Source organism: Leucopleurus acutus (assembly GCF_964270905.1).
Source record: "Leucopleurus acutus genome assembly, chromosome: 1".
NCBI lineage: Eukaryota > Metazoa > Chordata > Mammalia > Artiodactyla > Delphinidae > Leucopleurus > Leucopleurus acutus.
In genome coordinates, this window is record NC_139142.1 from 102759938 (window position 1) to 102832026 (window position 72089).

Sequence of the window (72089 nt, forward strand, 5' to 3'; positions counted from 1 at the left end):
TCAATCATGCCTGTCTGGCACACGTCACCTTGGCGACGTGGGCCCTCTGGTGGCAGTTGGAGTGTGCTGGGATCCTCCTTCCCTCGGTGATGAGGGCCCTCTTGCCTTAGGCCATAACTGCTGGGCTCCCCACATTTTCTGATGTGCGCCAAGTGAGTGAGGAGACTCTTGCCAGGTTCCCATCCCCATGGCGATATGGGCCTTCTGCTCTGAGGTCAAAACGGCTGGCTTGCTCACAGTACCATGATGTGGGCCCTCTGCTGTGAGTTCACTCCGGCAAGGATCCCTTATCATCGGTGCTCTGAGCCGCCTGCTGGGAGGTTCCAACTGCTGGATTCCTCAACTTTTTTATTCTATGTGCCCTCTGTTGTGAGGCTCCTCCTGCCTGCCTCACTGCCAGCCCCTTGGTGATGACTGTCCTATGGCTTGAGGCCACATGTGCTGCGTTCCTCACCTTTCGATGATGTGACCCCACTCGTGTGAGGACACTCCTGCCTGGTTCCCATCCCCTTGGTGAGGTGGGCCCTCTGGCGAGAGTCTAATCCTGGCTGGGTTCCTCAACGTTCTGTGAGGTAGGCCCTCTGCTGTGAGGTCACTCCTGCCTGGCTGGCACACGTCACCTTGGAGACGTGAGCCCTCTGGTGGCAGTTGGAGCGTGCAGGGTGCCTCCTCCTCTCGGTGATGACGGCCCTCTGGCGTCAGGCCCTAAATGGTGGGCTCCCCACATTTTCTGATGTGCGCCCAGTGGTGCGAGGACACTCCAGCCAGGTTCCCATTCCCATGGGGATGTGGTCCTTCTGCGCTGAGGTCTCAACTCCTGGGTTGCTCACAGTTTTGTGATGTGGGCCCTCTGCTGTGAGTTCACTGTGGCCTGGATCCCATAGCCTCGGTGTTCTGGGCCGCCTGCTGGAAGGTCTAAATGCTGGAATCCTCACGTTTTTTATATTATGTGCCCTGTGTTGTGAGGCTACTCCTGCCTGCCTCACTCCAAGGCCCTTGGTGATGTGGGTCCTCTGGTTTGAGGACACATGTGCTGGGTTCCTCACCTTAAGATGATGAGGCCCCACTGGTGTGAGGATAATCCTGACTGGGTCCCATCCCCTTTGTGATGTGGGCCCTCTGGTGAGAGTCTGATCCTGGCTGGGTTCCTCACCCATCTGTGAGGTGGGCCCTCTACTATCAGGTAACTCTTGCCTGGGTTGCTCACCTCGCCTTGTTGACATGAGCCCTCTGGTGGCAATTGGACCCTGCTGGGAGCCTCCTCAGCTCTGTGATGAGGGCACTCTGACGTCAGGCCCTAACTGCTGGGCTCCCCAACTTTTCTTAGTGAGCCCAGTGTTGCTCAAGCACTCCTCTTAGGTTCCCATCCCCATGGGGATGTGGGCCTTCTGCTCTGAGGTTCCAACGGCTGGGTTGATCACAATTTCATGATGTGGGCTCTCTGGTGTTAGTTCACTGTGGCCTGGATCCCATAGCCTCTGTGGTCTTGGCTGCCTGCTGGGAGCTTCCCACTGCTCGATTCCTCAACTTTTGTATTCTATGGGTCCTGTGTTGTGATGCTCCTCCTGCCTGCCTCACTCGCAACCCCTTCGTGATGTGGGTCTTCTGGTTTGAGGCCACATGTGCTGGGTTAGGCAACTTTCAATGATGTGGCCCCACTGGTGTGAGGACACTCCTGCCTGGTTCCCATCCCCTTGGTGATGTGGGCCTTCTGGTGACAGTCTTATCCTGGCTGGGTTCCTCACTCTTCTGTGAGGTAGGCCCTCTGCTGTGAGGTCAATCCTGCCTGACTTGCACACATCACCTTGGCGATGTGGGCCATCTGTTGGCACATGGAACCTGCTGGGAGCCTCCTGCCCTCGGTGATGACGGCCCTCTAGCATCAGGCTCTAACTGCTGGGCTCCCCACGTTTTCTGATGTGAGCCCAGTGATGCCAGGACACTCCTGTCAGGTTCCCATCCCCATGGGGATGTGGGCTTTCTGCTCTGAGGTCCCAATGCCTGGGTTGCTCACAGTTTCATGATGTGGGCTCTCTGCTGTTAGTTCACTCCTGCCTGCATCCCATAGCTTCTGTGCTCTCGGCCGCCTGCTGGGAGGTTCCAAATGCTGGATTCCTCACTTTTTTTATTCTTTGGGCCCTCTGTTTTTAGGCTACTCCTACCTGCCTCACTCCCATCCCCTTTGTGATGTATGTCCTCTGATATGAGGCCACATGTGCTGGGTTCCGCACCTTTCGATGATGTGGCCCCACTGGTGGGAGGACAGTCCTGACTGGTTCCCATCCCCTTGGTGTTGTGGGCCCTCTGGTGAGAGTCTCATCCTGCCTCGGTTCCTCACCCTTCTGTGAGATAGGCCCTCTGCTGTGAGGTCACTACTGCCTGGCTGGCGCATGCCACCTTGTAGACGTGGGCCCTCTGTTGGCAGTTGGAACCTGCTGGGAGTCTCCTCCCCTCAGTTATGAGGGCCCCCTGGCATCAGGCCCTAACTGCTGGGCTCCTAACATTTTCTGATATGTGCTAAGTGGTGCAAAGCCACTCCTGCCAGGTTCCCATCCCAATGGGGATGTGGGCCTTCTGTTCTGAGGTCCCAACAGCTGGGCTGCTCACAGGTTCATGATGTGGGCCCTCTGCTGTGAGTTCACTGCGGCCTGGATCCCATAGCCTCGGTGCTCTGGGCCACTTGCTGGGAGGTTCCAACTGCTGGATTCCTCAACTTTTATATTCTATGGACCCTGTGTTGTGAGGCCAGTCCTGCCAGCCTCATTCCGAACCCCTTGGTGATGTGGTTCCTCTGGTTTGAGGACACATGTGCTGGGATCCTCACCTTTCGATGATGTTGTCCCACTGGTGTGGGGACACTCCTGCCTGGTTCCCATCCCCTTGGTGATGTGGGCCCTCTGGTGAGAGTCTGATCCTGGCTGTGTTCCTCACCCTTCTGTGAGGTGGGCCCTCTGCTGTGAGGTCACTCCTGCCAGGCTGGCACACATCACCTTGGTGACGTTGGCCCTCTGGTGGCAGCTGGAGCCTGCTGGGAGCCTCCTCCTCTCGGTGATGAGTGCCCTCTAGCGTCAGGCCCTAACTTCTGAGCACCCCACGTTTTCTGATGTGAGCCCAGTGATGCCAGGACACTCCTGTCATGTTCCCATTACCATGGGGATGTGGGCCTTCTGCTCTGAGGTCCCAATGTCTGGGTTGCTCACAGTTTCATGATGTGGGCTGTCTGGTGTTAGATCACTCTGGCCTGGATCCTCTAACCTCTGTGCTCTGGGCCGCCTGCTGGGAGGTTCCAACTGCTGGATTCCTCACCTTTCTTATTTTTGGGCCCTCTGTTATGAGGCTCCTCCTGCCTGCCTCACTCCCAGCCCCTTGGTGATGGGTGTCCTATGGTTTGAAGCCACATGTTCTGGGTTCCTCACCTTTAGATGATGTGGCCCTACTCATGTGAGGACACTCCTGCCTGGTTCCAATCCATTTGGTGATGTGGGCCCTCTGGTGCGAGTCTGATCCTGACTGGGTTCGTCACACTTCTCTGAGGTGGGCCCTCTGCTGTGAGGTCATTCGTGCCTGGTTGGCACACATCGCCTTGGCGACGTCAGCCCTCTGGTGGCAGTTGGAGCCTGCTGGGAGCCTCCTTCCCTTGGTGATGAGGGTCCTCTGGTGTCAGGCCCTAACTGCTGGTCGCCCAAAATTTTCTGATACGTTCTCAGTGGTGCGAGGACACTCCTACCAGAATTCCATCCCCATGGGGATGTGGGCCTCCTGCTCTGAGGTCCCAATGGCTGGGTTGCTCAGTTTCATGACATGGGCCCTCTTCTGTGAGTTCACTGTGGCCTGGATCCCATGGCCTCGGTGCTCTGGGCCACCTGCTGGGAGGTTCCAACTGCTGGATTCCTCACTTTTTTATTCTATGGGCCCAGTGTTGTGAGACTACTCCTGCCTGCCTCACTCCGAGGTCCTTGGTGATGTGGGTCCTCTGGTTTGTGGACACATGTGCTGAGTACCTCAGCTTTTGATGATGTGGCCCCACTGATGTGAAGACACTCCTGCCTGGTTCCCATCCCCTTGGTGATGTGGGCCCTCTGGTGAGAGTCTGATGTTGGCTGGGTTTCTCACCCTTCTGTGAGGTGGGACCTCTGCTGTGAGGTAACTCCTGCCTGGCATGCTCACGTTGCCTTGGCAATGTGAGCCCTCAGGTGGCAGTTGGAGCCTGCTGGGAATCTCCTCCCCTCAGGTATGAGAGCTCTGGATAAAACACATATGCCCTTTTTTGCCAAGTGCATTATTTTCCAAGTTCTGTCTCTTTTCCTATGCTTTAAGAGCTACTCCCGTGTACGTTCTGAAATCAGTTTCCAGCAATTCTGCCCCGCATTCAAGTCCTCTTCGCAGCCTTACTTCAGTATAATTTTGGATGATAGCTGTCATTTATAACTCCACAGGTTTCTGAATTACAGTGCCCCTGAGCTCCTTTCTTCAACTCGCTTTCTTGTGAGCTGGCCGCAACACCGCAGGATCTCCTCAGGCCCTAATCTAGTTCCAGCATGGCACGCGGAGCCTTTGGTTCATTTATCTTCCTGGTGGGAAATGAGAGTTAAATTTGCCCGTCCAGACACCTACAGATAGTCTGCCATTGCTTCTCCTTATTCCTGTTCATCTTCCGAAGAAATTGCAAACTGGGCCAAACAGGAGGTTAAAGGCACTGACTCTCCAAGTGGGGAGAGTGTTAGTAAAGCGTCTGGAATGTTGCACCCGAGTACCAGGGGACGAAAACTGAGACACATTTGAACACGTTTCCCGATCACACGGTGGATCATACACTCCGTTCCACATGCATGTTTTAGCTGAAGGAAGAATCCCTTAAACCTGGAGAGTTGAGACCCATGGAATGGGTACCATGCAATATGACTTCAAAGGGTCTCCATTTGCTCACCGAACCTCACCAATCCTATCACTGCTGCGTTTATGCTGCTGTACAGACGCTTGATTCTCTTTCGGAGACATATAAATTCAAAGGTTTTAAGATGCTTACTAGTCAGGTATATTCTTAGGCGTTTAATATGGGGTGTTGAGTCCACTTCGTTGAGCAAGGAGTAGCTCTTGTCTATTACATATTTGGCTTATGGAACGGTATCTGTGCTAATTTCAATCTCTGGTTTCATGCAGCACCCCAACTCACCTTTCCCCTTAAGCAAGCATAAGTTGGTTTTCTACATTTGAGACCCTGTTCTGTTTTGTAATTCAGTTCCTGTGTAGCCAAGTTTACATTCCGTGTATTAGGGATATCTTATGATGTTGCTTTTTCTGTGTGACTTATTTCACTTAGAATCATCGTACCTGAATCCACTCATTATGCTGCTACGGGCCTGATGACATAGATTTTATTGCTGAGTGATATTGCATTGTACGTAAGTACCACAACTTCTGTATCCATTTTTTGCTTTCTGTGATATTGAACTTGTACGGTAAACGAGGATCTTGTAAACAGAGCCGTCCCAAACTTTGGGGTGGCTGTGTCTTTTTGATTTTAATTTCCCTAAGCTATAGGACCATAAGTGGAAGTGCCCTAGGCTCTGTTGCTTTGTTTTTTGGATGTTTCAGGAAACACCATACACTTCTCCAGAGTGGCTGCTGGTAATTTACATCCCGCCCATCAGCATAACAAGGCTCCCAGTTCTCCGTGGCCTGTCCTGCCTTTCTGGATTTTACACTTTTTTCAGATGGCCCTTTAGACCAGGGGGCAGTGAGACTTCATTGTAGTGCAGATTTCCTTTGCAAGCTTGCTTGGTTGGCCAAAAAGGGCGTATGCGTTTTTTCCTGAATATATTCAGGAAAAAAGGCATACGCCCTTTTTGGCCAAGTGCATCATTGTGGACGTTCTGCCTCTTTTCCTATGCTTTACATGCAATTCCTGTCTACCTCCTGAAATCGGTTTCCTGCAATTCTGCCCCGCTTTCAAGTCCTCTTGGCAGCCTTACTTCAATATATTTTTGGACGATAGCTGTCATTTATAACTCTGCGGGTTTGTGAATTACAGTGCCCCTGAGCTCCTTTCTTCAACTCGCTTTCTTGTGAGCTGGCCGCAACACCGTAGGATTGCTTCAGGCCCTAGTGTGGTTCCGGCACGGCACGCTGAGCCTTTGGTTAATTCCTCTTTCTCGTGGGAAATGAGAGTTAAATTTGCCCGTCCAGACACCTCCAGCTAGTTTCTCATTGGTTCTCCCTATTCCTGTACATTTTCCGCAGAAATTGCAAACTGGGCCATACAGGAGGTTAAAGGCACTGACTCTCTAAGTGGGGAGACTGTTAGTAAAGCGTCTGGAATGTTGCACCCGAGTACCAGGGGACGAAAACTGAGACACATTTGAACACGTTTCCCGATCACACGGTGGATCATACACTCCGTTCCACATGCATGTTTTAGCTGAAGGAAGAATCCCTTAAACCTGGAGAGTTGAGACCCATGGAATGGGTACCATGCAATATGACTTCAAAGGGTCTGCATTTGCTCACCGAACCTCACCAATCCTATCACTGCTGCGTTTATGCTGCTGTACAGACGCTTGATTCTCTTTCGGAGACATATAAATTCAAAGGTTTTAAGATGCTTACTAGTCAGGTATATTCTTAGGCGTTTAATATGGGGTGTTGAGTCCACTTCGTTGAGCAAGGAGTAGCTCTTGTCTATTACATATTTGACTTATGGAACGGTATCTGTGCTAATTTCAATCTCTGGTTTCATGCAGCACCCCAACTCACCTTTCCCCTTAAGCAAGCATAAGTTGGTTTTCTACATTTGAGACCCTGTTCTGTTTTGTAATTCAGTTCCTGTGTAGCCAAGTTTACATTCCGTGTATTAGGGATATCTTATGATGTTGCTTTTTCTGTGTGACTTATTTCACTTAGAATCATCGTACCTGAATCCACTCATTATGCTTCTACGGGCCTGATGACATAGATTTTATTGCTGAGTGATATTGCATTGTACGTAAGTACCACAACTTCTGTATCCATTTTTCACTTTCTGTGATATTGAACTTGTACGGTAAACGAGGATCTTGTAAACAGAGCCGTCCCAAACTTTGGGGTGGCTGTGTCTTTTTGATTTTAATTTCCCTAAGCTATAGGACCATAAGTGGAAGTGCCCTAGGCTCTGTTGCCTTGTTTTTTGGATGTTTCAGGAAACACCATACACTTCTCCAGAGTGGCTGCTGGCAATTTACATCCCGCCCATCAGCATAACAAGGCTCCCAGTTCTCCATGGCCTGTCCTGCCTTTCTGGATTTTACACTTTTTTCAGATGGCCCTTTTGACCAGGGGGCAGTGAGATTTCATTGTAGTGCAGATTTCCTTTGCAAGCTTGCTTGGTTGGCCAAAAAGGGCGTATGCGTTTTTTCCTGAATATATTCAGGAAAAAACGCATACGCCCTTTTTGGCCAAGTGCATCATTGTGGACGTTCTGCCTCTTTTCCTATGCTTTACATGCAATTCCAGTCTACCTCCTGAAATCGGTTTCCTGCAATTCTGCCCCGCTTTCAACTCCTCTTGGCAGCCTAATTCAATATATTTTTGGAACATAGCTGTCATTTATAACTCTGCAGGTTTGTGAATTACAGTGCCCCTGAGCTCCTTTCTTCAACTCGCTTTCTTGTGAGCTGGCCGCAACACCGCAGGATTGCTTCAGGCCCTAGTTTGGTTCCGGCACGGCATGCTGAGACTTTGGTTAATTCCTCTTCCTGGTGGGAAATGAGAGTTAAATTTGCCCGTATAGACACCTCCAGCTAGTCTCTCCTTGGTTCTCCATCTTCCTGTTCATCTTCCACAGAAACTGCAAACTGGGCCAAACAGGAGGTTAAAGGCACTGACTCTCCAAGTGGGGAGAGTGTTAGTAAAGCGTCTGGAATGTTGTTCCCGAGTACCAGGGGATGAAAATTGAGACACATTTGAACACGTTTTCCGATCACACGGTGGATCATACTCTGGGTTCCACATGCATGTTTTAGCTGAAGGAAGAATCCCTTAAACCTGGAGAGTTGAGACCCATGGAATGGGTACCATGCAATATGACTTCAAAGGGTCTGCATTTGCTCACCGAACCTCACCAATCCTATCACTGCTGCGTTTATGCCGCTGTACACACACTTGATTCTCTTTTGGAGACATATAAATCCATAGGTTTTAAGATTCTTACTAGTCAGGTATATTCTTAGGCGTTTAATATGGGGTGTTGAGTCCACTTCGTTGAGCAAGGAGTAGCACTTGTTTATTACATATTTGGCTTATGGAACGGTATCTGTGCTAATTTCAATCTCTTGTTGTATGCAGCACCCCAACTCACCTTTCCCCTTAAGCAAGCATAAGTTGGTTTTCTACATTTGAGACCCTGTTCTGTTTTGTAATTCAGTTCCTGTGTAGCCAAGTTTACATTCCGTGTAGTACTGATATCTTATGATGTTTCTTTTTCTGTGTGACTTATTTCACTTAGAATCATCGTACCTGAATCCACTCATTATGCTGCTATGTGCCTGATGACATAGATTTCATTGCTGAGTGATATTGCATTGTACGTAAGTACCACAACTTCTTTATCCATTTTTCGCTTTCTGTGATATTGAACTTGTACGGTGAACAAGGTTCTTGTAAACAGAGCCGTCCCAAACTTTGGGGTGGCTGTGTCTTTTTGATTTTAATTTCCCTAAGCTATAGGACCATAAGTGGAAGTGCCCTAGGCTCTGTTGCTTTGTTTTTTGGATGTTTCAGGAAACACCATACACTTCTCCAGAGTGGCTGCTGGTAATTTACATCCCGCCCATCAGCATAACAAGGCTCCCAGTTCTCCATGGCCTGTCCTGCGTTTCTGGATTTTACACTTTTTTCAGATGGCCCTTTAGACCGGGGGGCAGTGAGACTTCATTGTAGTGCAGATTTCCTTTGCAAGCTTGCTTGGTTGGCCAAAAAGGGCGTATGCGTTTTTTCCTGAATATATTCAGGAAAAAAGGCATACGCCCTTTTTGGCCAAGTGCATCATTGTGGACGTTCTGCCTCTTTTCCTATGCTTTACATGCAATTCCTGTCTACCTCCTGAAATCGGTTTCCTGCAATTCTGCCCCGCTTTCAAGTCCTCTTGGCAGCCTTACTTCAATATATTTTTGGACGATAGCTGTCATTTATAACTCTGCAGGTTTGTGAATTACAGTGCCCCTGAGCTCCTTTCTTCAACTCGTTTTCTTGTGAGCTGGCCGCAACACCGTAGGATTGCTTCAGGCCCTAGTGTGGTTCCGGCACGGCACGCTGAGCCTTTGGTTAATTCCTCTTTCTCGTGGGAAATGAGAGTTAAATTTGCCCGTCCAGACACCTCCAGCTAGTTTCTCATTGGTTCTCCCTATTCCTGTACATTTTCCGCAGAAATTGCAAACTGGGCCATACAGGAGGTTAAAGGCACTGACTCTCCAAGTGGGGAGACTCTTAGTAAAGCGTCTGGAGTGTTGCACCCGAGTACCAGGGGACGAAAACTGAGACACATTTGAACACGTTTCCCGATCACACGGTGGATCACACTCTGGGTTCCACATGCATGTTTTAGCTGAAGGAAGAATCCCTTAAACCTGGAGAGTTGAGACCCATGGAATGGGTACCATGCAATATGACTTCAAAGGGCCTGCATTTGCTCACCGAACCTCACCAATCCTATCACTGCTTCGTTTATGCTGCTGTACACACGCTTGATTCTCTTTTGGAGACATATAAATCCAAAGGTTTTAAGATTCTTACTAGGCAGGTATATGCTTAGGCGTTTATTATGGGGTGTTGAGTCCACTTCTTTGAGCAAGGAGTAGCTCTTGTCTATTATATATTTGGCTTATGGAACGGTATCTGTGCTAATTTCAATCTCTGGTTTTATGCCGCACCCCAACTCACCTGTCCCCTTAAGCAAGCATAAGTTGGTTTTCTACATTTGAGACCCTGTTCTGTTTTGTAATTCAGTTCCTGTGTAGCCAAGTTTACATTCCGTGTAGTAGTGATATCTTATGATGTTTCTTTTTCTGTGTGACTTATTTCACTTAGAATCATCGTACCTGAATCCACTCATTATGCTGCTACGGGCCTGATGACATAGATTTCATTGCTGAGTGATATTGCATTGTACGTAAGTACCACAACATCTTTATCCATTTTTCGCTTTCTGTGATATTGAACTTGTACAGTAAACGAGGTTCTTGTAAACAGAGCCGGCCGAAACTTTGGGGTGGCTGTGTCTTTTTGTTTTTAATTTCCCTAAGCTATAGGACCATAAGTGGGAGTGCCCTAGGCTCTGTTGCTTTGTTTTTTGGATGTTTCAGGAAACACCATACACTTCTCCAGAGTGGCTGTTGGCAATTTACATCCCACCCATCAGCATAAAAAGGCTCCCAGTTCTCCTTAGCCTGTCCTGCCTTTCTGGATTTTACACTTTTTTCAGATGGCTCTTTTGACTGGGGGGCAGTGAGACTTCATTGTAGTGCAGATTTCCTTTGCAAGCTTGCTTGGTTGGCCAAAAAGGGCGTATGCGTTTTTTCCTGAATATATTCAGGAAAAAACGCATACGCCCTTTCTGGCCAAGTGCATCATTGTGGACGTTCTGCCTCTTTTCCTATGCTTTACATGCAATTCCCGTCTACCTCCTGAAATCGGTTTCCTGCAATTCTGCCCCGCTTTCAAGTCCTCTTGGCAGCCTTACTTCAATATATTTTTGGACGATAGCTGTCATTTATAACTCTGCAGGTTTGTGAATTACAGTGCCCCTGAGCTCCTTTCTTCAACTCGCTTTCTTGTGAGCTGGCCGCAACACCGCAGGATTGCTTCAGGCCCTAGTGTGGTTCCGGCACGGCACGCTGAGCCTTTGGTTAATTCCTCTTCCTGGTGGGAAATGAGAGTTAAATTTGCCCGTCCAGACACCTCCAGCTAGTCTCTCTTTGGTTCTCCCTATTCCTGTTCATTTTCCACAGAAATTGCAAACTGGGCCAAACAGGAGGTTAAAGGCACTGACTCTCCAAGTGGGGAGAGTGTTAGTAAAGCATCTGGAATGTTGCACCCGAGTACCAGGGGACGAAAACTGAGACACATTGGAACACGTTTCCCAATCACACGGTGGATCATACTCTGGGTTCCACATGCATGTTTTAGCTGAAGGAAGAATCCCTTAAACCTGGAGAGTTGAGACCCATGGAATGGGTACCATGCAATATGACTTCAAAGGGTCTGCATTTGCTCACCGAACCTCACCAATCCTATCACTGCTGCGTTTATGCCGCCGTACACACGCTTGATTCTCTTTCGGAGACATATAAATCCACAGGTTTTAAGATTCTTACTAGTCAGGTGTATTCTTAGGCGTTTAATATGGGGTGTTGAGTACACTTCGTTTAGCAAGGAGTAGCTCTTGTCTATTACATTTTTGGCTTATGGCACGGTATCTGTGCTAATTTCAATCTCTGGTTTCATGCAGCACCCCAACTCACCTTTCCCCTTAAGCAAGCATAAGTTGGTTTTCTACATTTGAGACCCTGTTCTGTTTTGTAATTCAGTTCCTGTGTAGCCAAGTTTACATTCCGTGTAGTAGTGATATCTTATGATGTTTCTTTTTCTGTGTGACTTATTTCACTTAGACTCATCATACCTGCATCCACTCATTATGCTGCTACGGGCCTGATGACATAGATTTCATTGCTGAGTGATATTGCATTGTACGTAAGTACCACAACTTCTTTATCCATTTTTCGCTTTCTGTGATATTGAACTTGTACCGTAAACGAGGTTCTTGTAAACAGAGCCGTCCCAAACTTTGGGGTGACCGTGTCTTTTTGATTTTAATTTCCCTAAGCTATAGGACCATAAGTGGAAGTGCCCTAGGCTCTGTTGCTTTGTTTTTTAGATGTTTCAGGAAACACCATACACTTCTTCAGAGTGGCTGTTGGCAATTTACATCCCGCCCATCAGCATAACAAGGCTCCCAGTTCTCCATGGCCTGTCCTGCCTTTCTGGATTTTACACTTTTTTCAGATGGCCCTTTTGACCGGGGGGCAGTGAGACTTCATTATAGTTCAGATATCCTTTGCAAGCTTGCTTGGTTGGCCAAAAAGGGCGTATGCGTTTTTTCCTGAATATATTCAGGAAAAAACGCATACGCCCTTTTTGGCAAAGTGCATCATTGTGGATGTTCTGCCTCTTTTCTATGCTTTACATGCAATTCCAGTGTAGCTCCTGAAATCGATTTCCTACAATTCTGCCCCGCTTTCAAGTCCTCTTGGCAGCCTTACTTCAATATATTTTTGGACGATAGCTGTCGTTTATAACTCTGCAGGTTTGTGAATTACAGTGCCCCTGAGCTCCTTTCTTCAACTCGCTTTCTTGTGAGCTGGCCGCAACACCGCAGGATTGCTTCAGGCCCTAGTGTGGTTCCGGCACGGCACGCTGAACCTTTGGTTAATTCCTCTTCCTGGTGGGAAATGAGAGTTAAATTTGCCCGTCCAGACACCTCCAGCTAGTTTCTCATTGGTTCTCCCTATTCCTGTACATTTTCCGCAGAAATTGCAAACTGGGCCAAACAGGAGGTTAAAGGCACTGACTCTCCAAGTGGGGAGAGTGTTAGTAAAGCGTCTGGAGTGTTGCACCCGAGTACCAGGGGACGGAAACTGAGACACATTTGAACACGTTTCCCGATCACACGGTGGATCATACTCTGGGTTCCACATGCATGTTTTAGCTGAAGGAAGAATCCCTTAAACCTGGAGAGTTGAGACCCATGGAATGGGTACCATGCAATATGACTTCAAAGGGTCTGCATTTGCTCACCGAACCTCACCAATCCTATCACTGCTGCGTTTATGCCACTGTACACACGCTTGATTGTCTTTCGGAGACATATAAATTCGTAGTTTTTAAGATTATTTCTAGTCAGGTATATTCTTAAGCGTTTAATATGGGGTGTTGAGTCCACTTCGTTGAGCAAGGAGTAGCTCTTGTCTATTACATATTTGGCTTATGGAACGGTATCTGTGCTAATTTCAATCTCTGGTTTCATGCAGCACCCCAACTCACCTTTCCCCTTAAGCAAGCATAAGTTGGTTTTCTACATTTGAGACCCTGTTCTGTTTTGAAATTCAGTTCCTGTGTAGCCAAGTTTACATTCCGTGTAGTAGTGATATCTTATGATGTTTCTTTTTCTGTGTGACTTATTTCACTTACAATCATCGTACCTGAATCCACTCATTATGCTGCTACGGGCCTGATGACATAGATTTCATTGCTGAGTGATATTGCATTGTACGTAAGTACCACAACTTCTTTATCCATTTTTCGCTTTCTGTGATATTGAACTTGTACCGTAAACGAGGTTCTTGTAAACAGAGCCGTCCCAATTTTTGGGGTGGCTGTGTCTTTTTGATTTTCATTTCCCTAAGCTATAGGACCATAAGTGGAAGTGCCCTAGGCTCTGTTGCTTTGTTTTTTAGATGTTTCAGGAAACAGCATACACTTCTCCAGAGTGGCTGTTGGCAATTTACATCCCGCCCATCAGCATAACAAGGCTCCCAATTCTCCATGTCTTGTCTTGACTTTCTGGATTTTACACTTTTTTCAGATGGCCCTTTTGACCGGGGGGCAGTGAGACTTCATTGTAGTGCAGATTTCCTTTGCAAGCTTGCTTGGTTGGCCAAAAAGGGCGTATGTGTTTTTTCCTGAATATATTCAGGAAAAAACGCATACGCCCTTTTTGGCCAAGTGCATCATTGTGGACGTTCTGCCTCTTTTCCTATGCTTTACATGCAATTCCCGTCTACCTCCTGAAATCGGTTTCCTGCAATTCTGCCCCGCTTTCAAGTCCTCTTGGCAGCCTTACGTCAATATATTTTTGGACGATAGCTGTCATTTATAACTCTGCAGGTTTGTGAATTACAGTGCCCCTGAGCTCCTTTCTTCAACTCGCTTTCTTGTGAGCTGGCCACAACACCGCAGGATTGCTTCAGGCCCTAGTGTGGTTCCGGCATGGCACGCTGAACCTTTGGTTAATTCCTCTTCCTGGTGGGAAATGAGAGTTAAATTTGCCTGTCCAGACACCTCCAGCTAGTCTCTCATTGGTTCTCCCTATTCCTGTACATTTTCCGCAGAAATTGCAAACTGGGCCAAACAGGAGGTTAAAGGCACTGACTCTCCAAGTGGGGAGAGTGTTAGTAAAGCGTCTTGAATGTTGCACCCGAGTACCAGGGGACGAAAACTGAGACACATTTGAACACGTTTCCCAATCACACGGTGGATCATACTCTGGGTTCCACATGCATGTTTTAGCTGAAGGAAGAATCCCTTAAACCTGGAGAGTTGAGACCCATGGAATGGATACCATACAATATGACTTCAAAGTGTCTGCATTTGCTCACCGAACCTCACCAATCCTATCACTGCTGCGTTTATGCCGCTGTACACACGCTTGATTCTCTTTCGGAGACATATAAATCCATAGGTTTTAAGATTCTTACTAGTCAGGTATATTGTTAGGCGTTTAATATGGGGTGTTGAGTCCACTTCGTTGAGCAAGGAGTAGCACTTGTCTATTATATATTTGGCTTATGGAACGGTATCTGTGCTAACTTCAATCTCTTGTTGTATGCAGCACCCCAACTCACCTTTCCCCTTAAGCAAGCATAAATTGGTTTTCTACATTTGACACTCTGTTCTGTTTAGTAATTTAGTTCCTGTGTAGCCAAGTTTACATTACGTGTAGTAGTGATATCTTATGATGTTTCTTTTTCTGTGTGACTTATTTCACTTAGAATCATCGTACCTGAATCCACTCATTATGCTGCTATGGGCCTGATGACATAGATTTCTTTGCTGAGTGATATTGCATTGTACGTAAGTACCACAACTTCTTTATCCATTTTTCGCCTTCTGTGATATTGAACTTGTACCGTAAATGAGGTTCTTTTAAACAGAGCTGTCCCAAACTTCGGGGTGGCTGTGTCTTTTTGATTTTAATTTCCCTAATCTATAGGACCATAAGTGGAAGTGCCCTAGGCTCTGTTGCTTTGTTTTTTGGATGTTTCAGGAAACACCATACACTTCCGCAGAGTGGCTGTTGGCAATTTACATCCCACCCATCAGAATAACAAGGCTCCCAGTTCTCCATGGCCTGTCCTGCCTTTCTGGATTTTACACTTTTTTCAGATAGCCTTTTGACCGGGGAGCAGTGAGACTTCATTGTAGTGCAGATTTCATTTGCAAGCTTGCTTGGTTGGCCAAAAAGGGCGTATGCGTTTTTTCCTGAATATATTCAGGAAAAAACGCATACGCCCTTTTTGGCCAAGTGCATCATTGTGGACGTTCTGCCTCTTTTCCTATGCTTTACATGCAATTCCAGTCTACCTCCTGAAATCGGTTTCCTGCAATTCTGCCCCGCTTTCAAGTCCTCTTGGCAGCCTTACTTCAATATATTTTTGGACGATAGCTGTCATTTATGACTCTGCAGGTTTGTGAATTACAGTGCCTCTGAGTTCCTTTCTTCAACTTGCTTTCTTGTGAGCTCGCTGCAACACCGCAGGATTGCTTCAGGCCCTAGTGTGGTTCCGGCATGGCACGCTGAGCCTTTGGTTAATTCCTCTTCGTGGTGGGAAATGAGAGTTAAATTTGCCCGTCCAGACACCTCCACCTAGTCTCTCATTGGTTCTCCCTATTCCTGTTCATCTTACGCAGAAATTGAAAACTGGGCCAACCAGGAGGTTAAAGGCACTGACTCTCCAAGTGGGGAGAGTGTTAGTAAAGCGTGTGGAATGTTGCACCCGAGTACCAGGGGACGAAAACTGAGACACATTTGAACACGTTTCCCGATCACACGGTGGATCACACTCTGGGTTCCACATGCATGTTTTAGCTGAAGGAAGAATCCCTTAAACCTGGAGAGTTGAGACCCATGGAATGGGTACCAGGCAATATGACTTCAAAGGGCCTGCATTTGCTCACCGAACCTCACCAATCCTATCACTGCTGCGTTTATGCCGCTGTACACACGCTTGATTCTCTTTTGGAGACATATAAATCCAAAGGTTTTAAGATTCTTACTAGTCAGGTATATGCTTAGGCGTTTATTATGGGGTGTTGAGTCCACTTCTTTGAGCAAGGAGTAGCTCTTGTCTATTATATATTTGGCTTATGGAACGGTATCTGTGCTAATTTCAATCTCTGGTTTTATGCCGCACCCCAACTCACCTGTCCCCTTAAGCAAGCATAAGTTGGTTTTCTACATTTGAGACCCTGTTCTGTTTTGTAATTCAGTTCCTGTGTAGCCAAGTTTACATTCCGTGTAGTAGTGATATCTTATGATGTTTCCTTTTCTGTGTGACTTATTTCACTTAGAATCATCGTACTTGAATCCACTCATTATGCTGCTACGGGCCTGATGACATAGATTTCATTGCTGAGTGATATTGCATTGTACGTAAGTACCACAACATCTTTATCATTTTTCGCTTTCTGTGATATTGAACTTGTACAGTAAACGAGGTTCTTGTAAACAGCGCCGGCCGAAACTTTGGGGTGGCTGTGTCTTTTTGTTTTTAATTTCCCTAAGCTATAGGACCATAAGTGGGAGTGCCCTAGGCTCTGTTGCTTTGTTTTTTGGATGTTTCAGGAAACACCATACACTTCTCCAGAGTGGCTGTTGGCAATTTACATCCCACCCATTAGCATAAAAAGGCTCCCAGTTCTCCTTAGCCTGTCCTGCCTTTCTGGATTTTACACTTTTTTCAGATGGCTCTTTTGACTGGGGGGCAGTGAGACTTCATTGTAGTGCAGATTTCCTTTGCAAGCTTGCTTGGTTGGCCAAAAAGGGCGTATGCGTTTTTTCCTGAATATATTCAGGAAAAAACGCATACGCCCTTTCTGGCCAAGTGCATCATTGTGGACGTTCTGCCTCTTTTCCTATGCTTTACATGCAATTCCCGTCTACCTCCTGAAATCGGTTTCCTGCAATTCTGCCCCGCTTTCAAGTCCTCTTGGCAGCCTTACTTCAATATATTTTTGGACGATAGCTGTCATTTATAACTCTGCAGGTTTGTGAATTACAGTGCCCCTGAGCTCCTTTCTTCAACTCGCTTTCTTGTGAGCTGGCCGCAACACCGCAGGATTGCTTCAGGCCCTAGTGTGGTTCCGGCACGGCACGCTGAGCCTTTGGTTAATTCCTCTTCCTGGTGGGAAATGAGAGTTAAATTTGCCCGTCCAGACACCCCCAGCTAGTCTCTCATTGGTTCTCCCTATTCCTGTACATTTTCCGCAGAAATTGCAAACTGGGCCAAACAGGAGGTTAAAGGCACTGACTCTCCAAGTGGGGAGAGTGTTAGTAAAGCGTCTGGAGTTTGCACCCGAGTACCAGGGGACGAAAACTGAGACACATTTGAACACGTTTCCCGATCACACGGTGGATCATACTCTGGGTTCCACATGCATGTTTTAGCTGAAGGAAGAATCCCTTAAACCTGGAGAGTTGAGACCCATGGAATGGGTACCATGCAATACGACTTCAAAGGGTCTGCATTTGCTCACCGAACCTCACCAATCCTATCACTGCTGCGTTTATGCCGCTGTACACACGCTTGATTGTCTTTCGGAGACATATAAATCCGTAGGTTTTAAGATTATTTCTAGTCAGGTATATTCTTAGGCGTTTAATATCGGGTGTTGAGTCCACTTCGTTGAGCAAGGAGTAGCTCTTTTCTATTACATATTTGGCTTATGGAACGGTATCTGTGCTAATTTCAATCTCTGGTTTCATGCAGCACCCCAAATCACCTTTCCCCTTAAGCTAGCGTAAGTTGGTTTTCTACATTTGAGACCCTGTTCTGTTTTGTAATTCAGTTCCTGTGTAGCCAAGTTTACATTCCGTGTAGTAGTGATACCTTATGATGTTTCTTTTTCTGTGTGACTTATTTCACTTAGAATCATCGTACCTAATCCACTCATTATGCTGCTATGGGCCTGATGACATAGATTTCATTGCTGAGTGATATTGCATTGTACGTAAGTACCAGAACTTCTTTATCCATTTTTCGCTTTCTGTGATATTGATCTTGTACCGTAAACAAGGTTCTTGTAAACAGAGCAGTCCCAAACTTTGGGGTGGCTGTGTCTTTTTGATTTGAATTTCCCTAAGCTATAGGACCATAAGTGGAAGTGCCCTAGGCTCTGTTGCTTTGTTTTTTAGATGTTTCAGGAAACAGCATACACTTCTCCAGAGTGGCTGTTGGCAATTTACATCCCGCCCATCAGCATAACAAGGCTCCCAATTCTCCATGTCCTGTCTTGCCTTTCTGGATTTTACACTTTTTTCAGATGGCCCTTTTGACCGGGGGGCAGTGAGACTTCATTGTAGTGCAGATTTCCTTTGCAAGCTTGCTTGGATGCAAGTGCATCATTGTGGACGTTCTGCCTCTTTTCCTATGCTTTACATGCAATTCCCATCTACCTCCTGAAATCGGTTTCCTGCAATTCTGCCCCGCTTTCAAGTCCTCTTGGCAGCCTTACTTCAATATATTTTTGGACGATAGCTGTCATTTATAACTCTGCAGTTTTGTGAATTACAGTGCCCCTTAGCTCCTTTCTTCAACTCGCTTTCTTGTGAGCTGGCCGCAACACCGCAGGATTGCTTCAGGCCCTAGTGTGGTTCCGGCACGGCACGCTGAGCCTTTGGTTAATTCCTCTTCCTGGTGGGAAATGAGAGTTAAATTTGCCCGTCCAGACACCCCCAGCTAGTCTCTCATTGGTTCTCCCTATTCCTGTACATTTTCCACAGAAATTGCAAACTGGGCCAAACAGGAGGTTAAAGGCACTGACTCTCCAAGTGGGGAGAGTGTTAGTAAAGCGTCTGGAGTGTTGCACCCGAGTACCAGGGGACGAAAACTGAGACACATTTGAACACGTTTCCCGATCACACGGTGGATCATACTCTGGGTTCCACATGCATGTTTTAGCTGAAGGAAGAATCCCTTAAACCTGGAGAGTTGAGACCCATGGAATGGGTACCATGCAATATGACTTCAAAGGGTCTGCATTTGCTCACCGAATCACACCAATCCTATCGCTGCTGCGTTTATGCCGCTGTACACACGCTTGATTGTCTTTCGGAGACATATAAATTCGTAGTTTTTAAGATTATTTCTAGTCAGGTATATTCTTAAGCGTTTAATATGGGGTGTTGAGTCCACTTCGTTTGAGCAAGGAATAGCTCTTGTCTATTACATATTTGGCTTATGGCACGGTATCTGTGCTAATTTCAATCTCTGGTTTCATGCAGCACCCCAACTCACCTTTCCCCTTAAGCAAGCATAAGTTGGTTTTCTACATTTGAGACCCTGTTCTGTTTTGTAATTCAGTTCCTGTGTAGCCAAGTTTACATTCCGTGTAGTAGTGATATCTTATGATGTTTCTTTTTCTGTGTGACTTATTTCACTTAGAATCATCGTACCTGCATCCACTCATTATGCAGCGACGGGCCTGATGACATAGATTTCATTGCTGAGTGATATTGCATTGTACGTAAGTACCACAACTTCTTTATCCATTTTTCGCTTTCTGTGATATTGAACTTGTACAGTAAACGAGGTTCTTGTAAACAGAGCCGGCCGAAACTTTGGGGTGGCTGTGTCTTTTTGATTTTAATTTCCCTAATCTAGAGGACCATAAGTGGGAGTGCCCTAGGCTCTGTTGCTTTGTTTTTTGGATGTTTCAGGAAACACCATACACTTCTCCAGAGTGGCTGTTGGCAATTTACATCCCACCCATCAGCATAAAAAGGCTCCCAGTTCTCCTTAGCCTGTCCTGCCTTTCTGGATTTTACACTTTTTTCAGATGGCTCTTTTGACTGGGGGGCAGTGAGACTTCATTGTAGTGCAGATTTCCTTTGCAAGCTTGCTTGGTTGGCCAAAAAGGGCGTATGCGTTTTTTCCTGAATATATTCAGGAAAAAACGCATACGCCCTTTCTGGCCAAGTGCATCATTGTGGACGTTCTGCCTCTTTTCCTATGCTTTACATGCAATTCCTGTCTACCTCCTGAAATCGGTTTCCTGCAATTCTGCCCCGCTTTCAAGTCCTCTTGGCAGCCTTACTTCAATATATTTTTGGACGATAGCTGTCATTTATAACTCTGCAGGTTTGTGAATTACAGTGCCCCTGAGCTCCTTTCTTCAACTCGCTTTCTTGTGAGCTGGCCGCAACACCGCAGGATTGCTTCAGGCCCTAGTGTGGTTCCGGCACGGCACGCTGAGCCTTTGGTTAATTCCTCTTCCTGGTGGGAAATGAGAGTTAAATTTGCCCGTCCAGACAACTCCAGCTAGTCTCTCTTTGGTTCTCCCTATTCCTGTTCATTTTCCACAGAAATTGCAAACTGGGCCAAACAGGAGATTAAAGGCACTGACTCTCCAAGTGGGGAGAGTGTTAGTAAAGCATCTGAAATGTTGCACCCGAGTTCCACGGGATGAAAACTGAGACACATTTGAACACGTTTCCCGATCACACGGTGGATCATACTCTGGGTTCCACATGCATGTTTTAGCTGAAGGAAGAATCCCTTAAACCTGGAGAGTTGAGACCCATGGAATGGGTACCATGCAATATGACTTCAAAGGGTCTGCATTTGCTCACCGAACTTCACCAATCCTATCACTGCTGCGTTTATGCCGCCGTACACACGCTTGATTCTCTTTCGGAGACATATAAATCGGTAGGTTTTAATATTCTTACTAGTCAGGTATATTCTTAGGCGTTTAATATGGGTTGTTGAGTCCACTTCGTTGAGCAAGGAGTAGCTCTTGTCTATTACATATTTGGCTTATGGAACGGTATCTGTGCTAATTTCAATCTCTGGTTTCATGCAGCACCCCAACTCACCTTTCCCCTTAAGCAAGCATAAGTTGGTTTTCTACATTTGAGACCCTGTTCTGTTTTGTAATTCAGTTCCTGTGTAGCCAAGTTTACATTACGTGTAGTAGTGATATCTTATGATGTTTCTTTTTCTGTGTGACTTATTTCACTTACAATCATCGTACCTTAATCCACTCATTATGCTGTTACGGGCCTGATGACATAGATTTCATTGCTGAGTGATATTGCATTGTACATAAGTACCACAACTTCTTTATCCATTTTTCGCTTTCTGTTATATTGAACTTGTAATGTAAACAAGGTTCTTGTAAACAGAGCCGTCCCTAACTTTGGGGTGGCTGTGTCTTTTTGATTTTAATTTCCCTAAGCTATAGGACCATAAGTGGAAGTGCCCTAGGCTCTGTTGCTTTGTTTTTTAGATGTTTCAGGAAACAGCATACACTTCTCCAGAGTGGCTGTTGGCAATTTACATCCCGCCCATCAGCATAACAAGGATCACAATTCTCCATGTCCTGTCTTGCCTTTCTGGATTTTACACTTTTTTCAGATGGCCCTTTTGACCGGGGGGCAGTGAGACTTCATTGTAGTGCAGATTTCCTTTGCAAGCTTGCTTGGTTGGCCAAAGAGGGCGTATGCGTTTTTTCCTGAATATATTCAGGAAAAAACGCATACGCCCTTTCTGGCCAAGTGCATCATTGTGGACGTTCTGCCTCTTTTCCTATGCTTTACATGCAATTCCCGTCTACCTCCTGAAATCGGTTTCCTGCAATTCTGCCCCGCTTTCAAGTCCTCTTGGCAGCCTTACTTCAATATATTTTTGGACGATAGCTGTCATTTATAACTCTGCAGGTTTGTGAATTACAGTGCCCCTGAGCTCCTTTCTTCAACTCGCTTTCTTGTGAGCTGGCCGCAACACCGCAGGATTCTTCAGGCCCTAGTGTGGTTCCGGCACGGCACGCTGAGCCTTTGGTTAATTCCTCTTCCTGGTGGGAAATGAGAGTTAAATTTGCCCGTCCAGACACCTCCAGCTAGTCTCTCTTTGGTTCTCCCTATTCCTGTTCATTTTCCACAGAAATTGCAAACTGGGCCAAACAGGAGGTTAAAGGCACTGACTCTCCAAGTGGGGAGAGTGTTAGTAAAGCATCTGGAATGTTGCACCCGAGTTCCACGGGACGAAAACTGAGACACATTTGAACACGTTTCCCGATCACACAGTGGATCATACTCTGGGTTCCACATGCATGTTTTAGCTGAAGGAAGAATCCCTTAAACCTGGAGAGTTGAGACCCATGGAATGGGTACCATGCAATATGACTTCAAAGGGTCTGCATTTGCTCACCGAACTTCACCAATCCTATCACTGCTGCGTTTATGCCGCCGTACACACGCTTGATTCTCTTTCGGAGACATATAAATCGGTAGGTTTTAATATTCTTACTAGTCAGGTATATTCTTAGGCGTTTAATATGGGTTGTTGAGTCCACTTCGTTGAGCAAGGAGTAGCTCTTGTCTATTACATATTTGGCTTATGGAACGGTATCTGTGCTAATTTCAATCTCTGGTTTCATGCAGCACCCCAACTCACCTTTCCTGTTAAGCAAGCATAAGTTGGTTTTCTACATTTGAGACCCTGTTCTGTTTTGTAATTCAGTTCCTGTGTAGCCAAGTTTACATTACGTGTAGTAGTGATATCTTATGATGTTTCTTTTTCTGTGTGACTTATTTCACTTACAATCATCGTACCTTAATCCACTCATTATGCTGTTACGGGCCTGATTACATAGATTTCATTGCTGAGTGATATTGCATTGTACGTAAGTACCACAACTTCTTTATCCATTTTTCGCTTTCTGTGATATTGAACTTGTAATGTAAACAAGGTTCTTGTAAACAGAGCCGTCCCTAACTTTGGGGTGGCTGTGTCCTTTTGATTTTAATTTCCCTAAGCTATAGGACCATAAGTGGAAGTGCCCTAGGCTCTGTTGCTTTGTTTTTTAGATGTTTCAGGAAACAGCATACACTTCTCCAGAGTGGCTGTTGGCAATTTACATCCCGCCCATCAGCATAACAAGGCTCCCAATTCTCCATGTCCTGTCTTACCTTTCTGGATTTTACACTTTTTTCAGATGGCCCTTTTGACCGGGGGGCAGTGAGAGTTCATTGTAGTGCAGATTTCCTTTGCAAGCTTGCTTGGTTGGCCAAAAAGGGCGTATGCGTTTTTTCCTGAATATATTCAGGAAAAAATGCATACGCCCTTTTTGGCCAAGTGCATCATTGTGGACGTTCTGCCTCTTTTCCTATGCTTTACATGCAATTCCCGTCTACCTCCTGAAATCGGTTTCCTGCAATTCTGCCCCGCTTTCAAGTCCTCTTGGCAGCCTTACTTCAATATATTTTTGGACGATAGCTGTCATTTATAACTCTGCAGGTTTGTGAATTACAGTGCCCCTTAGCTCCTTTCTTCAACTCGCTTTCTTGTGAGCTGGCCGCAACACCGCAGGATTGCTTCAGGCCCTAGTGTGGTTCCGGCACGGCACGCTGAGCCTTTGGTTAATTCCTCTTCCTGGTGGGAAATGAGAGTTAAATTTGCCTGTCCACACACCTCCAGCTAGTCTCTCATTGGTTCTCCCTATTCCTGTACATTTTCCGCAGAAATTGCAAACTGGGCCAAACAGGAGGTTAAAGGCACTGACTCTCCAAGTGGGGAGAGTGTTAGTAAAGCGTCTTGAATGTTGCACCCGAGTACCAGGGGACGAAAACTGAGACACATTTGAACACGTTTCCCAATCACACGGTGGATCATACTCTGGGTTCCACATGCATGTTTTAGCTGAAGGAAGAATCCCTTAAACCTGGAGAGTTGAGACCCATGGAATGGATACCATACAATATGACTTCAAAGTGTCTGCATTTGCTCACCGAACCTCACCAATCCTATCGCTGCTGCGTTTATGCCGCTGTGCACACGCTTGATTCTCTTTCGGAGACATATAAATCCATAGGTTTTAAGATTCTTACTAGTCAGGTATATTGTTAGGCGTTTAATATGGGGTGTTGAGTCCACTTCGTTGAGCAAGGAGTAGCACTTGTCTATTATATATTTGGCTTATGGAACGGTATCTGTGCTAACTTCAATCTCTTGTTGTATGCAGCACCCCAACTCACCTTTCCCCTTAAGCAAGCATAAATTGGTTTTCTACATTTGACACTCTGTTCTGTTTAGTAATTTAGTTCCTGTGTAGCCAAGTTTACATTCCGTGTAGTAGTGATATCTTATGATGTTTCTTTTTCTGTGTGACTTATTTCACTTAGAATCATCGTACCTGAATCCACTCAATATGCTGCTATGGGCCTGATGACATAGATTTCATTGCTGAGTGATATTGCATTGTACGTAAGTACCACAACTTCTTTATCCATTTTTCGCTTTCTGTGATATTGAACTTGTACCGTAATTGAGGTTCTTTTAAACAGAGCTGTCCTAAACTTCGGGGTGGCTGTGTCTTTTTGATTTTAATTTCCCTAATCTATAGGACCATAAGTGGAAGTGCCCTAGGCTCTGTTGCTTTGTTTTTTGGATGTTTCAGGAAACACCATACACTTCCGCAGAGTGGCTGCTGGCAATTTACATCCCACCCATCAGAATAACAAGGCTCCCAGTTCTCCATGGCCTGTCCTGCCTTTCTGGATTTTACACTTTTTTCAGATAGCCTTTTGACCGGGGAGCAGTGAGACTTCATTGTAGTGCAGATTTCCTTTGCAAGCTTGCTTGGTTGGCCAAAAAGGGCGTATGCGTTTTTTCCTGAATATATTCAGGAAAAAATGCATACGCCCGTTTTGGCCAAGTGCATCATTGTGGACGTTCTGCCTCTTTTCCTATGCTTTACATGCAATTCCCGTCTACCTCCTGAAATCGGTTTCCTGCAATTCTGCCCCGCTTTCAAGTCCTCTTGGCAGCCTTACTTCAATATATTTTTGGACGATAGCTGTCATTTATAACTCTGCAGTTTTGTGAATTACAGTGCCCCTTAGCTCCTTTCTTCAACTCGCTTTCTTGTGAGCTGGCCGCAACACCGCAGGATTGCTTCAGGCCCTAGTGTGGTTCCGGCACGGCATGCTGAACCTTTGATTAATTCCTCTTCCTGGTGGGAAATGAGAGTTAAATTTGCCCGTCCAGACACCTCCAGCTAGTCTCTCATTGGTTCTCCCTATTCCTGTACATTTTCCGCAGAAATTGCAAACTGGGCCAAACAGGAGTTTAAAGGCACTGACTCTCCAAGTGGGGAGAGTGTTAGTAAAGCGTCTTGAATGTTGCACCCGAGTACCAGGGGACGAAAACTGAGACACATTGGAACACGTTTCCCAATCACACGGTGGATCATACTCTGGGTTCCACATGCATGTTTTAGCTGAAGGAAGAATCCCTTAAACCTGGAGAGTTGAGACCCATGGAATGGGTACCATGCAATATGACTTCAAAGGGTCTGCATTTGCTCACCGAACCTCACCAATCCTATCACTGCTGCGTTTATGCCGCCGTACACACGCTTGATTCTCTTTCGGAGACATATAAATCCACAGGTTTTAAGATTCTTACTAGTCATGTGTATTCTTAGGCGTTTAATATGGGGTGTTGAGTACACTTCGTTTAGCAAGGAGTAGCTCTTGTCTATTACATTTTTGGCTTATGGCACGGTATCTGTGCTAATTTCAATCTCTGGTTTCATGCAGCACCCCAACTCACCTTTCCCCTTAAGCAAGCATAAGTTGGTTTTCTACATTTGAGACCCTGTTCTGTTTTGAAATTCAGTTCCTGTGTAGCCAAGTTTACATTCCGTGTAGTAGTGATATCTTATGATGTTTCTTTTTCTGTGTGACTTATTTCACTTAGACTCATCATACCTGCATCCACTCATTATGCTGCTACGGGCCTGATGACATAGATTTCATTGCTGAGTGATATTGCATTGTACGTAAATACCACAACTTCTTTATCCATTTTTCGCTTTCTGTGATATTGAACTTGTACCGTAAACGAGGTTCTTGTAAACAGAGCCGTCCCAAACTTTGGGGTGGCTGTGTCTTTTTGATTTTCATTTCCCTAAGCTATAGGACCATAAGTGGAAGTGCCCTAGGCTCTGTTGCTTTGTTTTTTAGATGTTTCAGGAAACAGCATACACTTCTCCAGAGTGGCTGTTGGCAATTTACATCCCGCCCATCAGCATAACAAGGCTCCCAATTCTCCATGTCTTGTCTTGCATTTCTGGATTTTACACTTTTTTCAGATGGCCCTTTTGACCGGGGGGCAGTGAGACTTCATTGTAGTGCAGATTTCCTTTGCAAGCTTGCTTGGTTGGCCAAAAAGGGCGTATGCGTTTTTTCCTGAATATATTCAGGAAAAAACGCATACGCACTTTTTGGCCAAGTGCATCATTGTGGACGTTCTGCCTCTTTTCCTATGCTTTACATGCAATTCCCGTCTACCTCCTGAAATCGGTTTCCTGCAATTCTGCCCCGCTTTCAAGTCCTCTTGGCAGCCTTACTTCAATATATTTTTGGACGATAGCTGTCATTTATAACTCTGCAGGTTTGTGAATTACAGTGCCCCTGAGCTCCTTTCTTCAACTCGCTTTCTTGTGAGCTGGCCACAACACCGCAGGATTGCTTCAGGCCCTAGTGTGGTTCCGGCATGGCACGCTGAACCTTTGGTTAATTCCTCTTCCTGGTGGGAAATGAGAGTTAAATTTGCCTGTCCAGACACCTCCAGCTAGTCTCTCATTGGTTCTCCCTATTCCTGTACATTTTCCGCAGAAATTGCAAACTGGGCCAAACAGGAGGTTAAAGGCACTGACTCTCCAAGTGGGGAGAGTGTTAGTAAAGCGTCTTGAATGTTGCACCCGAGTACCAGGGGACGAAAACTGAGACACATTTGAACACGTTTCCCAATCACACGGTGGATCATACTCTGGGTTCCACATGCATGTTTTAGCTGAAGGAAGAATCCCTTAAACCTGGAGAGTTGAGACCCATGGAATGGATACCATACAATATGACTTCAAAGTGTCTGCATTTGCTCACCGAACCTCACCAATCCTATTGCTGCTGCGTTTATGCCGCTGTACACACGCTTGATTCTCTTTCGGAGACATATAAATCCATAGGTTTTAAGATTCTTACTAGTCAGGTATATTGTTAGGCGTTTAATATGGGGTGTTGAGTCCACTTCGTTGAGCAAGGAGTAGCACTTGTCTATTATATATTTGGCTTATGGAACGGTATCTGTGCTAACTTCAATCTCTTGTTGTATGCAGCACCCCAACTCACCTTTCCCCTTAAGCAAGCATAAATTGGTTTTCTACATTTGACACTCTGTTCTGTTTAGTAATTTAGTTCCTGTGTAGCCAAGTTTACATTACGTGTAGTAGTGATATCTTATGATGTTTCTTTTTCTGTGTGACTTATTTCACTTAGAATCATCGTACCTGAATCCACTCATTATGCTGCTATGGGCCTGATGACATAGATTTCATTGCTGAGTGATATTGCATTGTACGTAAGTACCACAACTTCTTTATCCATTTTTCGCTTTCTGTGATATTGAACTTCTACCGTAAATGAGGTTCTTTTAAACAGAGCTGTCCCAAACTTCGGGGTGGCTGTGTCTTTTTGATTTTAATTTCCCTAATCTATAGGACCATAAGTGGAAGTGCCCTAGGCTCTGTTGCTTTGTTTTTTGGATGTTTCAGGAAACACCATACACTTCCGCAGAGTGGCTGTTGGCAATTTACATCCCACCCATCAGAATAACAAGGCTCCCAGTTCTCCATGGCCTGTCCTGCCTTTCTGGATTTTACACTTTTTTCAGATAGCCTTTTGACCGGGGAGCAGTGAGACTTCATTGTAGTGCAGATTTCCTTTGCAAGCTTGCTTGGTTGGCCAAAAAGGGCGTATGCGTTTTTTCCTGAATATATTCAGGAAAAAACGCATACGCCCTTTTTGGCCAAGTGCATCATTGTGGACGTTCTGCCTCTTTTCCTATGCTTTACATGCAATTCCAGTCTACCTCCTGAAATCGGTTTCCTGCAATTCTGCCCCGCTTTCAAGTCCTCTTGGCAGCCTTACTTCAATATATTTTTGGACGATAGCTGTCATTTATAACTCTGCAGGTTTGTGAATTACAGTGCCTCTGAGTTCCTTTCTTCAACTTGCTTTCTTGTGAGCTCGCTGCAACACCGCAGGAATGCTTCAGGCCCTAGTGTGGTTCCGGCATGGCACGCTGAGCCTTTGGTTAATTCCTCTTCGTGGTGGGAAATGAGAGTTAAATTTGCCCGTCCAGACACCTCCACCTAGTCTCTCATTGGTTCTCCCTATTCCTGTTCATCTTACGCAGAAATTGCAAACTGGGCCAACCAGGAGGTTAAAGGCACTGACTCTCCAAGTGGGGAGAGTGTTAGTAAAGCGTGTGGAATGTTGCACCCGAGTACCAGGGGACGAAAACTGAGACACATTTGAACACGTTTCCCGATCACACGGTGGATCACACTCTGGGTTCCACATGCATGTTTTAGCTGAAGGAAGAATCCCTTAAACCTGGAGAGTTGAGACCCATGGAATGGGTACCATGCAATATGACTTCAAAGGGCCTGCATTTGCTCACCGAACCTCACCAATCCTATCACTGCTGCGTTTATGCCGCTGTACACACTCTTGATTCTCTTTTGGAGACATATAAATCCAAAGGTTTTAAGATTCTTACTAGTCAGGTATATGCTTAGGCGTTTATTATGGGGTGTTGAGTCCACTTCTTTGAGCAAGGAGTAGCTCTTGTCTATTATATATTTGGCTTATGGAACGGTATCTGTGCTAATTTCAATCTCTGGTTTTATGCCGCACCCCAACTCACCTGTCCCCTTAAGCAAGCATAAGTTGGTTTTCTACATTTGAGACCCTGTTCTGTTTTGTAATTCAGTTCCTGTGTAGCCAAGTTTACATTCCGTGTAGTAGTGATATCTTATGATGTTTCTTTTTCTGTGTGACTTATTTCACTTAGAATCATCGTACTTGAATCCACTCATTATGCTGCTACGGGCCTGATGACATAGATTTCATTGCTGAGTGATATTGCATTGTACGTAAGTACCACAACATCTTTATCATTTTTCGCTTTCTGTGATATTGAACTTGTACAGTAAACGAGGTTCTTGTAAACAGCGCCGGCCGAAACTTTGGGGTGGCTGTGTCTTTTTGTTTTTAATTTCCCTAAGCTATAGGACCATAAGTGGGAGTGCCCTAGGCTCTGTTGCTTTGTTTTTGGATGTTTCAGGAAACACCATACACTTCTCCAGAGTGGCTGTTGGCAATTTACATCCCACCCATTAGCATAAAAAGGCTCCCAGTTCTCCTTAGCCTGTCCTGCCTTTCTGGATTTTACACTTTTTTCAGATGGCTCTTTTGACTGGGGGGCAGTGAGACTTCATTGTAGTGCAGATATCCTTTGCAAGCTTGCTTGGTTGGCCAAAAAGGGCGTATGCGTTTTTTCCTGAATATATTCAGGAAAAAACGCATACGCCCTTTCTGGCCAAGTGCATCATTGTGGACGTTCGGCCTCTTTTCCTATGCTTTACATGCAATTCCCGTCTACCTCCTGAAATCGGTTTCCTGCAATTCTGCCCCGCTTTCAAGTCCTCTTGGCAGCCTTACTTCAATATATTTTTGGACGATAGCTGTCATTTATAACTCTGCAGGTTTGTGAATTACAGTGCCCCTGAGCTCCTTTCTTCAACTCGCTTTCTTGTGAGCTGGCCGCAACACCGCAGGATTGCTTCAGGCCCTAGTGTGGTTCCGGCACGGCACGCTGAGCCTTTGGTTAATTCCTCTTCCTGGTGGGAAATGAGAGTTAAATTTGCCCGTCCAGACACCCCCAGCTAGTCTCTCATTGGTTCTCCCTATTCCTGTACATTTTCCGCAGAAATTGCAAACTGGGCCAAACAGGAGGTTAAAGGCACTGACTCTCCAAGTGGGGAGAGTGTTAGTAAAGCGTCTGGAGTTTGCACCCGAGTACCAGGGGACGAAAACTGAGACACATTTGAACACGTTTCCCGATCACACGGTGGATCATACTCTGGGTTCCACATGCATGTTTTAGCTGAAGGAAGAATCCCTTAAACCTGGAGAGTTGAGACCCATGGAATGGGTACCATGCAATACGACTTCAAAGGGTCTGCATTTGCTCACCGAACCTCACCAATCCTATCACTGCTGCGTTTATGCCGCTGTACACACGCTTGATTGTCTTTCGGAGACATATAAATCCGAAGGTTTTAAGATTATTTCTAGTCAGGTATATTCTTAGGCGTTTAATATCGGGTGTTGAGTCCACTTCGTTGAGCAAGGAGTAGCTCTTGTCTATTACATATTTGGCTTATGGAACGGTATCTGTGCTAATTTCAATCTCTGGTTTCATGCAGCACCCCAACTCACCTTTCCCCTTAAGCTAGCGTAAGTTGGTTTTCTACATTTGAGACCCTGTTCTGTTTTGTAATTCAGTTCCTGTGTAGCCAAGTTTACATTCCGTGTAGTAGTGATATCTTATGATGTTTCTTTTTCTGTGTGACTTATTTCACTTAGACTCATCATACCTGCATCCACTCATTATGCTGCTACGGGCCTGATGACATAGATTTCATTGCTGAGTGATATTGCATTGTACGTAAGTACCACAACTTCTTTATCCATTTTTCGCTTTCTGTGATATTGAACTTGTACCGTAAACGAGGTTCTTGTAAACAGAGCCGTCCCAAATTTTGGGGTGGCTGTGTCTTTTTGATTTTCATTTCCCTAAGCTATAGTACCATAAGTGGAAGTGCCCTAGGCTCTGTTGCTTTGTTTTTTAGATGTTTCAGGAAACAGCATACACTTCTCCAGAGTGGCTGTTGGCAATTTACATCCCGCCCATCAGCATAACAAGGCTCCCAATTCTCCATGTCTTGTCTTGACTTTCTGGATTTTACACTTTTTTCAGATGGCCCTTTTGACCGGGGGGCAGTGAGACTTCATTGTAGTGCAGATTTCCTTTGCAAGCTTGCTTGGTTGGCCAAAAAGGGCGTATGCGTTTTTTCCTGAATATATTCAGGAAAAAACGCATACGCCCTTTTTGGCCAAGTGCATCATTGTGGACGTTCTGCCTCTTTTCCTATGCTTTACATGCAATTCCCGTCTACCTCCTGAAATCGGTTTCCTGCAATTCTGCCCCGCTTTCAAGTCCTCTTGGCAGCCTTACTTCAATATATTTTTGGACGATAGCTGTCATTTATAACTCTGCAGGTTTGTGAATTACAGTGCCCCTGAGCTCCTTTCTTCAACTCGCTTTCTTGTGAGCTGGCCGCAACACCGCAGGATTGCTTCAGGCCCTAGTGTGGTTCCGGCATGGCACGCTGAACCTTTGGTTAATTCCTCTTCCTGGTGGGAAATGAGAGTTAAATTTGCCTGTCCAGACACCTCCAGCTAGTCTCTCATTGGTTCTCCCTATTCCTGTACATTTTCCGCAGAAATTGCAAACTGGGCCAAACAGGAGGTTAAAGGCACTGACTCTCCAAGTGGGGAGAGTGTTAGTAAAGCGTCTTGAATGTTGCACCCGAGTACCAGGGGACGAAAACTGAGACACATTTGAACACGTTTCCCAATCACACGGTGGATCATACTCTGGGTTCCACATGCATGTTTTAGCTGAAGGAAGAATCCCTTAAACCTGGAGAGTTGAGACCCATGGAATGGATACCATACAATATGACTTCAAAGTGTCTGCATTTGCTCACCGAACCTCACCAATCCTATCGCTGCTGCGTTTATGCCGCTGTACACACGCTTGATTCTCTTTCGGAGACATATAAATCCATAGGTTTTAAGATTCTTACTAGTCAGGTATATTGTTAGGCGTTTAATATGGGGTGTTGAGTCCACTTCGTTGAGCAAGGAGTAGCACTTGTCTATTATATATTTGGCTTATGGAACGGTATCTGTGCTAACTTCAATCTCTTGTTGTATGCAGCACCCCAACTCACCTTTCCCCTTAAGCAAGCATAAATTGGTTTTCTACATTTGACACTCTGTTCTGTTTAGTAATTTAGTTCCTGTGTAGCCAAGTTTACATTACGTGTAGTAGTGATATCTTATGATGTTTCTTTTTCTGTGTGACTTATTTCACTTAGAATCATCGTACCTGAATCCACTCATTATGCTGCTATGGGCCTGATGACATAGATTTCATTGCTGAGTGATATTGCATTGTACGTAAGTACCACAACTTCTTTATCCATTTTTCGCTTTCTGTGGTATTGAAGTTGTACCGTAAATGAGGTTCTTTTAAACAGAGCTGTCCCAAACTTCGGGGTGGCTGTGTCTTTTTGATTTTAATTTCCCTAATCTATAGGACCATAAGTGGAAGTGCCCTAGGCTCTGTTGCTTTGTTTTTTGGATGTTTCAGGAAACACCATACACTTCCGCAGAGTGGCTGTTGGCAATTTACATCCCACCCATCAGAATAACAAGGCTCCCAGTTCTCCATGGCCTGTCCTGCCTTTCTGGATTTTACACTTTTTTCAGATAGCCTTTTGACCGGGGAGCAGTGAGACTTCATTGTAGTGCAGATTTCATTTGCAAGCTTGCTTGGTTGGCCAAAAAGGGCGTATGCGTTTTTTCCTGAATATATTCAGGAAAAAACGCATACGCCCTTTTTGGCCAAGTGCATCATTGTGGACGTTCTGCCTCTTTTCCTATGCTTTACATGCAATTCCAGTCTACCTCCTGAAATCGGTTTCCTGCAATTCTGCCCCGCTTTCAAGTCCTCTTGGCAGCCTTACTTCAATATATTTTTGGACGATAGCTGTCATTTATAACTCTGCAGGTTTGTGAATTACAGTGCCCCTGAGCTCCTTTCTTCAACTCGCTTTCTTGTGAGCTGGCCGCAACACCGCAGGATTGGTTCAGGCCCTAGTGTGGTTCCGGCACGGCACGCTGAGCCTTTGGTTAATTCCTCTTCCTGGTGGGAAATGAGAGTTAAATTTGCCCGTCCAGACACCTCCAGCTAGTTTCTCATTGGTTCTCCCTATTCCTGTACATTTTCCGCAGAAATTGCAAACTGGGCCAAACAGGAGGTTAAAGGCACTGACTCTCCAAGTGGGGAGAGTGTTAGTAAAGCGTCTGGAGTGTTGCACCCGAGTACCAGGGGACGGAAACTGAGACACATTTGAACACGTTTCCCGATCACACGGTGGATCATACTCTGGGTTCCACATGCATGTTTTAGCTGAAGGAAGAATCCCTTAAACCTGGAGAGTTGAGACCCATGGAATGGGTACCATGCAATATGACTTCAAAGGGTCTGCATTTGCTCACCGAACCTCACCAATCCTATCACTGCTGCGTTTATGCCGCTGTACACACGCTTGATTGTCTTTCGGAGACATATAAATTCGTAGTTTTTAAGATTATTTCTAGTCAGGTATATTCTTAAGCGTTTAATATGGGGTGTTGAGTCCACTTCGTTGAGCAAGGAGTAGCTCTTGTCTATTACATATTTGGCTTATGGAACGGTATCTGTGCTAATTTCAATCTCTGGTTTCATGCAGCACCCCAACTCACCTTTCCCCTTAAGCAAGCATAAGTTGGTTTTCTACATTTGAGACCCTGTTCTGTTTTGAAATTCAGTTCCTGTGTAGCCAAGTTTACATTCCGTGTAGTAGTGATATCTTATGATGTTTCTTTTTCTGTGTGACTTATTTCACTTACAATCATTGTACCTGAATCCACTCATTATGCTGCTACGGGCCTGATGACATAGATTTCATTGCTGAGTGATATTGCATTGTACGTAAGTACCACAACTTCTTTATCCATTTTTCGCTTTCTGTGATATTGAACTTGTACCGTAAACGAGGTTCTTGTAAACAGAGCCGTCCCAAACTTTGGGGTGGCTGTGTCTTTTTGATTTTCATTTCCCTAAGCTATAGGACCATAAGTGGAAGTGCCCTAGGCTCTGTTGCTTTGTTTTTTAGATGTTTCAGGAAACACCATACACTTCTCCAGAGTGGCTGTTGGCAATTTACATCCCGCCCACCAGCATAACAAGGCTCCCAATTCTCCATGTCCTGTCTTGCCTTTCTGGATTTTACACTTTTTTCAGATGGCCCTTTTGACCGGGGGGCAGTGAGACTTCATTGTAGTGCAGATTTCCTTTGCAAGCTTGCTTGGTTGGCCAAAAAGGGCGTATGCGTTTTTTCCTGAATATATTCAGGAAAAAACGCATACGCCCTTTTTGGCCAAGTGCATCATTGTGGACGTTCTGCCTCTTTTCCTATGCTTTACATGCAATTCCCGTCTACCTCCTGAAATCGGTTTCCTGCAATTCTGCCCCGCTTTCAAGTCCTCTTGGCAGCCTTACCTCAATATATTTTTGGACGATAGCTGTCATTTATAACTCTGCAGGTTTGTGAATTACAGTGCCCCTGAGCTCCTTTCTTCAACTCGCTTTCTTGTGAGCTGGCCACAACACCGCAGGATTGCTTCAGGCCCTAGTGTGGTTCCGGCATGGCACGCTGAACCTTTGGTTAATTCCTCTTCCTGGTGGGAAATGAGAGTTAAATTTGCCTGTCCAGACACCTCCAGCTAGTTTCTCATTGGTTCTCCCTATTCCTGTACATTTTCCGCAGAAATTGCAAACTGGGCCAAACAGGAGTTTAAAGGCACTGACTCTCCAAGTGGGGAGAGTGTTAGTAAAGCGTCTTGAATGTTGCACCCGAGTACCAGGGGACGAAAACTGAGACACATTTGAACACGTTTCCCAATCACACGGTGGATCATACTCTGGGTTCCACATGCATGTTTTAGCTGAAGGAAGAATCCCTTAAACCTGGAGAGTTGAGACCCATGGAATGGATACCATACAATATGACTTCAAAGTGTCTGCATTTGCTCACCGAACCTCACCAATCCTATCGCTGCTGCGTTTATGCCGCTGTACACACGCTTGATTCTCTTTCGGAGACATATAAATCCATAGGTTTTAAGATTCTTACTAGTCAGGTATATTGTTAGGCGTTTAATATGGGGTGTTGAGTCCACTTCGTTGAGCAAGGAGTAGCACTTGTCTATTATATATTTGGCTTATGGAACGGTATCTGTGCTAACTTCAATCTCTTGTTGTATGCAGCACCCCAACTCACCTTTCCCCTTAAGCAAGCATAAATTGGTTTTCTACATTTGACACTCTGTTCTGTTTAGTAATTTAGTTCCTGTGTAGCCAAGTTTACATTACGTGTAGTAGTGATATCTTATGATGTTTCTTTTTCTGTGTGACTTATTTCACTTAGAATCATCGTACCTGAATCCACTCATTATGCTGCTATGGGCCTGATGACATAGATTTCATTGCTGAGTGATATTGCATTGTACGTAAGTACCACAACTTCTTTATCCATTTTTCGCTTTCTGTGGTATTGAAGTTGTACCGTAAATGAGGTTCTTTTAAACAGAGCTGTCCCAAACTTCGGGGTGGCTGTGTCTTTTTGATTTTAATTTCCCTAATCTATAGGACCATAAGTGGAAGTGCCCTAGGCTCTGTTGCTTTGTTTTTTGGATGTTTCAGGAAACACCATACACTTCCGCAGAGTGGCTGTTGGCAATTTACATCCCCCCCACCAGCATAACAAGGCTCCCTGTTCTCCATGGCCTGTCCTGCCTTTCTGGATTTTACACTTTTTTCAGATGGCCCTTTTGACCGTGGGGCAGTGAGACTTCATTGTAGTGCAGATTTCCTTTTCAAGCTTGCTTGGTTGGCCAAAAAGGGCGTATGCGTTTTTTCCTGAATATATTCAGGAAAAAACGCATACGCCCTTTTTGGCCAAGTGCATCATTGTGGACGTTCTGCCTCTTTTCCTATGCTTTACATGCAATTCCAGTCTACCTCCTGAAATCGGTTTCCTGCAATTCTGCCCCGCTTTCAAGTCCTCTTGGCAGCCTTACTTCAATATATTTTTGGACGATAGCTGTCATTTATAACTCTGCAGGTTTGTGAATTACAGTGCCTCTGAGTTCCTTTCTTCAACTTGCTTTCTTGTGAGCTCGCTGCAACACCGCAGGATTGCTTCAGGCCCTAGTGTGGTTCCGGCATGGCACGCTGAGCCTTTGGTTAATTCCTCTTCGTGGTGGGAAATGAGAGTTAAATTTGCCCGTCCAGACACCTCCACCTAGTCTCTCATTGGTTCTCCCTATTCCTGTTCATCTTACGCAGAAATTGAAAACTGGGCCAACCAGGAGGTTAAAGGCACTGACTCTCCAAGTGGGGAGAGTGTTAGTAAAGCGTGTGGAATGTTGCACCCGAGTACCAGGGGACGGAAACTGAGACACATTTGAACACGTTTCCCGATCACACGGTGGATCATACTCTGGGTTCCACATGCATGTTTTAGCTGAAGGAAGAATCCCTTAAACCTGGAGAGTTGAGACCCATGGAATGGGTACCATGCAATACGACTTCAAAGGGTCTGCATTTGCTCACCGAACCTCACCAATCCTATCACTGCTGCGTTTATGCCGCTGTACACACGCTTGATTGTCTTTCGGAGACATATAAATCCGAAGGTTTTAAGATTATTTCTAGTCAGGTATATTCTTAGGCGTTTAATATCGGGTGTTGAGTCCACTTCGTTGAGCAAGGAGTAGCTCTTGTCTATTACATATTTGGCTTATGGAACGGTATCTGTGCTAATTTCAATCTCTGGTTTCATGCAGCACCCCAACTCACCTTTCCCCTTAAGCTAGCGTAAGTTGGTTTTCTACATTTGAGACCCTGTTCTGTTTTGTAATTCAGTTCCTGTGTAGCCAAGTTTACATTCCGTGTAGTAGTGATATCTTATGATGTTTCTTTTTCTGTGTGACTTATTTCACTTAGACTCATCATACCTGCATCCACTCATTATGCTGCTACGGGCCTGATGACATAGATTTCATTGCTGAGTGATATTGCATTGTACGTAAGTACCACAACTTCTTTATCCATTTTTCGCTTTCTGTGATATTGAACTTGTACCGTAAACGAGGTTCTTGTAAACAGAGCCGTCCCAAATTTTGGGGTGGCTGTGTCTTTTTGATTTTCATTTCCCTAAGCTATAGTACCATAAGTGGAAGTGCCCTAGGCTCTGTTGCTTTGTTTTTTAGATGTTTCAGGAAACAGCATACACTTCTCCAGAGTGGCTGTTGGCAATTTACATCCCGCCCATCAGCATAACAAGGCTCCCAATTCTCCATGTCTTGTCTTGACTTTCTGGATTTTACACTTTTTTCAGATGGCCCTTTTGACCGGGGGGCAGTGAGACTTCATTGTAGTGCAGATTTCCTTTGCAAGCTTGCTTGGTTGGCCAAAAAGGGCGTATGCGTTTTTTCCTGAATATATTCAGGAAAAAACGCATACGCCCTTTTTGGCCAAGTGCATCATTGTGGACGTTCTGCCTCTTTTCCTATGCTTTACATGCAATTCCCGTCTACCTCCTGAAATCGGTTTCCTGCAATTCTGCCCCGCTTTCAAGTCCTCTTGGCAGCCTTACTTCAATATATTTTTGGACGATAGCTGTCATTTATAACTCTGCAGGTTTGTGAATTACAGTGCCCCTGAGCTCCTTTCTTCAACTCGCTTTCTTGTGAGCTGGCCGCAACACCGCAGGATTGCTTCAGGCCCTAGTGTGGTTCCGGCATGGCACGCTGAACCTTTGGTTAATTCCTCTTCCTGGTGGGAAATGAGAGTTAAATTTGCCTGTCCAGACACCTCCAGCTAGTCTCTCATTGGTTCTCCCTATTCCTGTACATTTTCCGCAGAAATTGCAAACTGGGCCAAACAGGAGGTTAAAGGCACTGACTCTCCAAGTGGGGAGAGTGTTAGTAAAGCGTCTTGAATGTTGCACCCGAGTACCAGGGGACGAAAACTGAGACACATTTGAACACGTTTCCCAATCACACGGTGGATCATACTCTGGGTTCCACATGCATGTTTTAGCTGAAGGAAGAATCCCTTAAACCTGGAGAGTTGAGACCCATGGAATGGATACCATACAATATGACTTCAAAGTGTCTGCATTTGCTCACCGAACCTCACCAATCCTATCGCTGCTGCGTTTATGCCGCTGTACACACGCTTGATTCTCTTTCGGAGACATATAAATCCATAGGTTTTAAGATTCTTACTAGTCAGGTATATTGTTAGGCGTTTAATATGGGGTGTTGAGTCCACTTCGTTGAGCAAGGAGTAGCACTTGTCTATTATATATTTGGCTTATGGAACGGTATCTGTGCTAACTTCAATCTCTTGTTGTATGCAGCACCCCAACTCACCTTTCCCCTTAAGCAAGCATAAATTGGTTTTCTACATTTGACACTCTGTTCTGTTTAGTAATTTAGTTCCTGTGTAGCCAAGTTTACATTACGTGTAGTAGTGATATCTTATGATGTTTCTTTTTCTGTGTGACTTATTTCACTTAGAATCATCGTACCTGAATCCACTCATTATGCTGCTATGGGCCTGATGACATAGATTTCATTGCTGAGTGATATTGCATTGTACGTAAGTACCACAACTTCTTTATCCATTTTTCGCTTTCTGTGGTATTGAAGTTGTACCGTAAATGAGGTTCTTTTAAACAGAGCTGTCCCAAACTTCGGGGTGGCTGTGTCTTTTTGATTTTAATTTCCCTAATCTATAGGACCATAAGTGGAAGTGCCCTAGGCTCTGTTGCTTTGTTTTTTGGATGTTTCAGGAAACACCATACACTTCCGCAGAGTGGCTGTTGGCAATTTACATCCCACCCATCAGAATAACAAGGCTCCCAGTTCTCCATGGCCTGTCCTGCCTTTCTGGATTTTACACTTTTTTCAGATAGCCTTTTGACCGGGGAGCAGTGAGACTTCATTGTAGTGCAGATTTCATTTGCAAGCTTGCTTGGTTGGCCAAAAAGGGCGTATGCGTTTTTTCCTGAATATATTCAGGAAAAAACGCATACGCCCTTTTTGGCCAAGTGCATCATTGTGGACGTTCTGCCTCTTTTCCTATGCTTTACATGCAATTCCAGTCTACCTCCTGAAATCGGTTTCCTGCAATTCTGCCCCGCTTTCAAGTCCTCTTGGCAGCCTTACTTCAATATATTTTTGGACGATAGCTGTCATTTATAACTCTGCAGGTTTGTGAATTACAGTGCCCCTGAGCTCCTTTCTTCAACTCGCTTTCTTGTGAGCTGGCCGCAACACCGCAGGATTGGTTCAGGCCCTAGTGTGGTTCCGGCACGGCACGCTGAGCCTTTGGTTAATTCCTCTTCCTGGTGGGAAATGAGAGTTAAATTTGCCCGTCCAGACACCTCCAGCTAGTTTCTCATTGGTTCTCCCTATTCCTGTACATTTTCCGCAGAAATTGCAAACTGGGCCAAACAGGAGGTTAAAGGCACTGACTCTCCAAGTGGGGAGAGTGTTAGTAAAGCGTCTGGAGTGTTGCACCCGAGTACCAGGGGACGGAAACTGAGACACATTTGAACACGTTTCCCGATCACACGGTGGATCATACTCTGGGTTCCACATGCATGTTTTAGCTGAAGGAAGAATCCCTTAAACCTGGAGAGTTGAGACCCATGGAATGGGTACCATGCAATATGACTTCAAAGGGTCTGCATTTGCTCACCGAACCTCACCAATCCTATCACTGCTGCGTTTATGCCGCTGTACACACGCTTGATTGTCTTTCGGAGACATATAAATTCGTAGTTTTTAAGATTATTTCTAGTCAGGTATATTCTTAAGCGTTTAATATGGGGTGTTGAGTCCACTTCGTTGAGCAAGGAGTAGCTCTTGTCTATTACATATTTGGCTTATGGAACGGTATCTGTGCTAATTTCAATCTCTGGTTTCATGCAGCACCCCAACTCACCTTTCCCCTTAAGCAAGCATAAGTTGGTTTTCTACATTTGAGACCCTGTTCTGTTTTGAAATTCAGTTCCTGTGTAGCCAAGTTTACATTCCGTGTAGTAGTGATATCTTATGATGTTTCTTTTTCTGTGTGACTTATTTCACTTACAATCATTGTACCTGAATCCACTCATTATGCTGCTACGGGCCTGATGACATAGATTTCATTGCTGAGTGATATTGCATTGTACGTAAGTACCACAACTTCTTTATCCATTTTTCGCTTTCTGTGATATTGAACTTGTACCGTAAACGAGGTTCTTGTAAACAGAGCCGTCCCAAACTTTGGGGTGGCTGTGTCTTTTTGATTTTCATTTCCCTAAGCTATAGGACCATAAGTGGAAGTGCCCTAGGCTCTGTTGCTTTGTTTTTTAGATGTTTCAGGAAACACCATACACTTCTCCAGAGTGGCTGTTGGCAATTTACATCCCGCCCACCAGCATAACAAGGCTCCCAATTCTCCATGTCCTGTCTTGCCTTTCTGGATTTTACACTTTTTTCAGATGGCCCTTTTGACCGGGGGGCAGTGAGACTTCATTGTAGTGCAGATTTCCTTTGCAAGCTTGCTTGGTTGGCCAAAAAGGGCGTATGCGTTTTTTCCTGAATATATTCAGGAAAAAACGCATACGCCCTTTTTGGCCAAGTGCATCATTGTGGACGTTCTGCCTCTTTTCCTATGCTTTACATGCAATTCCCGTCTACCTCCTGAAATCGGTTTCCTGCAATTCTGCCCCGCTTTCAAGTCCTCTTGGCAGCCTTACCTCAATATATTTTTGGACGATAGCTGTCATTTATAACTCTGCAGGTTTGTGAATTACAGTGCCCCTGAGCTCCTTTCTTCAACTCGCTTTCTTGTGAGCTGGCCACAACACCGCAGGATTGCTTCAGGCCCTAGTGTGGTTCCGGCATGGCACGCTGAACCTTTGGTTAATTCCTCTTCCTGGTGGGAAATGAGAGTTAAATTTGCCTGTCCAGACACCTCCAGCTAGTTTCTCATTGGTTCTCCCTATTCCTGTACATTTTCCGCAGAAATTGCAAACTGGGCCAAACAGGAGTTTAAAGGCACTGACTCTCCAAGTGGGGAGAGTGTTAGTAAAGCGTCTTGAATGTTGCACCCGAGTACCAGGGGACGAAAACTGAGACACATTTGAACACGTTTCCCAATCACACGGTGGATCATACTCTGGGTTCCACATGCATGTTTTAGCTGAAGGAAGAATCCCTTAAACCTGGAGAGTTGAGACCCATGGAATGGATACCATACAATATGACTTCAAAGTGTCTGCATTTGCTCACCGAACCTCACCAATCCTATCGCTGCTGCGTTTATGCCGCTGTACACACGCTTGATTCTCTTTCGGAGACATATAAATCCATAGGTTTTAAGATTCTTACTAGTCAGGTATATTGTTAGGCGTTTAATATGGGGTGTTGAGTCCACTTCGTTGAGCAAGGAGTAGCACTTGTCTATTATATATTTGGCTTATGGAACGGTATCTGTGCTAACTTCAATCTCTTGTTGTATGCAGCACCCCAACTCACCTTTCCCCTTAAGCAAGCATAAATTGGTTTTCTACATTTGACACTCTGTTCTGTTTAGTAATTTAGTTCCTGTGTAGCCAAGTTTACATTACGTGTAGTAGTGATATCTTATGATGTTTCTTTTTCTGTGTGACTTATTTCACTTAGAATCATCGTACCTGAATCCACTCATTATGCTGCTATGGGCCTGATGACATAGATTTCATTGCTGAGTGATATTGCATTGTACGTAAGTACCACAACTTCTTTATCCATTTTTCGCTTTCTGTGGTATTGAAGTTGTACCGTAAATGAGGTTCTTTTAAACAGAGCAGTCCCAAACTTCGGGGTGGCTGTGTCTTTTTGATTTTAATTTCCCTAATCTATAGGACCATAAGTGGAAGTGCCCTAGGCTCTGTTGCTTTGTTTTTTGGATGTTTCAGGAAACACCATACACTTCCGCAGAGTGGCTGTTGGCAATTTACATCCCCCCCACCAGCATAACAAGGCTCCCTGTTCTCCATGGCCTGTCCTGCCTTTCTGGATTTTACACTTTTTTCAGATGGCCCTTTTGACCGTGGGGCAGTGAGACTTCATTGTAGTGCAGATTTCCTTTTCAAGCTTGCTTGGTTGGCCAAAAAGGGCGTATGCGTTTTTTCCTGAATATATTCAGGAAAAAACGCATACGCCCTTTTTGGCCAAGTGCATCATTGTGGACGTTCTGCCTCTTTTCCTATGCTTTACATGCAATTCCAGTCTACCTCCTGAAATCGGTTTCCTGCAATTCTGCCCCGCTTTCAAGTCCTCTTGGCAGCCTTACTTCAATATATTTTTGGACGATAGCTGTCATTTATAACTCTGCAGGTTTGTGAATTACAGTGCCTCTGAGTTCCTTTCTTCAACTTGCTTTCTTGTGAGCTCGCTGCAACACCGCAGGATTGCTTCAGGCCCTAGTGTGGTTCCGGCATGGCACGCTGAGCCTTTGGTTAATTCCTCTTCGTGGTGGGAAATGAGAGTTAAATTTGCCCGTCCAGACACCTCCACCTAGTCTCTCATTGGTTCTCCCTATTCCTGTTCATCTTACGCAGAAATTGAAAACTGGGCCAACCAGGAGGTTAAAGGCACTGACTCTCCAAGTGGGGAGAGTGTTAGTAAAGCGTGTGGAATGTTGCACCCGAGTACCAGGGGACGAAAACTGAGACACATTGGAACACGTTTCCCGATCACACGGTGGATCACACTCTGGGTTCCACATGCATGTTTTAGCTGAAGGAAGAATCCCTTAAACCTGGAGAGTTGAGACCCATGGAATGGGTACCATGCAATATGACTTCAAAGGGCCTGCATTTGCTCACCGAACCTCACCAATCCTATCACTGCTGCGTTTATGCCGCTGTACCCACGCTTGATTCTCTTTTGGAGACATATAAATCCAAAGGTTTTAAGATTCTTACTAGTCAGGTATATGCTTAGGCGTTTATTATGGGGTGTTGAGTCCACTTCTTTGAGCAAGGAGTAGCTCTTGTCTATTATATATTTGGCTTATGGAACGGTATCTGTGCTAATTTCAATCTCTGGTTTCATGCAGCACCCCAACTCACCTTTCCCCTTAAGCTAGCGTAAGTTGGTTTTCTACATTTGAGACCCTGTTCTGTTTTGTAATTCAGTTCCTGTGTAGCCAAGTTTACATTACGTGTAGTAGTGATATCTTATGATGTTTCTTTTTCTGTGTGACTTATTTCACTTACAATCATCGTACCTTAATCCACTCATTATGCTGTTACGGGCCTGATTACATAGATTTCATTGCTGAGTGATATTGCATTGTACGTAAGTACCACAACTTCTTTATCCATTTTTCGCTTTCTGTGATATTGAACTTGTACTGTAACAAGGTTCTTGTAAACAGAGCCGTCCCAAACTTTGGGGTGGCTGTGTCTTTTTGATTTTAATTTCCCTAAGCTATAGGACCATAAGTGGAAGTGCCCTAGGCTCTGTTGCTTTGTTTTTTAGATGTTTCAGGAAACAGCATACACTTCTCCAGAGTGGCTGTTGGCAATTTACATCCCGCCCATCAGCATAACAAGGCTCCCAATTCTCCATGTCCTGTCTTGCCTTTCTGGATTTTACACTTTTTTCAGATGGCCCTTTTGACCGGGGGGCAGTGAGACTTCATTGTAGTGCAGATTTCCTTTGCAAGCTTGCTTGGTTGGCCAAAAAGGGCGTATGCGTTTTTTCCTGAATATATTCAGGAAAAAACGCATACGCCCTTTTTGGCCAAGTGCATCATTGTGGACGTTCTGCCTCTTTTCCTATGCTTTACATGCAATTCCCGTCTACCTCCTGAAATCGGTTTCCTGCAATTCTGCCCCACTTTCAAGTCCTCTTGGCAGCCTTACTTCAATATATTTTTGGACAATAGCTGTCATTTATAACTCTGCAGGTTTGTGAATTACAGTGTCCCTTAGCTCCTTTCTTCAACTCGCTTTCTTGTGAGCTGGCCGCAACACCGCAGGATTGCTTCAGGCCCTAGTGTGGTTCCGGCACGGCATGCTGAACCTTTGATTAATTCCTCTTCCTGGTGGGAAATGAGAGTTAAATTTGCCCGTCCAGACACCTCCAGCTAGTCTCTCATTGGTTCTCCCTATTCCTGTACATTTTCCGCAGAAATTGCAAACTGGGCCAAACAGGAGTTTAAAGGCACTGACTCTCCAAGTGGGGAGAGTGTTAGTAAAGCGTCTTGAATGTTGCACCCGAGTACCAGGGGACGAAAACTGAGACACATTTGAACACGTTTCCCGATCACACGGTGGATCATACTCTGGGTTCCACATGCATGTTTTAGCTGAAGGAAGAATCCCTTAAACCTGGAGAGTTGAGACCCATGGAATGGGTACCATGCAATATGACTTCAAAGGGTCTGCATTTGCTCACCGAACCTCACCAATCCTATCACTGCTGCGTTTATGCCGCCGTACACACGCTTGATTCTCTTTCGGAGACATATAAATCCACAGGTTTTAAGATTCTTACTAGTCAGGTGTATTCTTAGGCGTTTAATATGGGGTGTTGAGTACACTTCGTTTAGCAAGGAGTAGCTCTTGTCTATTACATTTTTGGCTTATGGCACGGTATCTGTGCTAATTTCAATCTCTGGTTTCATGCAGCACCCCAACTCACCTTTCCCCTTAAGCAAGCATAAGTTGGTTTTCTACATTTGAGACCCTGTTCTGTTTTGTAATTCAGTTCCTGTGTAGCCAAGTTTACATTCCGTGTAGTAGTGATATCTTATGATGTTTCTTTTTCTGTGTGACTTATTTCACTTAGAATCATCGTACCTGAATCCACTCATTATGCTGCGACGGGCCTGATGACATAGATTTCATTGCTGAGTGATATTGCATTGTACGTAAGTACCACAACTTCTTTATCCATTTTTCGCTTTCTGTGATATTGAACTTGTACCGTAAACGAGGTTCTTGTAAACAGAGCCGTCCCAAACTTTGGGGTGGCTGTGTCTTTTTGATTTTAATTTCCCTAAGCTATAGGACCATAAGTGGAAGTGCCCTAGGCTCTGTTGCTTTGTTTTTTAGATGTTTCAGGAAACACCATACACTTCTCCAGAGTGGCTGTTGGCAATTTACATCCCACCCATCAGCATAACAAAGCTCCCAGTTCTCCATGGCCTGTCCTTCCTTTCTGGATTTTACACTTTTTTCAGATGGCCCTTTTGACCGGGGGGCAGTGAGACTTCATTGTAGTGCAGATTTCCTTTGCAAGCTTGCTTGGTTGGCCAAAAAGGGCGTATGCGTTTTTTCCTGAATATATTCAGGAAAAAACGCATACGCCCTTTTTGGCCAAGTGCATCATTGTGGACGTTCTGCCTCTTTTCCTATGCTTTACATGCAATTCCCGTCTACCTCCTGAAATCGGTTTCCTGCAATTCTGCCCCGCTTTCAAGTCCTCTTGGCAGCCTTACTTCAATATATTTTTGGACGATAGCTGTCATTTATAACTCTGCAGGTTTGTGAATTACAGTGCCCCTAAGCTCCTTTCTTCAACTCGCTTTCTTGTGAGCTGGCCGCAACACCGCAGGATTGCTTCAGGCCCTAGTGTGGTTCCGGCACGGCACGCTGAGCCTTTGGTTAATTCCTCTTCCTGGTGGGAAATGAGAGTTAAATATGCCCGTCCAGACACCCCCAGCTAGTCTCTCATTGGTTCTCCCTATTCCTGTACATTTTCCGCAGAAATTGCAAACTGGGCCAAACAGGAGGTTAAAGGCACTGACTCTCCAAGTGGGGAGAGTGTTAGTAAAGCGTCTGGAGTTTGCACCCGAGTACCAGGGGACGAAAACTGAGACACATTTGAACACGTTTCCCGATCACACGGTGGATCATACTCTGGGTTCCACATGCATGTTTTAGCTGAAGGAAGAATCCCTTAAACCTGGAGAGTTGAGACCCATGGAATGGGTACCATGCAATATGACTTCAAAGGGTCTGCATTTGCTCACCGAACCTCACCAATCCTATCACTGCTGCGTTTATGCCGCTGTACACACGCTTGATTGTCTTTCGGAGACATATAAATTCGTAGTTTTTAAGATTATTTCTAGTCAGGTATATTCTTAAGCGTTTAATATGGGGTGTTGAGTCCACTTCGTTGAGCAAGGAGTAGCTCTTGTCTATTACATATTTGTCTTATGGCACGGTATCTGTGCTAATTTCAATCTCTTGTTGTATGCAGCACCCCAACTCACCTTTCCCCTCAAGCAAGCATAAGTTGGTTTTCTACATTTGAGACCCTGTTCTGTTTTGAAATTCAGTTCCTGTGTAGCCAAGTTTACATTCCGTGTAGTAGTGATATCTTATGATGTTTCTTTTTCTGTGTGACTTATTTCACTTACAATCATCATACCTTAATCCACTCATTATGCTGCTACAGGCCTGATGACATAGATTTCATTGCTGAGTGATATTGCATTGTACGTAAGTACCACAACTTCTTTATCCATTTTTCGCTTTCTGTGATATTGAACTTGTACCGTAAACAAGGTTCTTGTAAACAGAGCCATCCCAAACTTTGGGGTGGCTGTGTCTTTTTGATTTTAATTTCCCTAAGCTATAGGACCATAAGTGGAAGTGCCCTAGGCTCTGTTGCTTTGTTTTTTAGATGTTTCAGGAAACAGCATACACTTCTCCAGAGTGGCTGTTGGCAATTTACATCCCGCCCATCAGCATAACAAGGCTCCCAATTCTCCATGTCCTGTCTTGCCTTTCTGGATTTTACAGTTTTTTCAGATGGCCCTTTTGACCGGGGGGCAGTGAGACTTCATTGTAGTGCAGATTTCCTTTGCAAGCTTGCTTGGTTGGCCAAAAAGGGCGTATGCGTTTTTTCCTGAATATATTCAGGAAAAAACGCATACGCCCTTTTTGGCCAAGTGCATCATTGTGGACGTTCTGCCTCTTTTCCTATGCTTTACATGCAATTCCCGTCTACCTCCTGAAATCGGTTTCCTGCAATTCTGCCCCGCTTTCAAGTCCTCTTGGCAGCCTTACTTCAATATATTTTTGGACGATAGCTGTCATTTATAACTCTGCAGGTTTGTGAATTACAGTGCCCCTGAGCTCCTTTCTTCAACTCGCTTTCTTGTGAGCTGGCCGCAACACCGCAGGATTGCTTCAGGCCCTAGTGTGGTTCCGGCACGGCACGCTGAACCTTTGGTTAATTCCTCTTCCTGGTGGGAAATGAGAGTTAAATTTGCCCGTCCAGACACCCCCAGCTAGTCTCTCATTGGTTCTCCCTATTCCTGTACATTTTCCACAGAAATTGCAAACTGGGCCAAACAGGAGGTTAAAGGCACTGACTCTCCAAGTGGGGAGAGTGTTAGTAAAGCGTCTGGAGTTTGCACCCGAGTACCAGGGGACGAAAACTGAGACACATTTGAACACGTTTCCCGATCACACGGTGGATCATACTCTGGGTTCCACATGCATGTTTTAGCTGAAGGAAGAATCCCTTAAACCTGGAGAGTTGAGACCCATGGAATGGGTACCATGCAATATGACTTCAAAGGGTCTGCATTTGCTCACCGAACCTCACCAATCCTATCACTGCTGCGTTTATGCCGCTGTACACACGCTTGATTGTCTTTCGGAGACATATAAATCCGTAGGTTTAAAGATTATTTCTAGTCAGGTATATTCTTAGGCGTTTAATATGGGGTGTTGAGTCCACTTCGTTGAGCAAGGAGTAGCTCTTGTCTATTACATATTTGGCTTATGGAACGGTATCTGTGCTAATTTCAATCTCTGGTTTCATGCAGCACCCCAACTCACCTTTCCCCTTAAGCTAGCGTAAGTTGGTTCTCTACATTTGAGACCCTGTTCTGTTTTGTAATTCAGTTCCTGTGTAGCGAAGTTTACATTCCGTGTAGTAGTGATATCTTATGATGTTTCTTTTTCTGTGTGACTTATTTCACTTACAATCATCGTACCTGAATCCACTCATTATGCTGCGACGGGCCTGATGACATAGATTTCATTGCTGAGTGATATTGTATTGTACGTAAGTACCACAACTTCTTTATCCATTTTTCGCTTTCTGTGATATTGAACTTGTACCGTAAATGAGGTTCTTGTAAACAGAGCCGTCCCAAACTTTGGGGTGGCTGTGTCTTTTTGATTTTAATTTCCCTAAGCTATAGGACCATAAGTGGAAGTGCCCTAGGCTCTGTTGCTTTGTTTTTTAGATGTTTCAGGAAACAGCATACACTTCTCCAGAGTGGCTGTTGGCAATTTACATCCCCCCCACCAGCATAACAAGGCTCCCAGTTCTCCATGGCCTGTCCTGCCTTTCTGGATTTTACACTTTTTTCAGATGGCCCTTTTGACCGTGGGGCAGTGAGACTTCATTGTAGTGCAGATTTCCTTTTCAAGCTTGCTTGGTTGGCCAAAAAGGGCGTATGCGTTTTTTCCTGAATATATTCAGGAAAAAACCCATACGCCCTTTTAGGCCAAGTGCATCATTGTGGACGTTCTGCCTCTTTTCCTATGCTTTACATGCAATTCCCGTCTACCTCCTGAAATCGGTTTCCTGCAATTCTGCCCCGCTTTCAAGTCCTCTTGGCAGCCTTACTTCAATATATTTTTGGACGATAGCTGTCATTTATAACTCTGCAGGTTTGTGAATTACAGTGCCCCTGAGCTCCTTTTTTCAACTCGCTTTCTTGTGAGCTGGCCGCAACACCGCAGGATTGCTTCAGGCCCTAGTGTGGTTCCGGCACGGCACGCTGAGCCTTTGGTTAATTCCTCTTCCTGGTGGGAAATGAGAGTTAAATTTGCCCGTCCAGACACCTCCAGCTAGTCTCTCTTTGGTTCTCCCTATTCCTGTTCATTTTCCACAGAAATTGCAAACTGGGCCAAACAGGAGGTTAAAGGCACTGACTCTCCAAGTGGGGAGAGTGTTAGTAAAGCATCTGGAATGTTGCACCCGAGTTCCATGGGACGATAACTGAGACACATTTGAACACGTTTCCCAATCACACGGTGGATCATACTCTGGGTTCCACATGCATGTTTTAGCTGAAGGAAGAATCCCTTAAACCTGGAGAGTTGAGACCCATGGAATGGGTACCATGCAATATGACTTCAAAGGGTCTGCATTTGCTCACCGAACCTCACTAATCCTATCACTGCTGCGTTTATGCCGCCGTACACACGCTTGATTCTCTTTTGGAGACATATAAATCGGTAGGTTTTAATATTCTTACTAGTCAGGTATATTCTTAGGCGTTTAATATGGGGTGTTGAGTCCACTTCGTTGAGCAAGGAGTAGCTCTTGTCTATTACATATTTGGCTTATGGAACGGTATATGTGCTAATTTCAATCTCTTGTTGTATGCAGCACCCCAACTCACCTTTCCCCTCAAGCAAGCATAAGTTGGTTTTCTACATTTGAGACCCTGTTCTGTTTTGTAATTCAGTTCTTGTGTAGCCAAGTTTACCTTCCGTGTAGTACTGATATCTTATGGTGTTTCCTTTTCTGTGTGACTTATTTCACTTAGAATCATCATACCTGAATCCACTCATTATGCTGCTACGGGCCTGATGACATAGATTTCATTGCTGAGTGATATTGCATTGTACGTAAGTACCACAACTTCTTTATCCATTTTTCGCTTTCTGTGATATTGAACTTGTACCGTAAACGAGGTTCTTGTAAACAGAGCCGGCCCAAACTTTGGGGTGGCTGTGTCTTTTTGATTTTAATTTCCCTAAGCTATAGGACCATAAGTGGAAGTGCCCTAGGCTCTGTTGCTTAGTTTTTTAGATGTTTCAGGAAACAGCATACACTTCTCCAGAGTGGCTGTTGGCAATTTACATCCCGCCCATCAGCATAACAAGGCTCCCAGTTCTCCATGGCCTGTCCTGTCTTTCTGGATTTTACACATTTTTCAGATGGCCCTTTTGACCGGGGGACAGTGAGACTTCATTGTAGTGCAGATTTCCTTTGCAAGCTTGCTTGGTTGGCCAAAAAGGGCGTATGCGTTTTTTCCTGGAAAAAACGCATACGCCCTTTTTGGCCAAGTGCATCATTGTGGACGTTCTGCCTCTTTTCCTATGCTTTACATGCAATTCCCGTCTACCTCCTGAAATCGGTTTCCTGCAATTCTGCCCCGCTTTCAAGTCCTCTTGGCAGCCTTACTTCAATATATTTTTGGACGATAGCTGTCATTTATAACTCTGCAGGTTTGTGAATTACAGTGCCCCCGAGCTCCTTTCTTCAACTCGCTTTCTTGTGAGCTAGCCGCAACACCGCAGGATTGCTTCAGGCCCTAGTGTGGTTCCGGCACGGCATGCTGAGCCTTTGGTTAATTCCTCTTTCTGGTGGGAAATGAGAGTTAAATTTGCCCGTCCAGACACCTCCAGCTAGTTTCTCATTGGTTCTCCCTATTCCTGTACATTTTCCGCAGAAATTGCAAACTGGGCCAAACAGGAGTTTAAAGACACTGACTCTCCAAGTGGGGAGAGTGTTAGTAAAGCGTCTTGAATGTTGCACCCGAGTACCAGGGGACGAAAACTGAGACACATTTGAACACGTTTCCCGATCACACGGTGGATCATACTCTGTGTTCCACATGCATGTTTCAGCTGAAGGAAGAATCCCTTAAACCTGGAGAGGTGAGACCCTTGGAATGGGTACCATGCAGTATGACTTCAAAGGGTCTGCATTTGCTCACTGAACCTCACAAATCCTATCACTGCTGCGTTTATGCCGCCGTACACACGCTTGATTCTCTTTCGGAGACATATAAATGCGTAGGTTTTAAGATTATTTCTAGTCAGGTATATTCTTAGGCGTTTAATATGGAGTGTTGAGTCCACTTCGTTGAGCAAGGAGTAGCTCTTGTCTATTACATATTTTGCATATGGAACGGTACCTGTGCTAATTTCAATCTCTGGTTTTATGCAGCACCCCAACTCACCTTTCCCCTTAAGCAAGCATAAGTTGGTTTTCTACATTTGACACCATGTTCTGTTTTGTAATTCAGTTCCTGTGTAGCCAAGTTTACATTCCGTGTAATAGTGATATCTTATGATGTTTCTTTTTCTGTGTGACTTATTTCACTTAGAATCATCGTACCTGCATCCACTCATTATGCTGCTACGGGCCTGATGACATAGATTTCATTGCTGAGTGATATTGCCTTGTACGTAAGTACCACAACTTCTTTATCCATTTTTCGCTTTCTGTGATATTGAACTTGTACCGTAAACGTGGTTCTTGTAAACAGAGCCGTCCCAAACTTTGGGGTGGCTGTGTCTTTTTGATTTTAATTTCCCTAAGCTATAGGACCATAAATGGAAGTGCCTTAGGCTCTGTTGCTTTGTTTTTTAGATGTTTCAGGAAACACCATACACTTCTCCAGAGTGGCTGTTGGCAATTTACATCCCGCCCACCAGCATCACAAGGCTCACAGTTCTCCATGGCCTGTCCTGCCTTTCTGGATTTTACACTTTTTTCAGATGGCCCTTTTGACCGGGGGGCAGTGAGACTTCATTGTAGTGCAGATTTCCTTTGCAAGCTTGCTTGGTTGGCCAAAAAGGGCGTATGCGTTTTTTCCTGAATATATTCAGGAAAAAACGCATACGTCCTTTTTGGCCAAGTGCATCATTGTGGACGTTCTGCCTCTTTTCCTATGCTTTACATGCAATTCCTGTCTACCTCCTGAAATCGGTTTCCTGCAATCCTGCCCCGCTTTCAAGTCCTCTTGGCAGCCTTACTTCAATATATTTTTGGACGATAGCTGTCATTTATAACTCTGCAGGTTTGTGAATTACAGTGCCCCTGAGCTCCTTGTTTCAACTCGCTTTCTTGTGAGCTGGCCGCAACACCGCAGGATTGCTTCAGGCCCTAGTGTGGTTCCGGCACGGCACGCTGAGCCTTTGGTTAATTCCTCTTCCTGGTGGGAAATGAGAGTTAAATTTGCCCGTCCAGACAGCTCCAGCTAGTCTCTCATTGGTTCTCCCTATTCCTGTTCATTTTCCACAGAAATTGCAAACTGGGCCAAACAGGAGGTTAAAGGCACTGACTCTCCAAGTGGGGAGAGTGTTAGTAAAGCATCTGGAATGTTGCACCCGAGTACCAGGGACGAAAACGAGACACATTTGAACACGTTTCCCGATCACACGGTGGATCATACTCTGGGTTCCACATGCATGTTTTAGCTGAAGGAAGAATCCCTTAAACCTGGAGAGTTGAGACCCATGGAATGGGTACCATGCAATATGACTTCAAAGGGTCTGCATTTGCTCACCGAACCTCACCAATGCTATCACTGCTGCGTTTATGCCACTGTGCACACGCTTGATTCTCTTTCGGAGACATATAAATCCATAGGTTTTAAGATTCTTACTAGTCAGGTATATTGTTAGGCGTTTAATATGGGATGTTGAGTCCACTTCGTTGAGCAAGGAGTAGCTCTTGTCTATTACATATTTGGCTTATGGAATGGTATCTGTGCTAATTTCAATCTCTGGTTTCATGCAGCACCCCAACTCACCTTTCCCCTTAAGCAAGCATAAGTTGTTTTTCTACATTTGAGACCCTGTTCTGTTTTGTAATTCAGTTCTTGTGTAGCCAAGTTTACCTTCCGTGTAGTAGTGATATCTTATGGTGTTTCTTTTTCTGTGTGACTTATTTCACTTAGAATCATCATACCTGAATCCACTCATTATTCTGCTACGGGCCTGATGGCATAGATTTCATTGCTGAGTGATATTGCATTGTACGTAAGTACCACAACTTCTTTATACATTTTTCGCTTTCTGTGATATTGAACTTGTACCGTAAACGAGGTTCTTGTAAACAGAGCCATCCCAAACTTTGGGGTGGCTGTGTCTTTTTGATTTTAATTTCCCTAAGCTATAGGACCATAAGTGGAAGTGCCCTAGGCTCTGTTGCTTTGTTTTTTGGATGTTTTAGGAACACTATACACTTCTCCAGAGTGGCTGCTGGCAATTTACATCCTGCCCATCAGCATAAAAAGGCTCCCAGTTCTCCATGGCCTGTCCTGCCTTTCTGGAGTTTACACTTTTTTCAGATGGCCCTTTTGACCGGGGGGCTGTGAGACTTCATTGTAGTGCAGATTTCCTTTGCAAGCTTGCTTGGTTGGCCAAAAAGGGCGTATGCGTTTTTTCCTGAATATATTCAGGAAAAAAGGCATACGCCCTTTTTGGCCAAGTGCATCATTGTGGACGTTCTGCCTCTTTTGCTATGCTTTACATGCAATTCCAGTCTACCTCCTGAAATCGGTTTCCTGCAATTCTGCCCCGCTTTCAACTCCTCTTGGCAGCCTTACTTCAATATATTTTTGGAAGATAGCTGTCATTTATAACTCTGCAGGTTTGTGAATTACAGTGCCCCTGAGCTCCTTTCTTCAACTCGCTTTCTTGTGAGCTGGCCGCAACACCGCAGGATTGCTTCAGGCCCTAGTTTGTTTCCGGCACGGCATGCTGAGCCTTTGGTTAATTCCTCTTCCTGGTGGGAAATGAGAGTTAAATTTGCCTGTCCAGACAGCTCCAGCTATTCTCTCATTGGTTCTCCCTATTCCTGTTCATTTTCCACAGAAATTGCAAACTGGGCCAAACAGGAGGTTAAAGGCACTGACTCTCCAAGTGGGGAGAGTGTTAGTAAAGCGTCTGGAATGTTGCACCCGAATACCAGGGGACGTAAACTGAGACACATTTGAACACGTTTTCCGATCACACGGTGGATCATACTCTGTGTTCCACATGCATGTTTTAGCTGAAGGAAGAATCCCTTAAACATGGAGAGTTGAGACCCATGGAATGGGTACCATGCAATATGACTTCAAAGGGTCTGCATTTGCTCACCGAACCTCACCAATCCTATCACTGCTGCGTTTATGCCACTGTACACACGCTTGATTCTCTTTGGGTGACATATAAATCCATAGTTTTTAAGATTCTTACTAGTTAGGTATATTGTTAAGTGTTTAATATGGGGTGTTGAGTCCACTTCGTTGAGCAAGGAGTAGCACTTGCCTATTATATATTTGGCTTATGGAACGGTATCTGTGCTAATTTCAATCTCTTGTTGTATGCAGCACCCCAACTCACCTTTCCCCTTAAGCAAGCATAAATTGGTTTTCTACATTTGACACTCTGTTCTGTTTAGTAATTTAGTTCCTGTGTAACCAAGTTTACATTCCGTGTAGTAGTGATATCTTATGATGTTTCTTTTTCTGTGTGACTTATTTTTTATTTTTTTATTTATTTTTTTTTTGCGGTACGTGGGCCTCTCACTGTTGTGGTTTTTCCCATTGCGGAGCACAGGCTCCGGACGCGTAGGCTCAGCGGCCATTGCTCACAGGCCCAGCCGCTCCGTGGCATGTGGGATCTTCCCGGAGCGGGGCACGAACCCATGTCCTCTGCATCGGCAGGCGGACTCTCAACCACTGCGCCACCAGGTAAGCCCTGTGTGACTTATTTCACTTAGAATCATCGTACCTGAATCCACTCATTATCCTGCTATGGGCCTGATGACATAGATTTCATTGCTTAGTGATATTGCATTGTACGTAAGTACCACAACTTCTTAATCCATTTTTCGCTTTTTGCGATATTGAACTTGTACCGTAAACGAGGTTCTTGTAAACAGAGCCATCCCAACCTTTGGGGTGGCTGTGTCTTTTTGATTTTAATTTCCCTAAGCTATAGGACCATAAGTGGAAGTGCCCTAGGCTCTGTTGCTTAGTTTTTTGGATGTTTCAGGAAACACCATACACTTCTCCAGAGTGGCTGTTTGCAATTTACATCTCGCCCATCAGCATAACAAGGCTCCCAGTTCTCCATGGCCTGTCCTGCCTTTCTGGATTTTACTCTTTTTTCAGAAGGCCCTTTGACCGGGGGGCAGTGAGACTTCATTGTAGTGCAGATTTCCTTTGCGAGCTTGCTTGGTTGGCCAGAAAGGGCGTATGCGTTTCTTCCTGAATATATTCAGGAAAGAACGCATACGCCCTTTTTGGCCAAGTGCATCATTGTCGACGTTCTGAGTCTTTTCATATGTTTTCAGTGCAATTCCAGTGTACCTCCTGAAATAGGTTTCCTGCAGTTCTGCCTTGCTCTCAGTGCCTCTTCATAGCCTTACTTCAATATACTTTTGGAAAATAGTTGGCCTTTATAACTCTGCAGTTTTTTGAATTGCAGTGGCCCTTAGCTCCATTTTTCAGCTCTTATTTTTGTGATCTTGCCTCATATCCACAGGATTTCTTCAGGCCCTATTCTTCTTCTGGGGCGCCTTGCTCTGCCTTTGGTTAATTCTTCTTCCTGAATTGAAATTAGAGTGACATGTGCCCATTGAAACCGCTACAGCTATTTTCTCACTGGTTCCCCCTATTCCCATTCATCCTCCGCACTAACTGCAGACTGTGCGATACCGGAACTTAAAGGCATTGACTCTCCATGTGGAGATGTTGTTAGTAAAGTGGCTGGAATGTTGATCCGGAGCCCCAGGAGAGGAAAATGAGGTGCATTTTAGAAACCTTTCCCGATCATATGGTATACCATCCGCTGGATTTCCCATGCATGGTTTAGCTGTAGGAAGATTCCCTTCAACTTGGAGTGTTGGGACCCTTGGAATAAGTAGCATGAAGTATTGCATTAAACTTTCGGCAGTTGCTCACCAAAGCTCTCCAATCCTTTCAGCCCCAAGTGTCCAGCCTTATGTCTTATCCAGCTGTGGGTTTATATGTGGTCATTCCAGGTTGCATCACAGCCCCTGAGCGAATTTTGTAAGAATTTTTCTCTCTTTCATTGTTTCTGCGTTTTGGTTTTAAAATTTATTTCTATAATGGGGTTTAGCTCATTTTCACTGCTGTGTTTGTGCCGCTCTGCTCACACTTGATTCCCTTATGGAGATATATCAATACATGGGTTTTAAGATTCTTATTACTCAGATATATTTCTCTGCGGTTTATAGGGTGTGTTGAGGCCAGTTCATTGAGCAAGGTGTAGATCTTGTCTGATACCTATTTGGTTTATTGAACGGTATCTGTGCTAATTTCAAACTCTGGTTTTATGCATCACCCCACCTCTCCTTTCCCCTTAAGCTGACATAAGTGTGTTTTCTAAATGTGAGACACTGTTCTGTTTTGTAATTCATTTTTTGTGCAGCCATATTTATCCTCCCTCTATAAGTGATATCTTATGATATGTTTCTTTTTCTGTTTGACTTATTTCAAGTAGTATTATCGGACCTCAATCCACTCTTTATCCTTCTACTAGCCTTATTACATTGATTTCATGGTGAAGAGATATTCCATTGTACATAAGTACCACATTTTCTTTATCCATTGTTCTCTTTCCTGGGATATTTAAGGTGTACTGAAGTTGAGGTTCTTGTAAACAGAGTAGCCCTAAACTGTGGTGTGCTTGTGTCTTGTTGATTTTTAGACTTCCCTAGATATACTCCCGTGATTGGAAGTGCCCTATGCTCTGTCGCTCTGTTTTTTAGATGATTTAGGAACCACCATACACTTCTCCAGAGTGGCTCTCGGCAGTTCACACACTGTCCATCAGCGTATAAAGGCTCCCTGTTCTCCATGGCCTGTCCTGCATTTCTGGTTTTTACAATTTTTTCGGATGGCCCTTTTGACCGGTGGGAAATGAGACTTCTTTGTTGTGCACATTTGCATTGCTTGCTTGCTTGGTTGCCCATAAAGTGCGTATGCGTTTTTTCCTGGATATATTCAGGAAAAAACGCATACTCCCTTTTGGGCCAACTGCATCATTGTCGAAATTCTGCCGCTTTTCATGTGCTTTAAAGGCGAGTCCAATCTATCTCTTGAAATCTGTTTCTTGCAATTCTGTCTTGCATTCAGATCCTCTTCTTTGCCTTACCTCAACATATTTTTGGACGTTAGTTTTCATTTATAACTCTGCAGGTTTGTGAATTGCAGTGACCCTGAGCTCCATTTTTTAAGTTGCTCTTTTGTGAGCTGGCCTCAAAACCGCAGGATTGCTTCAGGCCCTATTTTGGCTCCGGCGAGGCGGGCTGAGCCTTTTTTTAATTCTTATTCTTAATGGGAAATTAGAGTGACATGTGCCCGTCCAAACCCCTACAACTATTCTCTCATTGGTTCCCCCTGTTCCCGTTCATCCTCCTCACAATTTGCAAAATGTGTGAAACAGAAGTTTAAATGTGCTGATTCTCTAAGTGGGGAGATTCTAAGTAACGTGGCTGGAATGATGAACAGGAGCACCAGGATAGGATAAATGAGGTGCATTTTAGACACATCTCCCGATCACATGGTGTACAGTCCTCTGGGTTTTCCATGCATGTTTTAGCTGTAGGAAGATTCCTTGAACCTGCAGATTTGGGACCCATTGAATGGGTACCAGGTAGTATTACTTTAAAAGGTGTGCATTTCCTCACCCAACCTCACATTTCTCTTAGCGCGAACAGTTTCCAGCCTTATGTCTCATCCTGCTGTGGGTCTAGATGTGTTCAATCCATGTTGCATCACCGTCCCTGAGGAAAAGTTGTAAGAGGTTTTCTCTGTCTCTCTGTCGTTTATTTTTTTCAATTTATTACTATGTTGTTTACAGCTGATTTTCAAAGCTCTGTTTCTTGCTGCTGTACATCCACTTGATTCACGTACAGAGAGACATCAATAAATTCTTTTTCAGATTCTTACCAGTCATAGATATTCTTTTCCGGTGACTTGAGTGTGCTGAGTGCAGTTCTTTTAGCTACCGTGTAGGCCTTGTTGATTATCAGTTTGGTATTTGGAATGGTATCTTTGCTAATTTCAACCTCCTGGATGATGCCTCACCCCTCCCCACCTTTCCCGTTTAGCAGCCTTACGCGTGTTTTCTACATATTTGACTATGTTTTTGTTTTGTAATTTATTTCATGTGTAGCCATTTTGGATTCCACCTTTAAGTGATATCTTATGATATGTGTCTTTTTCTTTTTGAATTATGTCACTTAGAATGATCATACGTAACTCCTCCGGAGTTGTTACAACTGGCCATATTTCATTGATTTCCAGGCTGAGTAATATTCCACTCTACATAAGTACCACATCTCTATCCATTTTTTCCCTCCAGAGACATTTAAGTTATATCCTAGTCGAGGATCTTTTAAACAGAGAGGCAGTAAACATTGGGGTGCCTGTGTCCTCTCGATTTTTGTTTTTCCCAAGATATACGCCCATGAGTGCAAGTGCCCTATGCTCTGTAGCTCATTTTTTAGATGCTTTAGTAAACACAATACACTTCTCCAGAATGGCCGTTGGCAATATACATTTCCACTATAAGCCTCACAGGGCTCCCTCTTCTCCTTGCCCTGTCCTGCATTTCTGGCGTTTACACTTTATGAGGATGGCTCTTCTGACTGATGCGAAGTGATATCTTTTGTAGTATTGATTTCCAGTGCCCACCTGTTTGGTTGGCTAAAAAAGTGTATGCCCTTTTCTTGAATATATACAGAAAAAAACGCATACAGCCTTTTTGGCCAACTGCAATGTCGGCAATGTTCAGCCCCTTTTCTTGTGCTTAATGGCGAATCCTTTCTACCTCCTCAAATCCCTTTCCTGCCATTCTCCCTTGCTTGCCAATCCTTTTCTCTGACTTTCCTCAAGACATTTTTCAGTGATAGATATTTTCAACTCTGCAGTTTCGTGAATTTTACTGCCCCTGAGTTCCATTGTTCAACTTGTGTTTATGGGAACTGGCCACAAAGCAGTGGGATTTCCTCAAGCCCTATACTGTTTCCATGGGCAACCCTAGCCTTTGGTCAATTCATCTTCCTGATTGGAAATTAGAGTGACATGTGCCTGTCTGAACACCTAGGACTTGTCTCTCATTGTTCCTCATCCTTCCGCTTCATCCTCTGGACAAATTCCAAACTGTACGCAACAGGATGTTGACAGTGTTGACATCTCCAAGTGGGGAGACTGTTAGTAAAGACGCTGGAGGGGTGAACCCGAGCACCAGGAGATGAGGAGATGAGATGCCTTTTCCAAACTCTTCCCGATCAGACGGTATACCATCCTCTGGGTGTGACAGACATGTTTTAGCAGTAGGAAGAGTCCCATTCATGTAAGGAGAACACCAGGGCTTTTTCAAAATCAGTGTCTCCCCGAAACCCAAACTGGGGAGTTTTTTAAGCTACGGCTACACATATGTTCATTAAGGGCCTTGGGAAGTAGGCAGAGTCCAAACTTTAGATGACTGAAGTCTTCAGGGTCAGAAGCACTCACCACCGGCTTCCCTTAGGTTACACTTTAACTGTCATTGATAGATGATGTCAATAAAAATATCTATTCTTTTTCCGATTATTTCCCCTTATAGGTTATTGCACAATATTGAGTGTAGTTCCCTGTGCTATACAGTAGTTCCTTGTTGATGATCTATTTTATACATAGCAGTGTGTATGTGTTAATTCCAAACTGTTAATTTATCCCTCCTCCCACCTTTCCCCTTTGGTAATAATAAATTATAAGATTTTATACTTCTCAGAAATGGGGGAGCTGAAAGAGAGGTATCATTTTCAATGGAAAAGCATTTAAAACAAGATTGAAGCTTTAACCAAGATTATTAGATGTACATCCTTGGAAAGAAATCACTTCATTTCTCTAATATTGACCTGACAAATAAGACAAACCTTTTCACTGAACTTGCTTATAATAAAGTGATGGAAATATCAAATGGAAGTGTTAGAAACATCTTATTTTACCCGAGCCTTATAAACTGTTCTATGTTAACTACAGTTTGGCTCACACATCTGTTCATTGAAGTTACAATAGTCTCAATTTCTGTTACTGATCCTCCAGAGTGGACCCCAACAAGGGTCCCCCTGCCCAGTGTCATTGGGGCCAACAGATCGAGACTGAGTTTGGTTCCCAAGCAAAGGAAACTTTATATTTTCATCAGAGAATGGAGAGGTGAGAGCATGCACTACCCCGTGGGCTGTGGGCTGGGCTGCTGTGTAGAGATCCTGTCAGAGTCAGTGGGAGGGAGGGGGCGGAGCTCTCAAGGGCCGGGTTGGCTGCAGCTCAGGCTCTATATCTCGGAGTCTGCACTGGGCCCCAGGAGCTGAGGTGTCGACCCAGCCATTCTGCACCAGGAAATCTGGTCTGAAGTGCCGGGTGTGGAACCTCTGCATGCGGGACCCTAGGAGCACATGAAATTAGACAAAGCACAAAGGATAAAAAAGGTCAGACTTGACTTTATTGCCCACATTCTATTTTTATCTCCCAGGGATTTTTAATGGGCTTTGCTGGGGACAAACCCCTCCTCTGCCTTTTGTCCCGTTCCTCATTCTTGGAGTGCTGAGGGTGCAGACCCTTCTTCTGTAACTGCTGAGTGCTGAGTTGGGAGCCCTCATACCAGGGGACGAGGGTCAGAACTTCTCCCCAGCAGCCTCCAGGTGACGTTGATTGGCCCCAGGACCCCTGCCTCCCTGCTCGTCCGCCTGAGCACCAGCATTGGAAGTGTTATAGATTCTAATGACCTTTAAGGGTCCAGGAAAGAGATGTGCAGAGACGCTGTGGGGGCCGGTTTCACCCCGCCCCACATTTGTTCGGCCACCTTAGGCTGACCGTTTCTGCCAGCCTAGATGCTCTGACCAGTAGTCTGCTCTTTCTTCAATTAGGCCCCTGAATTAACGTAAAAACAGCACCAGGTGTCAGAGCCCTGCCCGCTCAACTCCCAGACAGTCCAGGGTCAGTGGTGATCAAGGACCATGATGGCCACTGAGTCAACAGCCTTTTGAAGTAAACAGGAGTCCAGCCGGTCTTATTGGCCACCATCATCACGGTGTCTGTAGGCTTTTCTATGGTGACGGTGTGATATACGGTTCCCCCGCCAAGATTATTAGCTCCCCTCCGGGTGCAGGAAGTCCTGCAAGCAGTAGTCTACTCCTTCGGGACACACTATTGTTATTTTATGAGAGAAACTCCAGGTCAAGTGATGTTCACACGAGTCGTCATGGTGCCCTGTTGCCCCCGGTTATCTCTCTGGATGTTGGAGTTGGAGGGCCTCCTCACTCGAGGTCGGTGTGCCCACGGAGCGAACCCTGCAACTTCAGGGCATGGTTGGTGATTAGGATCACCACGTGGGGTCCTTTTCCCTTAGGAGGGAGGTGGCCTTTTGGGCTGCTGATTTCCAGGTTTTTAGATACCGCCAGTATCTTGGCCAGATGTGGCAGTGGGCCAAGCCCCTTGGTGACTGTAGTTTATCCTACCTGGATGGCATTCTTGCGTTGTTCCATTTCAAGTGGTCCCAGTTTTTGCACTAATTCTCCAATGGCGATTCACCTTTCACCGGGAATGGAAAGGTCAAAGGGTTTAGCTCAATTAGGGAGTTCCAGGGCAAGGGTCTGAATTGACTGCTCTTTCCATTCTTGAAAGGCCACTTCTGGATTCTGTTCAAAAGGATCATCATCTTTTCCTTTCAGTGTTTCATATAGAGGCCCAGCTAGTAGACTGTAGTTAGGGATCCAGAAGCAGCAAACCCTGGCCTCCCCAGGAACCCCTAAGCTGTCTTCTAGTTTTAGAAAGGGGTAAGGCTGCAAATGGTTTCTTCCCTTTCCTGGGATGGGCTTCTCTGACCTTGTGTGAGAATGAAGCCCAGGCAGGTCACTGCAGTCTGTGATATTTGAGCTTTTTCTTGGACAACTTCTATCCTTTATTGGCTTGGTAGTTCAGAGGCCTCCTTAGTAGGGCTGGCGATCAGAATGTCGTCTGCATATTGAAGGAGGGTTTCCTTTTCCAGAGGTAGAACTTTTCGGTCGTTAGCTAAGCTTTCCCCAAAGATGGTGTGGGAATTTTTGAACCCTTGGGGCAAGACGGCCCGGAAGTATTGTTTTAGTTGTATGTTGAGTCCTGCCACTCACAAGCCAAAATTTCTTGTGACTCTGGGACTAATGGAATACAAAAGAAGGCATCATTGAAGACTAATACAGAATACCATGTCCTGGTGGTTGGTAGAATGACCAGCAGGGTGTAGGGATCAGGAGCAACTGGAGGTATATCCTCGGTGGCTTCACTGACTGTCCTGACATCCTTTACCAGGTCCCCAGCAGCCCATGGGGCTCTCGTGGTCAGGCCAATCCCAGGATATGGAGCTCTCCTGGGCAGGTACCCCACCCCCAACCCAGCCCACGGGGCTCTCATGGTCAGGCCCCTCCCAGGATACAGAGCTACCCTTGCAGGTACCGTGGCAGGGCTGGGCACACAGGAACCGTGCACATAGCCCTCATTGAAGAGCACCCCCAGCTCACCTGTCGCTCAGAGCTGACACAGAGCACCTCAGAGCAGGACTTGAACTAACAAACAGCAGCTCCGACAGGTCTGTGACCCTGGGCATCACTCTGTGTGGCCTCCCTCCACCTGGTCTTCCAGAGACTTCCACTGCACCCAGGGCACCAGGCCTCTGTCTCCAACCACCACCCACCCCTCCTCTCCCTGACTCCTGGGTTCCTCTCATTAGGAGAGGGTTTTCTTGAAGTTGTCTCCCACTCATGGGCCAGATAAAATGATTAGAAAACAAGCCAAAGCTGCAGCCCCTTGTCTATCCTGACTCTCAGGAGCCCACACCTGTTCCTTGGACCTGGCCGGTTCAGCAAGTTCCATTTTCTGCAACTGTGAGCCCCTGAGGGGTGATGATTGGCTGACCTGGGCAGCCTTACCATGCCGGCCAGCCCTCCCCAGGTGTGCCTGGGTTGAGATCAATATAAATACCACTCCAGGCAGCAAAAGCCCCTGCAGCTGTGCCTGACGCCATTTTCTCTGCCCTGTCAGCAGTCTCGGGGCTGGGCTGGTGGGAGGGAGTGAGAGGCCACGGCTTTGTGGGTGGCCCAGTGTGAGTGGGGCTCTGCTGGACTTTCTGCAGCAGTTGCCAGGCTGCCACCTGCTAAAGAAGAGGATGTGTCACCCATACCTGCTGCTGGAATTTCTCCCTGGGCAGAGGTGAGGAAGGAAAAAAGCAGTGGGGGCAGGGACAGGACGGGTATCTCAGGCAGGGAAATGGAAATCTTCCAGAAGAGCACCCAGGGCCAGGACCATCCTGGCTGGCCTGCAGGCACCAAGTCAGCTGGCATGCTGTCACTCGTGTGGCTCCATGGCCCTTCCTCTAGGCTTTCAAGTCCTTGTATATATTCAGGTGTTTTACCTGGGAAGGGCGGGAACAGTTCAGCAGCAACTGGCCTGGGGTTCAGCTCACGTTTACTCACAGATGCCTCGGCACGGTGCCCCAGCTTTGCAATGAGGACGCTTGTTGTGTGGGGGCTGCTGGCTGAATGGGAGACGATTCCCCACCACTGACCAACTTCAGAATTGTTTACAACTGGAGCAAGTGCCCTGATACGGTTTTCCTCTGAGTAACTGGTGGGTTCTGTTTTTTTTTTCTCTTTTTCGTTTTTGGTTCAAAGTAGATTTTATTCCTCTTTTTTGTATTTACAGATATAAGCATGGAAATAATTTATTCATATAAATACATGTATGTGAAGGGAATAATTGTTTTTTCTGTTTTATTTTTTAAATTTTATTTCTTTTTAATTTTGAATTTTATTTTATATTTTTATACAGCAGGTTCTCATTGGTTATCTATTTTATACATATAAATGTTTACATGCCAATCCCAATCTCTCAACTCCTCCCACCACCACCCCTCCAAGAGCTTTCCCCCCTTGTTGTCCATACGATTGTTGTCTACATCTGTTGCTCTATTTATGCCTTGCAAAACGGTTAATCTGTACAGTTTTTCTAGGTTCCACATATATGCATGAATATACAAGATTTGTTTTTCTCTTTCTGACTTACTTCACTCTGTATGACAGTCTCTAGATCCATCGACGTCTCTACAAATGACCCAATTTCATTCCTTTCATGGCTTAGTAATATTCCATTTTATATATGTACCACATCTTTATGCATTCGTCTGTCTGTGGGCATTTAGGTTGCTTCCATTACCTCGATATTGTAAATAGTGATGCAATGAACATTGCGGTGAATGTCTCTTTTTGATTTATGGTTTTGTCTGGGTATATGTCCAGTCCTGGGATTGCTGTATCATATGGTAATTCTATTATTAGTTTCTTAAGAAACCCCATATTGTTCTCCATAGTGACTGTATCAATTTATATTCCCAACAATAGTGGAAGAGGCTTCCTTTTCTCCACACCCTTTCCAGCATTTGTTGTTTGTAGATTTTCAGATGATGCCCATTCTAACAGGTGTGAGGTGATACCTCATTGTTGAGTCCATTTCGTTGAGCAAGGGGTAGGTCTTGTCTATTACGTATTTGGCTTATGGAACGGTATCTGTGCTAATTTCAAACTCTGGTTTTATGCAGCACCCCAACTCACCTTTCCCCTTAAGCAAGCATAAGTTGGTTTTCTAAACTTGAGACCCTGTTCTGTTTTGTAATTCAGTTCATGTGTAGCCAAGTTTACATTCCGTGCATTAGTGATACCTTATGATGTTTCTTTTTCTGTGTGACTTATTTCACTTAGAATCATCATGCCTCAATCCACTCATTATGCTGGTACAGGCCTGGTGACACAGATTTCATTGCTGAGTGGTATTCTGTTGTACATAAGTACCGCAACTTCTTTATCAATTATTTGTTCTCTGGGATATTTAACTTGTACTGTAGAAGAGGCTCCTGTAAACAGAGCCGTTGTAAATTTTGGGGTGGCTGTGTCTTTTTGATTTTAATTTCCCTAAGCTATAGGACCATAAGTGGAAATGCCCTAGACTCTGTTGCTTTGTTTTTCAGATGTATCAGGAAACACCACACACTTCTCCAGAGTGGCTGTTGGCAATGTACATCCCGCCCATCAGCATAACAAGGCTCCTTTTTCCCCATGGCCTGTCTTGCCTTTCTGGATTTTACACTTTTCTCAGATGGCCCTTTAGACCGGGGGGAAGTGACACTTCATAGTAGTTCGGATTTCCATTGCAAGCTTGCTTGGTTTGCCAAAAAGGGCGTATGTGTTTTTTCCTGAATATATTCAGGAACAAACTCATACGCCCTTTGTTGCCAAGTGCATCATTGTCGATGTTCTGCCTCTTTTCCTATGCTTTAAATGCAATTCCAGTCTACCTCCTGAAATCGGTTTCCTGCAATTCTGCCCCGCTTTCAAGTCCTCTTCGCAGCCTTACTTCAATATATTTTTGGACGTTATCTGTCATTTATAACTCTGCAGGTTTGTGAATTACAGGGCCCCTGAGCTCCTTTCTTCAACTCGCTTTCTTGTGAGCTGGCCGCAAACCCGCAAGACTGCTTCAGGCCCTAATCTGCTTCTGGCAGGGCACGCTGAGCCTTTGGTTAATTCCTCTTCCTGGTGGGAAATGAGTGTTAAATATGCCCGTCCAGACACCTACCTCACTCTCAACCCCTTGGTGATGTGGGTCCTCTGGTTTGTGGCCACTTTTGCTGGGTTCCTCACCTTTCGATGATGTGGCCCCACTAGTGTGAGGACACTCCTGCTTGGTTCTCATCCACGTGGTTATGTGGACCCCCTGGTGAGAGTCTGTTCCTGGCTTTGTTCCTCACCCACCTGTGAGGGAGACCCTCTGCTGATAGGTCACTCCTGCATGGCTGGCACACATTGCCTTGGTGAAGTCAGCCGTGTGGTGGCAGTTGGAGCGTGCTGGGAATCTCTTCCCCCCGGTGATGAGGGCCCTCTTGCATCAGGCCCTGACTGCTGGGCTCACCAACTTTTCTTAGTGAGCCCAGTGATGCTTTGGCACTCCTCTTAGGATCCCATCTCCATGGGGATGTGGGCCTTCTGCTCTGAGGTCCCAACGGCTGGGTTGTTCACATTTTCATGATGTGGGCTCTCTGGTGTTAGTTCACAGAAGCCTGGATCCCATAGCCTCTGTGCTCTTGGCCGCCTGCTGGGAGGTTCCAACTGCTGGATTCCTCACTTTTTTAAATTTTTGGGCCCTCTGTTGTGAGGATCCTCCTGCCTGCCTCACTCCCAGCCCCTTCGTGATGTGTGTCGTCTGGTTTGAGGCCACATGTGCTGGGTTCCTCACCTTTCGATGATGTGGGACCAATGGTCTTAGGAGACTCCTGCCTGGTTCACATCCCCTTGGTGATGTGGGCCCTCTGTTGAGAGTCTGATCCTGGCTGGGTTCCTCACCCATCTGTGAGGTAGGCCGTCTGATGTGAGGTCACTCTTGCCTGGCTTGCTCACCTCGCCTTGTGGACATGAGCCCTCTGGTGGCACTTGGAGCCTGCTGGGAGCCTCCTCTCCTCGGTGATGAGGGCCCTCTGGCATCAGGCCCTAACTGCTGGGCTCCCCACATTTTGTGATGTGTGCCCAGTGGTGCGAGGACACTCCAGCCAGGTTCACATCCCCATTGGGGTGTGGGCCTTCTGCTCTGAGGTCCCAAAGCCTGGGTTGCTCACAGTTTCATGATGTGGGCTCTCTGCTGTTAGTTCACTCCTGCCTGCATCCCATAGCTTCTGTGCTCTGGACCGCCTGCTGGGAGGTTCCAACTGCTGGATTCCTCACCTTTCTTATTCTTTGGGCCCTCTGTTTTTAGGCTACTCCTGCCTGCCTCACTCCCATTCCCTTTGTGATATGTGTCCTCTGATTTGAGGCCACATGTGCTGGGTTCCGCACCTTTCGATGATGTGACCCCACTGGAGGGAAGACAGTCCTGACTGGTTCCCATCCCCTTGCTGATGTGGGCCCTCAGGTGAGAGTCTGATCCTGGCTGGGTTCCTCACCCTTCTGTGAGGTGGGCCCTCTGCTGTGAGGTCAATCATGCCTGTCTGGCACACGTCACCTTGGCGACGTGGGCCCTCTGGTGGCAGTTGGAGTGTGCTGGGATCCTCCTCCCCTCGGTGATGAGGGCCCTCTTGCCTTAGGCCATAACTGCAGGGCTCCCCACATTTTCTGATGTGCGCCAAGTGAGTGAGGAGACTCTTGCCAGGTTCCCATCCCCATGGCGATATGGGCCTTCTGCTCTGAGGTCAAAACGGCTGGCTTGCTCACAGTACCATGATGTGGGCCCTCTGCTGTGAGTTCACTCCGGCAAGGATCCCTTATCATCGGTGCTCTGAGCCGCCTGCTGGGAGGTTCCAACTGCTGGATTCCTCAACTTTTTTATTCTATGTGCCCTCTGTTGTGAGGCTCCTCCTGCCTGCCTCACTGCCAGCCCCTTGGTGATGACTGTCCTATGGCTTGAGGCCACATGTGCTGCATTCCTCACCTTTCGATGATGTGACCCCACTCGTGTGAGGACACTCCTGCCTGGTTCCCATCCCCTTGGTGAGGTGGGCCCTCTGGCGAGAGTCTAATCCTGGCTGGGTTCCTCAACGTTCTGTGAGGTAGGCCCTCTGCTGTGAGGTCACTCCTGCCTGGCTGGCACACGTCACCTTGGAGACGTGAGCCCTCTGGTGGCAGTTGGAGCGTGCAGGGCGCCTCCTCCTCTCGGTGATGACGGCCCTCTGGCGTCAGGCCCTAAATGGTGGGCTCCCCACATTTTCTGATGTGCGCCCAGTGGTGCGAGGACACTCCAGCCAGGTTCCCATTCCCATGGGGATGTGGTCCTTCTGCGCTGAGGTCTCAACTCCTGGGTTGCTCACAGTTTTGTGATGTGGGCCCTCTGCTGTGAGTTCACTGTGGCCTGGATCCCATAGCCTCGGTGTTCTGGGCCGCCTGCTGGAAGGTCTAAATGCTGGAATCCTCACGTTTTTTATATTATGTGCCCTGTGTTGTGAGGCTACTCCTGCCTGCCTCACTCCAAGGCCCTTGGTGATGTGGGTCCTCTGGTTTGAGGACACATGTGCTGGGTTCCTCACCTTAAGATGATGAGGCCCCACTGGTGTGAGGATAATCCTGACTGGGTCCCATCCCCTTTGTGATGTGGGCCCTCTGGTGAGAGTCTGATCCTGGCTGGGTTCCTCACCCATCTGTGAGGTGGGCCCTCTACTATCAGGTAACTCTTGCCTGGGTTGCTCACCTCGCCTTGTTGACATGAGCCCTCTGGTGGCAATTGGACCCTGCTGGGAGCCTCCTCAGCTCTGTGATGAGGGCCCTCTGACGTCAGGCCCTAACTGCTGGGCTCCCCAACTTTTCTTAGTGAGCCCAGTGTTGCTCAAGCACTCCTCTTAGGTTCCCATCCCCATGGGGATGTGGGCCTTCTGCTCTGAGGTTCCAACGGCTGGGTTGATCACAATTTCATGATGTGGGCTCTCTGGTGTTAGTTCACTGTGGCCTGGATCCCATAGCCTCTGTGGTCTTGGCTGCCTGCTGGGAGGTTCCAACTGCTCGATTCCTCAACTTTTGTATTCTATGGGTCCTGTGTTGTGATGCTCCTCCTGCCTGCCTCACTCGCAACCCCTTCGTGATGTGGGTCTTCTGGTTTGAGGCCACATGTGCTGGGTTAGGCAACTTTCAATGATGTGGCCCCACTGGTGTGAGGACACTCCTGCCTGGTTCCCATCCCCTTGGTGATGTGGGCCTTCTGGTGACAGTCTTATCCTGGCTGGGTTCCTCACTCTTCTGTGAGGTAGGCCCTCTGCTGTGAGGTCAATCCTGCCTGACTTGCACACATCACCTTGGCGACGTGGGCCCTCTGTTGGCACATGGAACCTGCTGGGAGCCTCCTGCCCTCGGTGATGACGGCCCTCTAGCATCAGGCTCTAACTGCTGGGCTCCCCACGTTTTCTGATGTGAGCCCAGTGATGCCAGGATACTCCTGTCAGGTTCCCATCCCCATGGGGATGTGGGCTTTCTGCTCTGAGGTCCCAATGCCTGGGTTGCTCACAGTTTCATGATGTGGGCTCTCTGCTGTTAGTTCACTCCTGCCTGCATCCCATAGCTTCTGTGCTCTCGGCCGCCTGCTGGGAGGTTCCAAATGCTGGATTCCTCACTTTTTTTATTCTTTGGGCCCTCTGTTTTTAGGCTACTCCTACCTGCCTCACTCCCATCCCCTTTGTGATGTATGTCCTCTGATATGAGGCCACATGTGCTGGGTTCCTCACCTTTCGATGATGTGGCCCCACTGGTGGGAGGACAGTCCTGACTGGTTCCCATCCCCTTGGTGTTGTGGGCCCTCTGGTGAGAGTCTCATCCTGCCTCGGTTCCTCACCCTTCTGTGAGATAGGCCCTCTGCTGTGAGGTCACTACTGCCTGGCTGGCGCATGCCACCTTGTAGACGTGGGCCCTCTGTTGGCAGTTGGAACCTGCTGGGAGTCTCCTCCCCTCAGTTATGAGGGCCCCCTGGCGTCAGGCCCTAACTGCTGGGCTCCTAACATTTTCTGATATGTGCTAAGTGGTGCAAAGCCACTCCTGCCAGGTTCCCATCCCAATGGGGATGTGGGCCTTCTGTTCTGAGGTCCCAACAGCTGGGCTGCTCACAGGTTCATGATGTGGGCCCTCTGCTGTGAGTTCACTGCGGCCTGGATCCCATAGCCTCGGTGCTCTGGGCCACTTGCTGGGAGGTTCCAACTGCTGGATTCCTCAACTTTTATATTCTATGGACCCTGTGTTGTGAGGCCAGTCCTGCCAGCCTCATTCCGAACCCCTTGGTGATGTGGTTCCTCTGGTTTGAGGACACATGTGCTGGGATCCTCACCTTTCGATGATGTTGTCCCACTGGTGTGGGGACACTCCTGCCTGGTTCCCATCCCCTTGGTGATGTGGGCCCTCTGGTGAGAGTCTGATCCTGGCTGTGTTCCTCACCCTTCTGTGAGGTGGGCCCTCTGCTGTGAGGTCACTCCTGCCAGGCTGGCACACATCACCTTGGCGACGTTGGCCCTCTGGTGGCAGCTGGAGCCTGCTGGGAGCCTCCTCCTCTCGGTGATGAGTGCCCTCTAGCGTCAGGCCCTAACTTCTGAGCACCCCACGTTTTCTGATGTGAGCCCAGTGATGCCAGGACACTCCTGTCATGTTCCCATCACCATGGGGATGTGGACCTTCTGCTCTGAGGTCCCAATGTCTGGGTTGCTCACAGTTTCATGATGTGGGCTGTCTGGTGTTAGTTCACTCTGGCCTGGTTCCTCTAGCCTCTGTGCTCTGGGCCGCCTGCTGGGAGGTTCCAACTGCTGGATTCCTCACCTTTCTTATTTTTGGGCCCTCTGTTATGAGGCTCCTCCTGCCTGCCTCACTCCCAGCCCCTTGGTGATGGGTGTCCTATGGTTTGAAGCCACATGTTCTGGGTTCCTCACCTTTAGATGATGTGGCCCTACTCATGTGAGGACACTCCTGCCTGGTTCCAATCCATTTGGTGATGTGGGCCCTCTGGTGCGAGTCTGATCCTGACTGGGTTCGTCACACTTCTCTGAGGTGGGCCCTCTGCTGTGAGGTCATTCGTGCCTGGTTGGCACACATCGCCTTGGCGACGTCAGCCCTCTGGTGGCAGTTGGAGCCTGCTGGGAGCCTCCTTCCCTTGGTGATGAGGGTCCTCTGGCGTCAGGCCCTAACTGCTGGTCGCCCAAAATTTTCTGATACGTTCTCAGTGGTGCGAGGACACTCCTACCAGAATTCCATCCCCATGGGGATGTGGGCCTCCTGCTCTGAGGTCCCAATGGCTGGGTTGCTCAGTTTCATGACATGGGCCCTCTTCTGTGAGTTCACTGTGGCCTGGATCCCATGGCCTCGGTGCTCTAGGCCGCCTGCTGGGAGGTTCCAACTGCTGGATTCCTCACTTTTTTATTCTATGGGCCCAGTGTTGTGAGGCTACTCCTGCCTGCCTCACTCCGAGGTCCTTGGTGATGTGGGTCCTCTGGTTTGAGGACACATGTGCTGAGTACCTCAGCTTTTGATGATGTGGCCCCACTGATGTGAAGACACTCCTGCCTGGTTCCCATCCCCTTGGTGATGTGGGCCCTCTGGTGAGAGTCTGATGTTGGCTGGGTTTCTCACCCTTCTGTGAGGTGGGACCTCTGCTGTGAGGTAACTCCTGCCTGGCATGCTCACGTTGCCTTGGCAATGTGAGCCCTCAGGTGGCAGTTGGAGCCTGCTGGGAATCTCCTCCCCTCAGGTATGAGAGCTCTGGATAAAACACATATGCCCTTTTTTGCCAAGTGCATTATTTTCCAAGTTCTGTCTCTTTTCCTATGCTTTAAGAGCTACTCCCGTGTACGTTCTGAAATCAGTTTCCAGCAATTCTGCCCCGCATTCAAGTCCTCTTCGCAGCCTTACTTCAGTATAATTTTGGATGATAGCTGTCATTTATAACTCCACAGGTTTCTGAATTACAGTGCCCCTGAGCTCCTTTCTTCAACTCGCTTTCTTGTGAGCTGGCCGCAACACCGCAGGATCTCCTCAGGCCCTAATCTACTTCCAGCATGGCACGTGGAGCCTTTGGTTCATTTATCTTCCTGGTGGGAAATGAGAGTTAAATTTGCCCGTCCAGACACCTACAGATAGTCTCCCATTGCTTCTCCTTATTCCTGTTCATCTTCCGAAGAAATTGCAAACTGGGCCAAACAGGAGGTTAAAGGCACTGACTCTCCAAGTGGGGAGAGTGTTAGTAAAGTGTCTGGAATGTTGCACCCGAGTACCAGGGGACAAAAACTGAGACACATTTGAACACGTTTCCCGATCACACGGTGGATCATACACTCCGTTCCACATGCATGTTTTAGCTGAAGGAAGAATCCCTTAAACCTGGAGAGTTGAGACCCATGGAATGGGTACCATGCAATATGACTTCAAAGGGTCTGCATTTGCTCACCGAACCTCACCAATCCTATCACTGCTGCGTTTATGCTGCTGTACAGACGCTTGATTCTCTTTCGGAGACATATAAATCCAAAGGTTTTAAGATTCTTACTAGTCAGGTATATTCTTAGGCGTTTAATATGGGGTGTTGAGTCCACTTCGTTGAGCAAGGAGTAGCTCTTGTCTATTACATATTTGGCTTATGGAACGGTATCTGTGCTAATTTCAATCTCTGGTTTCATGCAGCACCCCAACTCACCTTTCCCCTTAAGCAAGCATAAGTTGGTTTTCTACATTTGAGACCCTGTTCTGTTTTGTAATTCAGTTCCTGTGTAGCCAAGTTTACATTCCGTGTATTAGGGATATCTTATGATGTTTCTTTTTCTGTGTGACTTATTTCACTTAGAATACTCGTACCTCAATCCACTCATTATGCTGCTACGGGCCTGATGAC